The sequence below is a fragment of the Pseudophryne corroboree genome, chromosome 9, assembly GCF_028390025.1.
Source record: "Pseudophryne corroboree isolate aPseCor3 chromosome 9, aPseCor3.hap2, whole genome shotgun sequence".
Taxonomy (NCBI): domain Eukaryota; kingdom Metazoa; phylum Chordata; class Amphibia; order Anura; family Myobatrachidae; genus Pseudophryne; species Pseudophryne corroboree.
Window position 1 is genome coordinate 123,692,334 of NC_086452.1, and position 72,089 is coordinate 123,764,422.

Below are 72,089 nucleotides of genomic sequence, written 5' to 3' on the forward strand. Positions count from 1 at the left end.
CTCTCTATACCAACAATAAATATCCTTATTTCACATGAAATATACTAGCATTCTTTTCTCTTCACAGTCAACCCATAGTAGGAAGTCTCCCAGGAGGTTATGAAAAGTGACTACACATATTTTAAAATAAGTTCATAAGTATATTTCAATTTTGACATTTAAATGACCTTGGCAACTATATCAAATTAACATCTTTCCTATATAGTATCTATTGAATGCATAACATTAATTGCATTAAAAACAACTTCTTTTATATAGGAGATAGAGAGAGTTCTCATAACGGCAGTTCATTCATTAACTGCCTTTTACAGTCAGTGTCGATACTGCTGCCTTAAATACAGAGTTCTAAATAAATTGCCTTTTTGTAGTATCAGTATTAGAATCTGACAGTGAAAATTCAGCTTTACAGTCTACCCTTTTATATATGTTAATTTTAGTCTTTTGTTCTTTTATCTTAAATTCTCTTATGTTTTTTTTATCTTGTTTCTCACAACACTTAATTAGATTTCGAAACATACTGTATTGGTACCCACAATGACAGGGGAATCAGGGCAGACTAAAGTAATCAAAAGGAACATTTTAATTCAGTGTAATTAACCCAGGTTAAAAAGAAATCTGTTTAAAAATATACCCAAAGTATGGATGCTAGTACTCATTCAGGCCCTATAAGTTCTTCTTCAGTAATTTGTGGGTCTGCAATCAGCCATATGAAAGCAACCCCAGAAAATGGTTCTCCTATTCCATTGTTTTTTTCCTGGGTAGCTTCTTCTCTGACAATATTACTTTCATCAGTCCACAGAAGCTGTATCCTCCATGGAAAATTTTCAATGCATCATGTTTGGATGTAGTGCTTGCACTATATAGTTTCTATTACTAATAATTATAAAAAATGTGTCCCATTATTATCCCTTACACAGAACGACAATATAGGGATGACTTATTCCATACAATTTCCTTATATCTCTGAGTATAACTTCATCACCAGTGGCAAATAATTTTTTCTTTAATCTCCAGCTATACCGTATATCTAATCCATTCTCTCCACACCAACAATAAATATACTTTCACATGAAATATACTCGCATTTTTTTCTCTTCACAGTCAGCCCACAGCAGGAAGTCCCCAACAAGGAAGTCCCCCAGCAGGTTATAATAAGTGAGTACATATTTTTTAAAATAAGTTCATAAGTAAATTTCAATTTTGACATTGAAATTAGAATCACTTTGGCAACTATATTAAATGAACATCTTTCCTATACAATATCTCATGCATGCATAACATTAATAGCATTAATAACAAAGTATTTTACATAGACCAAATATATATCTCTATATCTCTCTCTATATATTTATTCTATATATATATATATATATATATATATATATAGAGAGAGAGAGAGAGAGAGAGAGAGAGAGGGAGAGAGAGATAAAAAGAGAAAGTTCTCTTAACTGCAGTTGGCTCATTAACTGCCTTTTACAGTGTAAGACGATAGGGCTTCCTTGATATCAGAGTTATTAATAAATTGCATATTTAGTAGTATCCATAACAGTACTTGATTCTGACAGTGAAAATTCAGCTTTACAGTCGACCCTTTGACAAATGTAATTTTTAATCTTTTGTTTTTTAATCTGCCATGCTCTTATGTTTTTTATCTTGTTTCTCACACCACTGAATTAGATTTTGAAACATATTGGTGTTGGTACCCACAATGACAGGCAAATCACCATTGTCCCCTGGGGAATCTTGGCAGACTAAAGAGGGTACACACGGAGAGATCCATTCTTAAAATCTAAGCAATCTGACTAGATTGCTTAGATTTTAATCATGTATCTTTTGTGTGTATGACCTTCAGCGATAGCCCGCGCATCGCTATCACCGGTTTTGATTCGCCTGCATACAGGCCCAATCTAGCACATCACTAATTTCAACCGTTGAGTGAAATTAGCGCCCCTCCGCCCCACCCCCCTTGCTCAACACACATCACTCCTAGTGTTTACAGCCCTTAAAGTAATCAAAGGAACATTTTAATTTGGTGTAATGAATCCAGATTAAAAAGAAATCTGTGTAAAAATATACCCCAAGTATGGATGCTAGTACTCACTCAGGCCCCATATTGTGAGTCCACTTAGGAGTTGGATTGGTACATCTGTAAGGTGAGAATTGTACCAAGATTTAAACATAATAAATATTTGAGGACTACCATCCATAAGTATATTACAATCATGTCCATTAATCAGAACTTTAACCAGTGGAGCTTGTCCCATCATACTAGCTGGGATGTTATTAGATGACTGGGTACTCCCCATTTTACTGATTTTTATAATTGACAGATTTGTGAGGGGTCCATAAAATGCACCTTGTGGTTTTCCAACTGAGAGGGTAATTTTCTTGGAGTGTTGATATTCCTTCTCCTGCTATTTCCAGCATTGGGATATAAAACAAATCTAAGACTAGCTTGCCCACCATTATGACATATAATGAACAGTTGGTTATACCTTTTTCTGTTTGTCTCTCATCCAATGCCGGATGGCAGTTAAATATAGTTATCTGACTGGTCTGTTAAATTATAAGCTGATCATTTTTTTATTCTGCTCCTCCAGTAATTTCATAAGATTCTCATCCAATGATAGTGGGTCAGGGACCGAAAGAACCACTTTTACTTTCTTTATGTGGTTTTCCCTATGGACAATCATTGCTTCCTCCACTTTCACTTTCCTGGCCAACTCTTTTAAGATAGGAGGAGAGACATTAGACATAGTACATCTCAATCACTGGGTAATAGGATTAGTGATTAATGCTCCATTAAGTACTTGCTTCATTTGGCACTTATTCACAATTCTTTCTCTATACTCATCCACAATTCCTTCTCTATACTTCTTTTATCGACAATCTAATACATATAACTTATCAACTCCATGGTTAATGGGTCAAGGTTGTCCCATGATCTTGATAAGTACTGGTGAATATAGCTTAGAAATCCCTCACAATCTCCAAGGTGCCATAATAAAAATGTAAAACCTCTATATAATCTTTTAAAGTAGCCTGGGAATTGCTTCTACCGGTATCCTGAATCACATCCATTGTAGGTCTCCTTAAGCTTTTTACTAACCAATGTTTCTTAGTATGTCCTGAACACTGCTATTCCTCAAAGTCCTGGATTTCAGCCTCCAGCCACAATTTATAAGTTAGGCCCAAATGTTATCTCAGAGAATATTCTTAGGTGATGGTTTCTTGCCTCATAAAGCAATCTCTCAAGATGACTAACCACTTTAATTGTGACTGTTCCTAACCAAGTTCCTATAGGTTCTTCTTTAATAATTTATAGCTCTGCAATTATCCATATGAAAGCAATTCCCAGATAATTGTTCTCATATTCCATTTTTCTCTCCCTGGGTTGCTTCTTCTCTTCCAATATTACTTCCATCAGGCCACAGAAGCTGTATCCTGCTTGGGAAACTTTTCAATGCAATCATGTTTGGATGTAATGCTTACACTAAATAGTTTCTATTACTGATAATTCTAGTAAATGTGTCCCATTATTATCCCTTACACTGAACGACAATATAGGGATGGCTTATTCCATACAATTTCCCTATATTCCTGAGTATAACTAAATCACCAGTGGCAACTCATTTTTTCTTAATATCCAGCTATACCGTATATCTACTCCATTCTCTCTATACCAACAATAAATATCCTTATTTCACATGAAATATACTAGCATTCTTTTCTCTTCACAGTCAACCCATAGTAGGAAGTCTCCCAGGAGGTTATGAAAAGTGACTACACATATTTTAAAATAAGTTCAGAAGTATATTTCAATTTTGACATTTAAATTACCTTGGCAACTATATCAAATTAACATCTCTCCTATATAGTATCTATTGAATGCATAACATTAATTGCATTAAAAACAACTTCTTTTATTTAGGAGATAGAGAGAGTTCTCATAACTGCAGTTCATTCATTAACTGCCTTTTACAGTCAGAGTCGATACTGTTGCCTTAAATACAGAGTTCTAAATAAATTGCCTTTTTAGTAGTATCAGTATTAGAATCTGACAGTGAAAATTCAGCTTTACAGTCTACCCTTTTATATATGTTAATTTTAGTCTTTTGTTCTTTTATCTTCAATTCTCTTATGTTTTTTTTATCTTGTTTCACACAACACTTAATTAGATTTCGAAACATACTGTATTGGTATTGGTACCCACAATGACAGGGGAATCAGGGCAGACTAAAGTAATCAAAAGGAACATTTTAATTCAGTGTAATTAACCCAGGTTAAAAAGAAATCTGTTTAAAAATATACCCAAAGTATGGATGCTAGTACTCATTCAGGCCCTATAAGTTCTTCTTTAGTCATTTGTGGGTCTGCAATCAGCCATATGAAAGCAACCCCAGAAAATGGTTCTCCTATTCCATTGTTTTTTTCCTGGGTAGCTTCTTCTCTGACAATATTACTTTCATCAGTCCACAGAAGCTGTATCCTCCCTGGGAAAATTTTCAATGCATCATGTTTGGATGTAGTGCTTGCACTATATAGTTTCTATTACTAATAATTATAAAAAATGTGTCCCATTATTATCCCTTACACAGAACGACAATATAGGGATGACTTATTCCATACAATTTCCTTATATCTCTGAGTATAACTTCATCACCAGTGACAAATAATTTTTTCTTTAATCTCCAGCTATACCGTATATCTAATCCATTCTCTCTACACCAACAATAAATATACTTTCACATGAAATATACTAGCATTCTTTTCTCTTCACAGTCAGCCCACAGTAGGAAGTCCCCAACAAGGAAGTCCCCCAGCAGGTTATAATAAGTGAGTACATATTTTTTAAAATAAGTTCATAAGTAAATTTCAATTTTGACATTGAAATTAGAATCACTTTGGCAACTATATTAAATTAACATCTTTCCTATACAATATCTCATGCATGCATAACATTAATAGCATTAATAACAAAGTCTTTTACATAGACCAAATATATATCTCTATATCTCTCTCTATATATTTATTCTATATATATATATTTATATATATATATATAGAGAGAGAGAGAGAGAAAGAGAGAGAGAGATAAAGTGAGAAAGTTCTCTTAACTGCAGTTGGCTCATTAGCTGCCTTTTACAGTGTAAGACGATAGGGCTTCCTTGATATCAGAGTTATTAATAAATTGCATTTTTAGTAGTATCCATAACAGTACTAGATTCTGACAGTGAAAATTCATCTTTACAGTCGACCCTTTGACAAATGTAATTTTTAATCTTTTGTTCTTTTATCTGCCATGCTCTTATGTTTTTTTATCTTGTTTCTCACACCACTTAATTAGATTTTGAAACATATTGGTGTTGATACCCAAAATGACAGGCAAATCACCATTGTCCCCTGGGGAATCAGGGCAGACTAAAGAGGGTACACACGGAGAGATCCATTCTTAAAATCTAAGAAATCTGACTAGATTGCTTAGATTTTAATCATGTATCTCTTGTGTGTATGCCCTTCAGCGATAGCCCGCGCATCGCTATCACCGGTTTTGATTCGCCTGCATACAGGCACAATCTAGCACATTACTAATTTCAACCGCTGAATGAAATTAGCGCCCCTCCACCCCACCTCCCTTGCTCAACACACATCACTCCTAGTGTTTACAGCCCTTAAAGTAATCAAAGGAACATTTTAATTTGGTGTAATGAATCCAGATTAAAAAGAAATCTGTGTAAAAATATACACCAAGTATGGATGCTAGTATTCACTCAGGCCCCATATTGTGAGTCCACTTAGGAGTTGGATTGGTACATCTGTAAGGTGAGAATTGTACCAAGATTTAAACATAATAAATATTTGAGGACTACCATCCATAAGTATATTACAATCATGTCCATTAATCAGAACTTTAACCAGTGGAGCTTGTCCCATCATACTAGCTGGGATGTTATTAGATGACTGGGTACTCCCCATTTTACTGATTTTTATAATTGACAGATTTGTGAGGGGTCCATAAAATGCACCCTGTGGTTTTCCAACTGAGAGGGTAATTTTCTTGGAGTGTTGATATTCCTTCTCCTGCTATTTCCAGCATTGGGATATAAAAAAAAAAATCTAAGACTAGCTTGCCCACCATTATGACACATAATGAACCGTTGGTTATACCTTTTTCTGTTTGTCTCTCATCCAATGCCGGATGGCAGTTAAATATAGTTATCTGACTGGTCTGTTAAATTATAAGCTGATCATTTTTATATTCTGCTCCTCCAGTAATTTCATAAGATTCTCATCCAATGATAGTGGGTCAGGGACCGAAAGAACCACTTTTACTTTCTTTATGTGGTTTTCCCTATGGACAATCATTGCTTCCTCCACTTTTACTTTCCTGGCCAACTCTTTTAAGATAGGAGGAGAGACATTAGACATAGTACATCTCAATCACTGGGTAATAGGATTAGTAATTAATGCTCCATTAAGTACTTGCTTCATTTGGCACTTATTCACAATTCTTTCTCTATACTCATCCACAATTCCTTCTCTATACTTCTTTTATCGACAATCTAATACATATAACTTATCAACTCTATGTTTAATGAGTCAAGGTTGTCCCATGATCTTGATAAGTACTGGTGAATATAGTTTAGAAATCCCTCACAATCTCCAAGGTGCCATAATAAAAATGTAAAACCTCTATATAATCTTTTAAAGTAGCCTGGGAATTGCTTCTACCGGTATCCTGAATCACATCCATTGTAGGTCCCCTTAAGCTTTTTACTAACCAATGTTTCTAAGTATGTCCTGGACACTGCTATTCCTCAGAGTCCTGGATTTCAGCCTCCCGCCACAATTTCTAAGTTAGGCACAAATGTTATCTCAGAGAATATTCTTAGGTGATGGTTTCTTGCCTCATAAAGCAATCTCTCAAGATGACTAACCACTTTAATTGTGACTGTTCCTAACCAAGTTCCTATAGGTTCTTCTTTTCTAATTTATGGCTCTGCAATTATCCATATGAAAGCAATTCCCAGATAATTGTTCTCATATTCCATTTTTCTCTCCCTGGGTTGCTTCTTCTCTTCCAATATTACTTCCATCAGGCCACAGAAGCTGTATCCTGCTTGGGAAACTTTTCAATGCAATCATGTTTGGATGTAATGCTTGCACTAAATAGTTTCTATTACTGATAATTCTAGTAAATGTGTCCCATTATTATCCCTTACACTGAACGACAATATAGGGATGGCTTATTCCATACAATTTCCCTATATTCCTGAGTATAATTAAATCACCAGTGGCAACTCATTTTTTTCTTAATATCCAGCTATACCGTATATCTACTCCATTCTCTCCATACCAACAATAAATATCCACATTTCACATGAAATATACTAGCATTCTTTTCTCTTCACAGTCAACCCATAGTAGGAAGTCTCCCAGGAGGTTATGAAAAGTGACTACACATATTTTAAAATAAGTTCATAAGTATATTTCAATTTTGACATTTAAATTACCTTGGCAACTATATCAAATTAACATCTTTCCTATATAGTATCTATTGAATGCATAATATTAATTACATTAAAAACAACTTATTTTATATAGGAGATAGAGAGAGTTCTCATAACTGCAGTTTATTCATTAACTGCCTTTTACAGTCAGTGTCGATACTGCTGCCTTAAATACAGAGTTCTAAATAAATTGCCTTTTTAGTAGTATCAGTATTAGAATCTGACAGTGAAAATTCAGCTTTACAGTCTACCCTTTTATATATGTTAATTTTAGTCTTTTGTTCTTTTATCTTCAATTCTCTTATTTTTTTTTATCTTGTTTCTCACAACACTTAATTAGATTTCGAAACATACTGTATTGGTATTGGTACCCACAATGACAGGGGAATCAGGGCAGACGAAAGTAATCAAAAGGAACATTTTAATTCAGTGTAATTAACCCAGGTTAAAAAGAAATCTGTTTAAAAATATACCCAAAGTATGGATGCTAGTACTCATTCAGGCCCTATAAGTTCTTCTTTAGTCATTTGTGGGTCTGCAATCAGCCATATGAAAACAACCCCAGAAAATGGTTCTCCTATTCCATTGTATTTTTCCTGGGTAGCTTCTTCTCTGACAATATTACTTCCATCAGTCCACAGAAGCTGTATCCTCCCTGGGAAAATTTTCAATGCATTATGTTTGGATGTAGTGCTTGCACTATATAGTTTCTATTACTAATAATTATAAAAAATGTGTCCCATTTTTATCCCTTATACAGAACGACAATATAGGGATGACTTATTCCATACAATTTCCTTATATCTCTGAGTATAACTTCATCACCAGTGGCAAAAAAAATTTTCTTTAATCTCCAGCTATACCGTATATCTAATCCATTCTCTCTACACCAACAATAAATATACTTTCACATGAAATATACTAGCATTCTTTTCTCTTCATAGTCAGCCCACAGCAGGAAGTCCCCAACAAGGAAGTCCCCCAGCAGGTTATAATAAGTGAGTACATATTTTTTAAAATAAGTTCATAAGTAAATTTCAATTTTGACATTGAAATTAGAATCACTTTGGCAACTATATTAAATTAACATCTTTTCTATACAATATCTCATGCATGCATAACATTAATAGCATTAATAATAAAGCCTTTTACATAGACCAAATATATATCTCTCTCTATATATTTATTCTATATATATCTATATATATATCTATATATATATATATATATATATATATATATATATATGTATAGAGAGAGAGAGATAAAGAGAGAAAGTTCTATTAACTGCAGTTGGCTCATTAACTGCCTTTTACAGTGTAAGACGATAGGGCTTCCTTGATATCAGAGTTATTTATAAATTGCGTTTTTAGTAGTATCCATAACAGTACTAGATTCTGACAGTGAAAATTCAGCTTTACAGTCGACACTTTGACAAATGTAATTTTTAATCTTTTGTTCTTTTATCTGCCATGAACTTATGTTTTTTTATCTTGTTTCTCACACCACTTAATTAGATTTTGAAACATATTGGTGTTGGTACCCACAATGACAGGCAAATCACCATTGTCCCCTGGGGAATCAGGGCAGACTAAAGAGGGTACACACAGAGAGATCCATTCTTAAAATCTAAGCAATTTGACTAGATTGCTTAGATTTTAACCATGTATCTCTTGTGTGTTTGCCCTTCAGCGATAGCCCGCGCATCGCTATCACCGGTTTTGATTCGCCTGCATATAGGCACAATCTAGCACATCACTAATTTCAACCGCTGAGTGAAATTAGCGCCCCTCCGCCCCACCCCCCTTGCTCAACACACATCACTCCTAGTGTTTACAGCCCTTAAAGTAATCAAAGGAACATTTTAATTTGGTGTAATGAATCCAGATTAAAAAGAAATCTGTGTAAAAATATACCCCAAGTATGGATGCTAGTACTCACTCAGGCCCCATATTGTGAGTCCACTTAGGAGTTGGATTGGTACATCTGTAAAGTGAGAATTGTACCAAGATTTAAACATAATAAATATTTGAGGACTACCATCCATAAATATATTACAATCATGTCCATTAATCAGAACTTTTACCAGTGGAGCTTGTCCCATCATACTAGCTGGGATGTTATTAGATGACTGGGTATTCCCCATTTTACTGATTTTTATAATTGACAGATTTGTGAGGGGTCCATAAAATGCACCTTGTGGTTTTCCAACTGAGAGGGTAATTTTCTTGGAGTGTTGATATTCCTTCTCCTGCTATTTCCAGCATTGGGATATAAAAAAAAAATCTAAGACTAGCTTGCCCACCATTATGACATATAATGAACAGTTGGTTATACCTTTTTCTGTTTGTCTCTCATCCAATGCCGGATGGCAGTTAAATATAGTTATCTGACTGGTCTGTTAAATTCTAAGCTGATAATTTTTTTATTCTGCTCCTCCAGTAATTTCATAAGATTCTCATCCAATGAAAGTGGGTCAGGGACCGAAAGAACCACTTTTACTTTCTTTATGTTGTTTTCCCTATGGACAATCATTGCTTCCTCCACTTTCACAGCCAACTCTTTTAAGATAGGAAGAGAGACATTAGACATAGTACATCTCTATCACTGGGTTATAGGATTAGTGAATAATGCTCCATTAAGTACTTGCTTCATTTGGCACTTATTCACAATTCTTTCTCTATACTCATCCACAATTTCTTCTCTATACTTCTTTTATCGACAATCTAATACATATAACTTATCAACTCTATGTTTAATGGGTCAAGGTTATCCCATGATCTTGATAAGTACTGGTGAATATAGCTTAGAAATCCCTCACAATCTCCAAGGTGCCATAATAAAAATGTAAAACCTCTATATAATCTTTTAAAGTAGCCTGGGAATTGCTTCTACTGGTATCCTGAATCACATCCATTGTAGGTCCCCTTAAGCTTTTTACTAACCAATGTTTCTTAGTATGTCCTGGACTCTGCTATTCCTCAGAGTCCTGGATTTCAGCCTCCCACCACAATTTATAAGTTAGGCACAAATGTTATCTCAGAGAATATTCTTAGGTGATGGTTTCTTGCCTCATAAAGCAATCTCTCAAGATGACTAACCACTTTAATTGTGACTGTTCCTAACCAAGTTCCTATAGGTTCTTCTTTACTAATTTATGGCTCTGCAATTATCCATATGAAAGCAATTCCCAGATAATTGTTCTCATATTCCATTTTACTCTCCCTGGGTTGCTTCTTCTCTTCCAATATTACTTCCATCAGGCCACAGAAGCTGTATCCTGCTTGGGAAACTTTTCAATGCAATCATGTTTGGATGTAATGCTTACACTAAATAGTTTCTATTACTGATAATTCTAGTAAATGTGTCCCATTATTATCCCTTACACTGAACGACAATATAGGGATGGCTTATTCCATACAATTTCCCTATATTCCTGAGTATAACTAAATCACCAACAATAAATATCTTTATTTCACGTGAAATATACTAGCATTCTTCTCTCTTCACAGTCAACCTACAGTAGGAATTCTCCAAGGAGGTTATGAAAATTGAGTTCATATATTTTAAAATAGGTTAATAAGTATATTTTAATTTTAACACTGAAATGAGTAACACATTGGCAACTATATCAAATTAAAATATTTCCTATACAATATCTCTTGCATGTATTACATTATTTGCATTACAAACAAGGTTTTTTATATATATATATATATATATATATATATATAAGAGTTCTCTTAACTGCAGTGGATTCATTAACTGCCTTTTACAGTCAATGTTGATAATGCTGCCTTGAAAACAGAGTTCTCTATAATTTGCCTTTTTAGTAGTTTCCATGTCTACCCTTTGACATATATAATTTTTAATATTTTATTCTATTATCTACAATGCTCTTGTTTTTTTAGTCTTGTTTCTAACATCACTTAATTAGATTTTGAAACATATTGATGCTGATACCTACAATGACAGCCAATTCACCATTGTTCCTGGGGAATCAGGGCAGACTACAATAATAAAATGAACATTTGAATTTGGTTTAATTAACCTAGGTTAAAAAGAAATCTGTGTACAAATATACCCCAAGTATGGATGCTAGTACTCACTCAGGTGAGAATTGTACCAAGATTTAGACATATAAATACTTGAGGTCCACTATTCATGAGTATATTACATTCATGTCCATTAATCATAACTTTAACCAGCGGATCTTGTCCCATCTTGCTAGCTGGATTATTATTGGACCACAGGGCACTCCTCATTGCACTGATATTTATAATTGACAGATTTATGAGGGGTCCATATAGCACACATTGTGGTTTTCCAACTGAGAGGGTATTTTCCTTGGAGTGTTCTTCCTTCTCTTGCTATTTCCAGTATTGGGTTATTCAAAAATATATCGGACACTGCCATTCCTCGGAGTGCAGTATTTCAGCCACCTGCCATAATATATAAATCAGGCACTGATGTTATATCAAAGAATATTCTTAGGTGATGGTTTCCTTCCTTATAAAACACAACCTCTCAAGATGATTAACCACTTTAATTATGACTGTTTCTACCTGAGGCCCTATATGTTCTTTATTAGTTATTTGTGGCTCTACATCTAGCCATATAAAAGCAATTTCCTCAAAATGGTTCTCCTATTCCATTGTTCTCTCTCTGGGTAGCTTCTTCTCTGCCAATATTACTTACATCAGGCCACAAAAGCTGAATCCTCCCTGGAGAAATTTTCAATGCAATCATGTTTGGATGTAATGCTTGCACTAAATAGTTTCTATTACTGATAATAGAAACTATAACAAATGTGTCCAATTATTATCCATTACACCAATCGACCATATAGGTATGACTTATTCCATAATATTTCCCTATATCTCTGAGTATTACTTTATCACCAGTGGCAAATAATTTTGTCTCTTAATCTTCAGATACACATTATATATACTCTATTCACTCTACACCAACAATAAATATCCTTATTTCTCATGAATTATACTAAATTCTTCTCTCTTTACAGTTAAAACACAGGAGGAAGTATCCCAGGAGGTGATAACTAGTGAGTACATATATTTTAAAATAAGTTTATAAGTACTTTTCAATTTTTATATTGAAGTTAGTATCGCTTTGGCAACTATATAAAATTAACATCGTTCCTATAAATAGCTATTGCATGCAAAATATAAAGTGCATTAAAAACAAAGACATATATATATATATATATATTAATATGATCCCTTAGTGTGCTCTTAGTGTTCACTACTGAAATATTTAGTTATTATATGTCAGTTAGTGTCTGAATTTGCTAACATAAATACTGTTGTATTTCCATGTGGAAAGCAAGCTTCAACACAGAGTGGATCCTTTGTCGTTAAGGATCAAAAGTAGATAGAAAAGAAAAAATATCTGTGGAGCGCTCTTATTCCATAAACTGATATAATTAAATAGTTATTGGCGGATGTTATATAAAGAGAGGATGACCTTACGCATTTAGACACCCATATTAGAATCACATATATCTCTTTATTAAAAGATTTAGATTTAAAATGAATTAGTCATGAAAATTTCTTTTACATTTAAGATATAATTGTGTATTTCAGCATTATTCGTATAAGAAATATGTATAAAACAATATAATGAGCTTTCACCAACGCGTTTCATCTTTATCGACTTCTTCAGGAGTGTTCTTCAGGGTGCAATCAAAAAACAAACAATATGTAAAACACGTATGAATAAAAAGGAACATTGATAAAGAGAAGAATATGCATATCACAATATGGTCATATTATCCATATTTGAACAAACTGATATTGTATGTAACAGCAATGATTTTATGAGTTATACAGGAAACTACTCACATACTTTCTTGTACATTATTTTTTTAACCATCAAAACACATATTATTATAATAATGGTTGTCTGCTGAATCACTCCGTAATCAGTAGGCCAAACAAGTGACCCATCTGTATAAAAGTACTCACTTCTAATAACAGCTTTCTGTTTAAATTGGAATAACTGTAGCATTTATAAAAGGTATGGAGTTCTAATTGGACCAAAGTTGTACCTAAGTTGAAAAAGGGGAGACCAAATCTTTATATAACCCACTTTCATTAATATATTAGCTTAATTATACACATTTATTTTGATATACTTACTGAAAAATATTTAAAACTAAGTTGAAAAACTTGAAGAAAATTATTCCCAGAGTATGATAGCATTTAATGGGGTTCCTTATTGTAGGCCACCTAATGAATTATATTCTTCTCCAACATGTAGATATATAATTAATTCAGTTATCTTGACTCATAAGGTTAACATTTCTAACGAGAACAGAATGATAATTAATTATCTCCTACGATACTTAATTCATAAATGCTTGAATTTATAACTATTTGTAATTTATTTGTAATTATTTTTAATTTATAAAGAATAGCTTACCCACAATTTTTCAAAGTATCAGTGAAGTCCAAAAGAAGGGATCCACTTGTAAACTTGGGATAAAAATATCCCTTTAATTTTCCTAATAAGGACAGAGTATTACTTAACATCTTATTTCCAACCAGACTGCAATAGAGTAAAAAATGGCCTAATTTGCTTACCAACAGTTGTCCTATAGGTCTGCCTGCATAGGGATCCAATATTGGAATGAAGACTGGGCTCACATTCTCCCTATTTAAGCTCCTCAGCCTGTTACATCACTTCCTGTCATAGCTTATTAATTGCTTAATTGATATTTTTATTCTAATCGTTTGTTATGTATAATAAATTGAAATAAAAAAACCTTTATTTAATTAAACGGTTTTATTTATGATACCTGATTGGAGTAACTGTGTTTTTAAGTAAGATTAAATTCATAGTAAAGAATTTGAACCAAATTGCAGTTTCTAATTAGCATAGAAGCACAGAAATGCTTCCTATATGAGTTCCAAGCCTCTTGAGTGTCTTATGTCCATAGGAAGCAGTTTTTCCGCATTGGGGACATGTAATAAGTATTCTAACAGTTGCTAAGCAACCGAACGTGCTTATCACCCCAGCCACAGGGAGGCTTGGAACTCATATAGGAAGCATTTCTTTGCTTCTATGCTAATTAGAAACTTCAATTTGGTTCAAATTCTTTACTATGAATTTAATCTTACTTATAAAAACAGTTACTCCAATCAGGTATCATAAATAAAACCGTTTCATTAAGTAAAGGTTTTTTTATTTCAATTTATAATACATAACAAATGATTAGAATAAAAATATCAATTAAGCAATTAATAAGCTATGACAGGAAGTGATGTAACAGGCTGAGGAGCTTAAATAGGGAGAATGTGAGCCCAGTCTTCATTCCAATATTGGATCCCTATGCAGGCAGACCTATAGGACAACTGCTGGTAAGTAAATCAGGCCACTCTTTACTCTATTGCAGTCTGTTTGGAAATAAGATGTTAAGTAATACTCTGTCCTTATTAGGAAAATTAAAGGGATATTTTTATCCCAAGTTTACAAGTGGATCCCTTCTTTTGGACTTCACTGATACTTTGAAAAATTGCGGGTAAGCTATTCTTTATAAATTAAAAATAATTGCAAATAAATTACAAATAGTTATAAATTATAGCATTTATGAATTAAGTATCGTAGGAGATAATTAATTATTGTTCTGTTCTCGTTAGAAATGACAACCTAATGAGTCAAGATAAATGAATTAATTATATATCTACATGTTGGAGAAGAATATAATTCATTAGGTGGCCTACAATAAGGAACCCCATTAAATGCTATCATACTCTGGGAATAATCTTCTTCAAGTTTTTCAACTTAGTTTTAAATACTTTTCAGTAAGTATATCAAAATAAATGTGTATAATTAAGCTAATATATTAATGAAAGTGGGTTATATAAAGATTTGGTCTCCCCTTTTCCAACTTAGGTACAACTTTGGTCCAATTAGAACTCCATACCTTTTATGAATGCTACAGTTATTCCAATTTAAACAGAGAGCTGTTATTAGAAGTGAGTACTTTTATACAGATGGGTCAATTGTATGGCCTACTGATTACGGAGTGATTCAGCAGACAACCATTATTATAATAATATGTGTTTTGATGGTAAAAAAAATAATGTACAAGAAAGTATGTGAGTAGTTTCTTGTATAACTCATAAAATCATTGCTGTTACATACAATATCAGTTTGTTCAAATATGGATAATATGACCATATTGTGATATGCATATTCTTCTCTTTATCAATGTTCCTTTTATTCATACATGTTTTACATATTGTTTGTTTTTTGATTGCACCCTGAAGAACACCCCTGAAGAAGTCGATACAGACGAAACGCGTTGGATGAAAGCTCATTATATTGTTTTATACATATTTCTTATACGAATAATGCTGAAATACACAATTGTATCTTCAATGTAAAATAAATTTTCATGACTAATTCATTTTAAATCTAAATCTTTTAATAAAGAGATATATGTGATTCTAATATGGGTGTCTAAATGTGTAAGGTCATCCTCACTTTATATAACATCCGCCAATAACTATTTAATTATATCAGTTTATGAAATAAGAGCGCTCCACAGAGATATTTTTATATATATATATATATATATATATATATATATATAAACAGTATTTTCCCCTTTGCATTTATCATGTTTTATTACTTCACAACCTGGAATTAAAATGGATTGTTTGAAGGTTTACATAATTTTATTCACAGAACATGCCTACAACTTTGAAGATTTTTTTTATTGTGAAGCAAACAACTAATAGGACAAAATAACAGAAAACTTCATCATGCCTAACTATTTACCTCCCTGATTTCGTTATCTTTGTAGAGCCACCTTTTGTGACAATTACAGCTTCAAGTCACTTTTTATAAGTCTCCATGAATTTGCCACATCTTGCCACTGGGATTTTTGGCCATTCCTCAAGGCAAAACTGCTCCAGCTCCTTCATGTTTAATGGTTTCCACTTGTGAACAGCAATCTTCAAGTCTGACCACAGATTCTCAATTGGATTGAGATCTGGCTTTTGACTAGGTCATTCCAACATATTTAAATGTTTCCCCTTAAACCACTTGAGTGTTGCTTTAGCAGTATATTTTGGGTCATTGTCCTGCTGGAAGGTGAACCTCTATCCCAGTCTCAAATCACAGGCAGACTGAAACAGGTTTTGCTCAAGAATAACTCTGTATTTAGCACCATCCATCTTTCCCTCGACTCCAAACAGTTTACCAGTCCCTGCTGCTGAAAAACATCCACACAGCATGATGCTGCCACCAGCATGTTTTACTGCAGGGATGGTGTTCTTGGGGTGATGGTATGTGTTGGGTTTACGCCAGACATAGCATTTTCCTTGGTAGACAAAAAGTTAAACCTTAGTCTCATGTGACCAGAGCACCTTCCTCCATATGTTTGGGGAGTTGTCCACATGCCTTTTGGCAATTCAAAATGTGCCTTCTTATTTTTAACATTAATCAACAGCCTTTTTTTGGCCACTCTTCTAGCTCTATGGAGTGTACAGCTTACTGTGGTTAAGTGCGCAGATACACCAGTCTCTGCAGTGGTACTCTGCAGCTCCTTCATGGTTACTTTTGGTCTCTGTGCTGCCTCTCTGATTAATGCACTCCTTTCCCGGTATGTGAGTTTTGGTGGCTTGCCCTATCTTGGCAGGTTTGTTGTGGTACCATGTTCTTTCCATTTGAAGATGAAGGATTTGATGGTGTTCCCAGGGATCATCATAGATTTGGATATTTTTTAATAACCTAACCCTGACTTGTACTTCTCAACAACTTAGTCCTTGACTTGTTTGGAGAGCTCCTTGGTCTTCATGGTGTGATGACTCTTGCTTAGTGGTGTTGTAGCCTCTGTGGCCTTTCAGAAAAGGTGTGTTTATACTAACAGATCATGTGATACTTACATTGCATACGGGTGGACTTCATTTCACTAATTATGTGACTTCTGAAGGTAATTGGTTGCACCAGAACTATTGAAGGGCTTCATAGCAAAGGGGGTGAATACATATGCACATGCCGATTTTTACATTTGTATTTATACTAATTATTTTTTAAATACATTTTACTCATTTCACTTCACTAACTTAAACTATTTTGTGCAGATCCATCAAATTTAAAATTACAAATTGAGACAAAATGTCATCACCCTGGCATTAGATTCTCATGGTTTTTGGATTTTTTATAAGTAACCCATGGCGGGGACTTCAGTCACGCCACTGTATGCTGTACTGTAATCTGCTATGTCCATCCATAACTGCCTGCTGTGTTGATCCACGAGTGCTGTGCTCTGCTGTGTCCAACCACAAGTGCTGTGGTCTACCGTGTCCATCCGCAAGTGTTGTGCTCTGTTGTGCTCATTCACAAGTGGCTGTGCTCTGTTGTACCCATCCACAAGCTGTGCTGTGTCCATCAAGTGGCTATGCTGTGTCCAGTCCCCTTAGTCCAATTCTGTTACACAGTGGCACTACACTGATTCTGTGGCTTTACACCACTGCGTTCACATATAAGCACTGCAGTGTGACTTCAGTGTCAGCTGCGAAAAAAGATAAACAAAATTAAAAAAGTAATAAAAAATCTATTTTTAAAAGTTTGTGAAACCTGTGTGCACTGTACCCCAGCATGACTTTGTTCATGTATATATAAAAGCCGTTTGCTTCCTCGCATTTGATCTGAGCTGTGAATGTAAAAAATAAAAATATATATTGTTCTATTGTTTGCACTGTTCTGTGCACTGTACCTCAGTGTGACATAGTTCATATATATAGAAAAGCTCTTCGCATCCTCATAGTGTGATCTGAGCTGTGAATGTAAAAAATAAAAATATATAATGTTCTATTGTTTGCACTATTCTGCGCACTGTACACCAGTGTGACTTTGTTTCCGTACATAGAAAATCCCTTTGAATACCTGCAATGTGATTTGAGCTGGCATCTTGGCACAGTAGAGTTGTTAGCTTAGCTTCTTTCAGCCCATTGGTAGCTTGTTATATGGGGGACAAACAAACCAAGCATTTCAGCACAAAAATGGCAGTCCCTGTCACTGAAGTGCTTGGTTTGTTAAACTGTACATTACTTTTTAATATCCAACATCAGGGTGGGCAGAAGGGCCCAAGGACAATTCCATTTGCAATATTTTTATTTCTGTCACTGCTGTGTGGCAAGGTTTCATAGATGTGCTTTATTTGTATTTTTTTTAAAACATTACATTTTTATTAAGATTATTCGAACCCAACAAGGGTACAGAACAAAGAAGGCAATAAGCCAAAAATAGAAAGAAAAAAAGGGGAGGACAGGTCTTCCAACATCATCAAACAAATACATTGGGTGTTGCATACAGTTCAAATATCTTCCACAGTCGGAGATTCATTCAAGTCAAAATCAAAAGGAAGGCATAATGAGGTGGGAAGTATAAGAGGGGTACTTTTGCCCTCTGTAATATAAATGTGCCATGGAAGCCACTTCATATTAGGCGAAGAGGGGGCAGAGGAATATGAGGCCTCTCTAGTCTCCATGTCAAAATGAAACTTGGTTTTGGAGACAACATTCTCAAAAGGAGGAGGAGAAGGAGATTTACAATGTTGAGCAATAGTAGCCCTTGCGGATATTAAAATGTAACCCAGAACATAACGGTAGGATTTAGGGACACTAGGATACCAATGGAAAAGAGCTAAAGAAGGATCCTGAGGTAAAATAAGTTCTAGAACATCCTGAATAAACTCAAATACTTTATTCCAAAAGGGACAAAGGACAAGGCAATTCCAGAAAACATGGAAAATGGTACCTTTGGAGTGACACACATGCCAACAAAACATAGAGGTAGCAGGCCAAATCTTGTGTAATTTAGGCGGGGTAAAATACAGTCTGTGTATTAATTTAACATGCTTTTCAGCATGGTTAGTACATTTTGATAGCGAAAAAGAGGAGAGGTGGATAGTTTCCCACTGTTTCAGAGTAAATGTCCGATGGAGATCACTCTCTCAATTAAGTTGAGAAGAATTTTTAATTGTTAAATCTGGAGGTAAAAGTAAACTATACCAATATGAAATAGCACCACGTGATGAGGATTGGGTTTACCTATCCAAAATATGATCTGAAGGCATTTGGAAAACTTTAGCGTTAATGGCCACACCATCTACCCAATGTTTAAGTTGGAAGTAATGGAATCATGCAGAAGGGTCTAACGTAAATTTAGCTTTTAAATCTAGTAGGGCTAAATGTGCTTTAAACTGGCATGTGTTTGTGCCACCCACTGCTGTAGCTTAGTAACCAGCCAGCTCACTGCAGCCTTTGGCCTAAACTGGATGAAAATAATTTTGTGAGCTTTGAATTGGTCAAAACTTATTGGAAATGACTAGAAATTAATGTTCTTGAGGTTAAAATACTGTAAGAACAAAAAAGGCACAGATTCTCTGATAGTTTTTTTTATAAATTTTAGAAAAAATACAGATCAAAAACCAAAACCAATGAGGATGTGTTGGCAAAACCAAAACCTGATGATGAATTAGATGCAAAACCAGCAAAAATGGTCCAGCACACATCTCTAGTTAAAAGTATGTCTACAGTGATAAATTCTTTACTGGGTCTCAGTATATCTGCTAGTGATGCAGGAATCACCATTCAACAAATCATTTTTAACCCTATGGTGATACTGTAAAAATATGAGGTACATACAGGGGCATAAGTTCATGCCAGGAGCCCGGAGGCAAAATAGAAGGTGGTGCTCACCCAGTGGTTCCAGTTTGCTTGCACATGTGCTGACTTTCCAGTGACTTGCCAATGGTACATCTGGGAGAATAAAGATTCCTTATTGAAGCTACAGTAATTGTGATAAGGAATTTGTATTTTAAGGTGCTGGCTGCAAATGATAATAAATGGAGCAATGAGAAGGTTTATCAAAGTTTGGAAAGAGATAAAGTACCAGGCAATCAGCTTCTTCCTTACATTTTACATGCTGTGGTTGAAAAATTACAGGAGCAGATTGGTTGGTACTTTATCTCTCACAATTGTATCTCTCTGCAAGTTTTGATAAATAACCCCTTAAAAGTTTTATTCTAATAATTAGTGCATTTTCTTAAAACCAATTTCTGCTTTCCTTTCTTTCCTCATAGACACAACAGCAGAGCTGTAGATCATTATACACACTTTGATCTGCTGTCAGACACATTCCAGACTCTTCAGCTAAAGGGGTCTTCATAGGAGGTTACTGAGGGTAGACAGCAGTCAGCAGTGACTGCAGCAAGTCACTATGAAATGAGGGGAGAGAGATCTTTTCTAGTTCAGAAGCACCCATGGTCAGCAGCAAATGTCTGTGTTGTCTCTGGGAATTACACCACTGGGTACATATATGATGCTGCAGGCATTGGGGGTAATTCAGAGTTGATTGCAGCAGCAAATTTGTTAGCAGTTGGGCAAAACCATGTGCACTGCAGGGTGGGGGGGACAGATATAACATGTGAAGAGAGTTAGATTTGGGTGGGTTGTGTTGTGTTCAAACTGAAATCTAAATTGCAGTGTAGCAACCAGTCTTTACCCTGCACAGAAACAAAATAATCCACCCAAATCTAACTCTTTCTGCAAATGTTATATCTGCCCCACCTACAGTGCACATGGTTTTGCCCAACTGCTAACACATTTGCTGCTGTGATCAACTCTGAATTATCCCCATTGTGTCAACCAAAATGTGACCTTTGTAATGTGCGGAGTATAAATAACTGTACATACTATATACAATATTGGAACAGTGTCAGGGCAGTGTGTATGGCCTTGTGTTGTGCTGGATGCTGGCAAAGTGGCAGAATGCAGTGTGTTCCATGTCATGTGCTGACTATCAGTAACTGCACATATATAAGAAAGTAGAAAAACAATGTTGCTGAGTCATACAATATTGCATACCTCCCAAATGTACCGGTGCACAGCATCTATTCATGGGAGAAAGATGGACTGGGGGCATGCCAGCAGCTCACAGAGCGCTGTGCATGCCACCACAGTGACATAAAACGGGTGGCATGGTTTGTGATTGCGGTACTCTCATGAAGCCCTACCCCCTTTAAACCATGGTGCACCTTTGCCGGACGAGGGAGTCCCGCTTCCCCATCTCCAAATGTTTGGAGGTGTGATAATGTAATGAAATATAATTTGTACAATAAATAATTTTATTTACCGCTCTCTGGATATGGTAACAACATTTAAATGTTTAATATCAAATACTTACAATACAGTCACATTAACATGGAACAACATGTAGCACCCACATATATTAAAAAATACTTAAAAGCCAGTTTTATTAAGTAGAAACATAAAATATCAAAACAAACACCTTGCATGTTGGGCACTAGCTATACTTAGGCTGGTCATATTATCCCTTTAACCTGGGACACTTATGAATTACACAAGTACTGTGGCTGGCTGACTACAAGCCTGCATTTTACCTGGTTTAAGCAGCCACAGAACCTGTGTAATTTATGAGTGTCCCAGTTTAAAGGGATATTATGGTCAGTCTAGACTAAACATGGCGGACAATCCACTACTGTACAACATATATGAAAAGTTTCAGCAAGTGTAGCTTTCTCTCACAGAGATTCTTCTGTTGTCTGTTTTCCTCCAGGCAGTGAGAGAATGTCCAGGCTGATAGATTTTTAACACCCTTGTGCAGGTGAAATCACTAATTTGGAGGGAATTCAGTTATCAGCAGTATTTTACCATGGGTGTTAGCTTTAACCACTTAACTGATGATTCCCCCCCCCCAAAAAAAAAAAAAAAAACGCTCAGAAATTGTTCTTTTTTTATGAGTGAATTAGGAGAAGAACATGAATTTAACCCTATCCAAAATAATTTTAGTTAAAAAAAGTTTTGTTATTTTCTTTAAACATCGAAACATCGATTGGAAACATTCCAACCATCGGAACATCAGAAACATCGTAACCATCACGGCTTTCATTTTTAAAGCCTGGGGTGGTTAATTTACACTTCTCCTGCTATTGTCTGCAGCTGCTGTTGGTGGGGGTCCCTCTGCCAGCTTCAGCAGAGGAAGTTTCCCTTCCCTGCTGCTGCTAATACAGTTTATCTGACTGATCTCATCCTGTGCAACCAGGTCAGATAAAGCACTTGCAGGCATCTGATGCGACCATGCCAGGCAAGTGGTTAAGACCCAGAGCTACAATATTCAATTTACAGCCCGTTTTACTTATTTTAACCATTTAACACTAAAGATGTGTGCCGGCCATATTTTTGATGTTATTGGTTCTAATTAGAGATGTATGGCGTGTGTTTTGGTTTTGGATATGGAACTCTGTGTTTTGGATCTGGATTGATTTTGCCAAAAACACAGTTTCGGGTTTTGGTTCTAGTTTTGGATCTGGATCTCTTTGGGCAAAAATCATAAAAATAGCTAAAATCACAGAATTTGTATTTTTGGTTTTATTATTATTATTATTATTATTATTTTTTTTTTTTACGGTATTGTTTACATCAATAACATTCATTTCCACTCATTTCCAGTCTATTCTGGACACCTCACACCTCTATTGTTTTTAGTCCAAAAGGGTTCACCGAGGTAGCTGGATGACTATGCTAAGAGGGCGGCTCATCTAGGAGTGGCAAACAGGATGGCACTTTTAAAAACTAGGCCCCAAAGAAAAAATAATGTAAAGAAAAAAAAGAGGCACAAGATGGATTTGTCTTTGGGCCCTCCCATCTCACCCTTAAGTTTTATAAACAGGACATGCCCACTTTAACAAACCAATCATTTCAGTGACAGGGTCTGCCACACGACAGTGGCTGAAATGATTGGTTTGTTTGGGCCCCCGCCAAAAATAAGCAATTAATCTCTCCTTGCAACAACTGGCTCTACAGAGGAAAGATGTTGTTCTCATCCTCCGATTTCTCCCCCTTCAGTGTTTACATCCTCATCCTCACAGAGAAATTATTCCACACTGAACAGGTGGATTTTTTGGTATTTTGCCAAGACATAACAATGGGCTTTTTCATCCCATGGCCAAAGATTGGTCTCCACTGGTGCCTTTTTCAAACAAACCCCAACATTTAGGTGTCAGTAGACTGCTTATGCTATTACCCAAAGTTTCTGAACTTGACAATGACATGATGAATGCGCTACAGGTAATGTATAAGGAAGGATGTTCCTATGTGGTTAACATCCTTGCCCCTACTTATTTTGGATTGACAAAGGCAACACATCGCTTGACACCTGTTGTCCAGATTTGTGTAGAAATAATTCCACACCGAAGAGGTGGCTTTTTTGGTATTTTGCCCAGGCATGACAATGGGCTTTTTCATCCCATGGACAACAACTGTCTCCACTGGTGTCTTATTCAAACAAACCACATCACCATCAGAATCCTCATCATCAACTTCCTCCTCAGCACCAGCTACACCAATATCCTCATTATCCTTGTGTACTTCTACAGTGACATCCTCAATCTCAACATCAGCAACTGGACTGGAGGTGCTCCTCTCAGCACTTGCAGAGAGCGTGCAAATGGTGGTAGGAGCCTCCTCTTCCCATACAGTCTTGGGAAGTTCAGGCCTAGACATTACAACCACGGACACACTTGGACTCTCCTTGGGGACTTGTGATTTCTCTTAGCCTGTGCTTTAACAAGCTTTATATTTTAAATTTTTTGAGAGGGATGAGGGCTTCCATCTTCATGAGAAGCTGAGCCTCCAGTCATGAACATAGGCCAAGGCCTTAGCCTTTCCTTGCCAATTTGTGTCGTGAATGGCATATTGGCAATTTTACGTTTCTTTTTAGATAATTTCTTTTTTGTTATTAATTTTAAATTTTTAGATTTTACATTCCCTCTATGACATTAGGCATCGCCGGTAGCAGATGACGTTGATGGAATTGCATCATCAATGTCATGACTAGTGGCAGCAGAAGCCTCAGCACTAGTACTAGGAACTGGAAGTGGTTCCTGATCTTTCACAATTTTTTCCTCCAAAGTTTTGTTTTCCATTTCACGGGATAGCTCCCATTTATTATTACAGGACACAGAACAGTGCCCCTTTATTTTCACAGCACCCCTGTATTTTTACAGCATGTAGGACAGGGCCAGTGTACATTTATTTTCAAAGCACCCCTGTATTTTTACAGCATACAAGACAGGGCCTGTGTACATTTATTTTTACTGCACCCCTGTATTTTTTACAGCATAAAGGACAGAATTAGCACCCCTGCATTTTCACAGCACCCCTGTATTTTTACAACATACAGGACAGGGCCAGCACCCCTGTATTTTAACAACACCCCTGTAATTTTACAGCATACAAGACAGGGCCAGTGGACATTTATTTTCACAGCACCCCTGAATTTCTACCACATACAGGACAGGGCCAGTGTACATTTATTTTCTCAGCACCCCTGACAGCGGGTGTAGTAGGGTATGTCAGCGGCCGGGCTTCCGGCGGCCAGCATACTGGCGCCGGAATCCCAACCGCTGGCATACTGACAGCTAGGCGAGTGCAAATGAGCCTCTTGTGGGCTTGCTGCACTCGCCACGCTGCAGGCACAGTGGCACACTACACAGCCCACGCTATTTATTCTCCCTCCAGGGGGGTTGTGGACCCCCAAGAGGGAGAAAAAGCGTTGGTATGCCAGCTGTCGGGATTCCAGCGCCGGAATACTGTGTGCCGGGATCCCAACAGCCAGCATACTGAAGACCACCCCTGAGAGCACCCTTGTATTTTTATAGCATACAGGACAGGGCCCCTGTATTTTTTGTAGAATACAGGACAGAACCAGCACCCCTGTATTTTCACAGTGCCCCTGTATTTTTACAACATACAGGACAGGGCCAGCACCCCTATATTTTAACAACACCCCTGTAATTTTACAGCATACAGGACAGGGCCAATGTACATTTATTTTCACAGCACCCCTGAATTTTTACAGCATACAGGACAGGGCAAGTGTACATTTATTTTCATAGCACCCCTGAGAGCACCCCTTTATTTTTACAGCATACAAGACAGGGCCAGCACCCCTATATTTTAACAACACCCCTGAATTTTTACAGCATACAAGACAGGGTCAGTGTACATTTATTTCACAGAACCACTGTATTCTTACAGCATACAGGACAGGGAGAATGTACATTTATTTTCATAGCACCCCTGTATTTTTACAGCATACAAGACAGGACCAGTGTACATTTATTTTCACAGCACCCCTTTGTTTTTTACAGCATACAGGACAGAACCAGCACCCCTGCATTTTCACAGCACTCCTGTATTTTTACAACATACAGGAAAGGGCCAGCACCCCTGTATTTTAACAACACCCCTGTAATTTTACAGCATACAATATAGGGCCAATGTACATTTATTTTCACAGCACCCCTGCATTTTTACAACATACAGGACAGGGCCAGTGTACATTTATTTTCACAGCACCCCTGAGATCACCCCTGTATTTTAACAGCATACAAGGCAGGGCCCCTGTATTTTTTTTTACAGAATACAGGACATAACCAGCATCCCTGTATTTTTACAGCATACACGACAAGGCCAGCACCCATATATTTTAACAACACACCTTCATTTTTACAGAATACAAGACAGGGCCAGTATAACTTTATTTTCACAGCACCCCTGTATTTTTACAGCATACAAGACAGGGCCAGTGTACCTATATATTAACAATAGCACCCAGGCCAGCTCCCCTGTATTTTAACAACACCCATGTAATTTTGCAGCATACAAGACAGGGACAGCACCCCTGTATTTTCACAGCACCCCTGTAATTTTACAGCATACAAGATAGGGCCTGTGTACCTTTACACCACCCCTGTATTTTTTACAGCATACAGAACAGAACCAGCACCCATGTATTTTCACAGCATATAGGACATTGCCCCTGTGCAGCATAGTGCCAGCCAGGACAGCAACACCCATGTACAGCTGCAGCACCACTAACAGCACATGAAACACCAGTGACAGGACAGCACCCCCAACAGTACAAGACAGCAGAGTGACAGGACCACACGCCTAACAGCACACAGGACAGCACCCCTAGAAAGCACACACTGACCCCACCTGACTCCACCACCCAAAGAAAGAGACAGAGGTCTGTCTCCTCTACTCTCCAAGTCTGGAGTTAAAATGGCGGCGATGCACGGCTCTTTATATGGAATCCAAAGCCTGTGAGAATCCAACAGTGGGATGATGATGTTTTGCCCCATTCTCGGGACTTCCCACCAGACTCGGTTCCCAGCTCGGATCGTGAATTTTGGGCTGGGGGGAGGGGGGGGGGATCGGTTCTCTAAGAGGCAAACCCACTTATCTCTAGTTCAAATTTGTTGTCGGCTTCTGGTTCTGTCAAAACCACCTTGGCTGGTTTTGGCCGTGGATCTATATTTTTTCCCAAAAAATTGAAAAAAATTGGTAAAATCACATAATTTGGACCTTTTCTTGTTTCTACAGAATTTTACCCTTAATATCATTCATTTAAAGTCATTTACAATCAATTTTGACTACCTCACAGCTTACAATATTGTTTTCATCCAGTTTAGGCCTAAAGGTTGCACCAAGCTAGCTGTCTGACTAAGCTAAGCAACAGCAGTGGGCGGCACAAACACATAATAGTCAGAGCTGGATTAAGGGGGGGCTACAGGGGTCTGTACCCCTGGTCTAAGAGGGTCCCCCTGCCACCAGCCACAGATTAGATCACTGTTACAGATTCTTTCCACAGGTTTGAGTTTACCAGTGCTGTAACAGCTGCCTGCACTGCAGACCTTTGCTGGGTTGCTGGGCAACAGCTCAGCTGACCAATGGAGTGTGCAGCTACAGCCTGCAGCTCCGTTACTGGCTGGAGCACTGGCTGAAGGGAGAAATTGAGACAGGATTCCTGGTGTTTACTGCAATGTCAGACAGGATGTTAGTTTAATAAACTATACAACACCAAAAATGTTACCAATAATGTTTACATTATATAAGAGATCAGTAGGAAGGAAGGATTGCTTTGGAAGTTAATTGAATTTACTGTAAATATTTAATTCCAAAAATCTTAATCAAGGAGGGCATTGGGAAGGGTATTGATCATTCAAATTGTATTGTCTTTTCTCACCTCAGTTGCTGTAAAATGCTACAGCTCTCAAATGAGGCCTCGCATGTTGATTTAAATCAATCAATCAATCAATCAATCAATCAATCATTCTAGTGTTCAGTTATGGACTTTTGTCTCCTCAGTTACTGCAAAATAGTCAATTTTAAATAGATTAAAAAATAAACATACACAGTTTAACCTAACAAGCACTTTAATAACAGAGATTGCCACTTTTGTGGCTTAAGTGCTTGGTTTGTTTGTGGCCCCACAAAAATTTTTTGGGGAAGGACTACCTCCAATCACTAATAAGGAAGTTGATGATTATGGTGTTAATTACGTTATACTTTTGTAAAATAAAATGACATAACATGGAAGAGGTGCCTAGATGCTTAATGTGCTTACCTCTACTAACTTCACAAATGGAACAGATGCTTTCACAAATGTCAGAATTTGGGTAAAAATAATCCCACACCCAAGAGGTGGTGTTTTAGGTCTTATACCCAGGCATCACAATGGCTTTCTTTTTATCAAGGACAAGAACTGCTGCTGCTGGTGGTTGATTTGCACAAACAACATTATAATCATCTCCATCCTCAGTAGCATCAGACAGTGCACAAATATCCCCCTTATCCTGTCCCACTTCCACAATATTATCCTCAAGGAGGCATCTCTACAAGTACAGTATTAGCAATGTCAGACTCACACACAGCTAATATGGACACCCCTAGACTCTCCTCAGGGAATTGTGAACACACAGTTTGTTCTTCAGCCTTGGGGGGGTAAATATAATATGGTTCAAGAAGCCGGAAGTGAGAGACACCTTGCGATAATGGCCACATTTTTATAGCAGCAATCCTTTACAAGGCAAATCAGCCTTTAAAACCACGGGCATTCTTGCATGGCAACCCACACATACTACACATGCACATTGCAGGGATTGGATAGGCGTGGCCATGGCCCCTACAAATTTTCTTTTTAAAACCAGTAACTTGCACTAGTCTGGGGGACAGTGCGTGCTGCTCTGCCAGGGGCAGATCTGGGGGAGGGGGCTGTTTTGCAGAGTGAGAGAGAGAGAGAGGAGAGCAGCAGCTTCTTTTATTCTCACATGTAAAAGAAAAAACCTCATTAGTGAATTACATCTTAAAACAATTATTTTCTGTAGAGAACACCAAGTAGTGGACTCCACTCCGTGTTTGCATTCATCAGTTGTGAAGAGGTGTGATGTTGAGGCAGAATATTCCATTACCAGGTCAAATATAGGCTGCACACCAATGGGCATACTCCTTAGGCAGACATACTTAGATCATGCCCATCAAGGTTTCTTTGTACATGTTTACAACCAATTCCTATGCTATGCTGTTAAAGTCGCAGCCCAGCATCTCTATTACACTGTGAATGGTGTTTTGCAGGCACAGCAATGCAAATGAGATGCAGAATTTACAGAAAAACATGGTAGGGTAGACTTCTCAGAGCATCTCAGTTGAGAAGTTTGCATTGGGAGTTGAGAAGTATGCATTGGAAGTTGAGAAGTATGCATTAATTAAGATATGAGGACTGGTGTTGGACTTAATGAGCAAGAGTTGCGACTGAGTGGAAGGAGTTGTGGTAATTGAGTAAAATGGTTCTGCCTGCTGATTGGTTCACAAAGGGAAGTAGTTCTTGCAATTGGGTGGGATGCTTTTGGGATTAATGTGATGAATATGTAGTGCAATGTTAGTTTGAGTAGGAACTGACATGTATGTTGGGACAGAGTGGGTTAATGTAGGATACATAGTTACTCAAATTCCCAGTTGCATAGACTGCATGTGTTTATTCCAAAGCGCACACAAATCTGTGAATTAGCAGCTCAATCATTTTGTGAATAATGGGCCCCACAGACTCGGCGATGTGCCGCCGAGCTGCCCGACCACCGATATGGCAGACGGGTGACCCGGAGGGGGTAGGGGGGGCAGTGACGGGGGGAGTGAAGTTTCTTCATTCCCCCGTCACCTGGCTCCGTAGACGTGCAGGCAAATAAGGATGATCTCATCCATATTGGCCTGCATGCACAGCCGACAGGGCACCAGCAATGAACGAGCACTGGTGCCTCCACACTGCACGATATGAACGTTATCTCGTTCATTAATGAATGAGATCATTCATATCGTGCAGTGATGTCGGCCATCCCTACGCCCATTATAGAAATCTTATTCCATGATTGTGCAGATCCTGCAGCTCACCACAGGATGTCATAACATACAATATCTTGTCTGTAGATCACAAAGAACATTTACTTTCATTTAACAAATGAATTAATACATATGTAGACACTCAAGGGCTGACTGAGAGTTTTGTCCATGGACCTTGTGATTTTTAGCACTGTGTCATCCTCTGAGTTGCATGCCCTGACAATGTAAAGATGTAGCAATGCTCATTGTAGCTGTGACTAGGCACGGGTACACCTCATTTGGCATGATGGCACACACATCAGTATGCATGTGCATCTTAGTTGCACTTGCTCCACATTGACATTACATTCAGCTGGAAAAAGTGCTGCCTGGCATACTAAGGCACGGGTGCATTTAGGCATGCTGGGACTACCTGTGCTGTCGGATCTCAGCCATAATGAGCATGGCTACATCTGTAGTAAGCAGTGGAGATATTTTATTCTTCTTGCAGCATGTGCACATTCAGAGTTGTGATTGAGTCGCATAATCTTATGTTCAAACTGTATTGAGCATTCCTGAGCAGGGATAGGGATAGGGAGGTGGCTTATAACACACAATGATGATCCTTCTTATGGGAATGTTATTGGAATATTGTGTGTGTCAGTGAAGGTGGTTACATACATAGATGTTGGACTGCTCACAAAGGAGACCATACTCAAATGGAGAAACTGCACCTGCCATAGGGCTAGTGAAAGTTTTGATGATGTGAACCGTGGTATGTCTAAAGATGCAACAATCAGTATTCCAGTGTATACTGGGGGTCATTCAGGGTTGATCGCTTGCTAGCAGTTTTTAGCAGCCGTGCAAATGCATAGTCGCCGCCCACGGGGGAGTGTATTTTCACTTTGCAGGAGTGCAAACGCCTGTGCAGAAGAGCACCTGCAAACACATTTTGTGCAAAACAAGACCAGCTCTGTAGTTATTTATCCTGTGCGATGATTGCTGCAATGAGTGACAGGGTAATGACGTCAGATACCCGCCCAGCAAACGCCTGACCTTGCCTGTGTTTTTCCAAACACTCCCAGAAAACAAAAAACGGTCAGTTGACACCCATAAACGCCCTCTTACTGTCAATCTCCTTGTGTTCGGCTGTGCAATTGGAATCATCGCTAGTACCAGTGCAAAACCACAAAGGACTTCGTACCCGTACGATGCGCGTGCACATTGCGGTGCATATGCATGCGCAGATTAGCTGTTTTTTTCAATGATCGCTACGCAGCGAACAACGACTGCTAGCGATCAACTCAGAATGACCCCCACTGTCACTGACAGTGGGCATATCACTACTTTTGGATGCACAAATGCACACCAGGGAAGGGCTTTGTAGTAGCATTTTCTCAAATGGGAAACCACCAGTAGTGGCAGACATCAAACTGGCTATGTCTGGCTCAGAATCAGTACCTCAGTGTCTAATGCTCCCTCAACATATTAATGTAGTGTTATTGCTCCTATACACCTACATTTTAGTAACTTGGTGACTCCCTTAGCTGTGACTTCTCTCTAGTACTCACACTCCACATATCCCTGACATATTGCTTTATACAGCCTTAGTTTTCATCTAGATCTTTCTATAAAAATGGAGGAGCTCTTGAAAAAAATGGGTGCCTGCAGCAACGCCATCTAGGGGAATGTACTGGTAGCATATCTAGGATCTGACTGGCCCAAAGGCATACCGAGGACATCCCTGGTGGGCCCTACTGCCTGAGGTCCCCAACCTTTCCACTAATTTAAGATTCCAGACTGTGTTTAAATTATACATTGGGACTCTGTAAGATGGTCAGTTACATGGTCTCTAATGGCTTGACAAACCTTAGTGGGGAATAGCAACACCCTTAATCATGGCCAATTACTACTGGATACCCCTGCAAGACCCAGTCTGACACTGAGCATAGCTGTAAAGAAAAGCTTTTTTTAATATCATATGTGACAATATCAGAAGAATATTTTAAATATCCCTATAAATGTTCTTTTATGTATTTTGTAGGAGATGCAAGCATGGAGAGGCTTTAATGGAGGCTGATGCTGTAGTACACTAGAAAAAAGAATCATATTTCAACTTTCTACAATGATACTTTAAATATTTCTCTGTCAAGAAAACAATATTTTTCTTCAAAGGAAATTTGCATGTTCTCTGTGTATAATTGAATCTAATTAGTAAAGGAAGATTATACAAATTATGTTGATTATACTTTAATTGAATATCAAAATCTAAAATAAATCATTATGTAATCATTCTGAAATATATGTAAAATAAAGAGTGCATAGTGTTTGCAAACCAATGTCTCCTCTTCTATATCCTCTTATAATCCAAATATTAAAAAACAGGGTTTAGCATATTAATGATTGTGATCATAAACATTTATTGCAGAGAGTCAGGGACCTATCAGAACCATCATTTTGCTTTCTTTAAAAGTGAACCAAGTAACTGTTGTGAATGATTCTATACAAATAAATGAGACACATTTCATGTACATTCATAAAAAATATGGATGCTAAAAAAAATGCAGTGTGAGCATGATACAATAATTGCAGAGTTCAGTTCCAGAAGAAGAGGTATACAGTAGATAGGGTCGGACTGGCCCATAGTGCAGACGAAACCCCGGGTGTGCCCCACTGCCTGAGTGCACACCCTCTTCTCTAGGGATCAGGTTTTTGACACCACTTAAATTATACATTATACATACTGTATGTTACATTATACTGCACAGGACTATGGTTCAATATATTCACTACAGTGCATTGCTCTGATTAATCTGCTACATTATCATGCATGCACTAGCATTATTTACTATATTTATTTATAAAGGGACCCACATCATACAATATTTAATAGTTAGCCAAGCCTCTGTGGTGGCTGGCCAAACCCCTAAGTATGGGCCACCATCACTACATTCCCCAGTGGGCCCTCCATGCCACCAGTCCGACACTGATGGTAGGAGATATAAATTTAACCCTTTAATACCAACTGTATCATACTGTAATTGTTATATAGGTTATTTAAGGTGTAAGGACTTACAGTATTAAGTGACAAATATCTCAGACAGATTAGAGTGAGTGAAAATGGAAAAGATTAATTTATAGTCTATTGTAGGGGTGAATGCCTAAAGGTAATGGATAATTAAGGATTATACTGTACATGTTTTCCTGTTTTAAGACTATGTGCTAAATGTACTAAGCAACAATTTTCAAAGAAGGCATATCTTCAGTGGGTTCAGCTGCTGGATCTTAAAGGGCAATTCTGTTCAATATAAAACATGTCTGGTTTTGATCTGAGATCTGATCCGAGTCCTCGTTTGAATTTTATTGTGGTCCAGAATTCGGATTTCAAATCTGAATTTCATGCTTGGGATTGCAATAAGGCACCAGTGACCTTAAACAGGGTCAGGAAAGAAAAAGAAAAAAGAAAGACTCTATGCTGGGGCACTCTTATCTGAAAAATTGATAGACAATAAAATGTAACTTTTATTATAAATCTTATAAAATAAGGTGTGACTGACAAGAAAAATCTAAAATAAAAAATATATAAGACTGATGGACAGTAAATACTGCCAAGGTGATAAATTATTTTGTATAATGGCAGGAGTAGCTTAACATGTGTTCACTGACAACAATTAGCTAAAAATCTCCTATAATGATATCCCACATGTCAATATTGGAACCAATGGATTAGATAGTTTGTTGCCTAATGTGGTATTGGTCCACCTAATGTATAAATATTTGACAGTGGTGTCACCATAGGTGTTTTGATGCAGCAGGATAGACAGAGGTGTATAGCCTGCTAGGTAAGTAATAATTATTGACAGATTATTGATTGAGCCATGAAGAGTGGACTAAAGCCACCATAAATTAAAGAGAGACTAAAATGTTCTCCTATAATCCCTATAAAGATTAATCTATTAGCACTGTTGAAGGAAGAAAAGAAACAAAAGTAAGGGAATGTTCCTTCTGCTTTCCAGTGCAGTTTACTGCACCTGGTGTTCCTTGGCAGTCTCCCACCAGGTACTGACCAGGCCTACCAGAGCTTTGCTTCCAAGATCAGACGGAATTAGGCGTCTCCTGTGGAGTATGGCCGTAAACAGTTGGATGAGAGAATACTAATTCACGATAAATAGAAAAGTGCTTCTGCTGTCCAGAACGAGGCTTCACTGAAAAATGGTCACTTACCAAATAGTGACCAAAACTGGATGAGAATGCACCTTAGCACAGGTGTGCAGGAGTACAAGAAAAGAATATTGATAGCAATAAATGCCAATATGGCATAAATTGGGTATATAGAATAAAGAAAAGAAAAAAGGAGTGTAATTGATTATGAATCCATACACTGCGACCAACAGCAGCTAATTAGAATCAATCTGAGTGACAATTAGTAATTAAAAGATATTAAGCTATGCAGATGATACTTGAAAATATATGATATAAAAAGAAAATTCCTATGATGGGAAACAATTTTTTTTGCTATTTAAAGCCAAATCCCTTTTTTTCTTCTGCATTAAGTACCTTAAACAGGGTCTACAAGATTTTATTTTGGAAGGTGTATAATTAATTTTAATTAATAATTATTTTGCCTTAAAGGACAGTTTTTTCATATACATAACATTGGGACTGTGATGGGCACCAGGTTCGCTCTGAGCTATGCAAATTTGTTTATGGGGGCTTGTGAAAATGAATGTGTGTGGAACAACAACCCCATCAGAACGAACCTGGTGTCCTGTTCGAGATATATCAACAGTTACTTTTTTATTTGGAGTGGAGGACAGATTATTATAGAAACATTTTTTAATTATCTAAATCAAAATACTGTGGATATATTTTTCACATTTGAGAAAAGTGAAAAAAGTCTTAATTTTTTGATATATGTGTATACATTGAGAGTGACAAGATACACACAAAGAACTATAGTAAATCTACAGATTCCAAAGCTTTCCTGAGACAGGACAGTTGCCATAACCCAGAATGGTTAAAATCCATTCCAGGGGGCCAAATGGGGAGGCTTAAATAGAACTGCACCGACATGAGGATATAAGATAAAAAAGCAGCTGAGGTGCAATTACGTTTTACAGCATCCAGTTACAAGAATACCAGTAAAACAGCTGAACTGGTGAAAAATATACTAAGAGAAAAATTGTTGAGAAATGGTATGGAACAGACAAATGGAAAGGAGCAGACACCTTATGAATGGGCTTTGGTTACTATAATTAATAGTCAGTACAAGGATATTGAACATTCTCTATGTAAGCATTGGGGAATCCTGAGGAAGGATCCCATAACAGGCCAGCATCTTCCCTCAAGACCTAAATGCATCTATAAAAAAGCCCCGAATTTGGGCTCAGGTCTGGTGAGGAGTACATTGCCTCAAATCAATTTTTTTACCCACTTGATAAAGGGGTTGTTTTTTCTCCTTCTTGCTGTTCCTTTGTTTGTATTACTATTTTTCATATTTTCAAAGCAAACGTATACTTTAACAATTTAGTGCTTTATAATAATCACAAATTATGTACCTTTTAACAACATATTCGTAACGGGTTGTACATAGAAATACACATTTAAATCACTAGGAATATTCTATTCATGAAAGAATGCATGGCAGCCATATGGAATGTAAAATGTAAGAATATATGTACAGTTGATACTCATAAAACAGTATTTGCACATTGTAAATCACCATACATTATTATATTTTCACAAGTTTAAACTATATAAGAAAGGAATAGCATGAAAGACAAGTGTGAGAAGTGTATGTATGTTTGTGTGTGTATATTTATTTATTACTGGGAAAATTTAATTTCATGCGCTCGGCAAATCATAAGCTTATTAATATTAATCCTAGACTTATTGGCAAATGCTAAAGAACATTTATTTGTGTTTGTGAGTGAGTGAGTGAGTGAGAGTGAGAGAGAGACAGAGGTATGCCTAGAGGGGTAATTGCCAGTGTGGATTGTCGGAGGAGTGTCAACATGAACTCAGGCCACATGTTTCCTTTGTACAAACCACATGGGACACAAGCTAGACTCAATTTTGGGAAGTTCCCATGATTCTAAAGTCTGCAACACATGGTTGTGGGGGAAACAAATGCCAGCAACCATCTTGTACGAAACAACTAACTCATTCAGGCACATTTCAATCCAACTAATTATATTCCATGTCCAATTTAACTAATTATATTCCACCTTCCAATCCAACTTAACTAATTTATTCAAACATTCCAAGAACCAGCTTATTCAATTTCACATTCCAATCCATCTAATTATACATATTCAAGTATATTTTACATTCCAAGAACCTACACAGTGTATTAAATGCTGTCCATGTCATAGGAATCATCACATCATATGCCATTGCTACGAAACACATAGAAATCAAGTAACCGCATGGTGGTATTCATGATTAACAAGATATAATATTCACAAACCAGCACAATCTATTCTAAACACAAATTTAGCTATTCTATGACATTTATCAATTAGGCTTAGAGAGATTGATACTTAGCCATCCAGGCCCAGTGATTAAAGCTGCATTCTAGTAGAATGTGTCTGTGAGCTGTGTCCAGCTACATTTGCTACAGGAAGTCTGTGTCTCTCAGCTGTTCAGGTAGTACATTCAATTTGTGGGTTGGTGTGTCTTCCACAGGAAGTGTGCGGAAGCTATTGTCTATCTTAAGGCCATGTGAGATAGCTGTATCAGTGAGCTGGGCTTGCTTGTTTAAATGCTAATTAGAGTCAGACAGTCTTTGTGTGTGTGGGAAACCAGCCCGAACACTTACAACCTCCAGAGCCCATTCCATGCGCAACATCAAAATACAATATACAAATATTGAAACATCTAAAATGGATATGAGGATATACCCTGTAACACCACAATGAAGTCAAAAGGTTTCTTTAGGTGTGGAATGTGTCATGGATGCTGACAAATTAAAGGGGATGGAAATAACAAATGTAATGAAGTGACAATAAATGATAAATCATTTGCTATTAGGGACTTCATTACATGAAACACCAAAAGCGTAATATACACGATAGAATGTGAATGTGGCCTGTTCTATATCGGACGAATGTTCAGACCCCTGAAAATTCACATCAGCGAACACCTAAGAAATAATAAATGTATTACGGGTATAAAAAAATTCTTAGGGTTATGGTGGATAAATTGACACTGGCGACAAAAAAATCTACCCAGCCAATTAACAAAGGCAGAAATGAAAGCAATATTTTAATTAGGCACCCTAAAGCCAGGTGGTCTGAATCTTGATTTTGAAGTAAAATGGATTCTGTAAAGGGTTCTAAAAAGATTTGCACTTGTCACTTTACATTTCACCTTGGAGCACTGTGCACTTTGCCTGTAACAGAAGGGGAACTTAGAATGTTTTTTTGTCAATATAAGTTGTTTGTACTATTTGTTAAACTGATGTTTACACTATATTTTATTTTATTGAGGTAACTGTGAGAAAGAGACTAATGAATGCACCTATTTAATTAATAACAACTTAAAATCAAAATCCCAGACTGATGGATCACGGCCTGATTATACAGAGACAGAGCGCAGTAATGAACTGGGAATAAAAAGGTGATCCCAACGAGTACGGAGCAAGGGTAAAGAGTGTATATAATATTACTATAATAACCGAAGGAAGGGACATAGCATCATTTGGTCTCCTGGACAACAATGGAAGTTGTATTAATGGAGGTAATAAGGATTGGCACGGCAGGGGTTCACGGGACATGTAGTTTATGGATGTATAGGAACCAGCTGCTCCCACCACCAAAATCAGACCGGGGGGGATTTGCATGGAGTAAGGACAGTCACCTTGGACCTTGAAAAAGACCTGTATTATAGGGTCAAAATGCGTTGGTTAATCTGTAGAGGACTAGTGGCGATTGCCGAGGAGGACCGGACTGCCGACGATCAGAGTGTGCCGCTGATAGGGACCCAGGAGCAATCCTGCTTACACGCTTAGTTCAGATGAACAGCCGGTAATTGCAATACCTAGCCACTTTCGGATCCCCACGGTGTAGATGTCCAATTGATGTACATAGAGTACTTGTTATTTTTAGTGTGCTCATTTCAGATGAATAGCCGGTAATTGTCACATTTGGCCACTTTAGGATCCCCACGTTGTGGATGTTTTATTAATGTTTTATACTTGTGATTTTTTTTTTACTTTCATTAAAACTGTGCTTCACTATATGCTTATTTCTTTTATCTTGTCTTTTTGGTAAACTGCATATGAGCATACGAGGAATAAAACGTTTCAATCTATTGAGAAGGAGACGGTGATATTTATATTGATACATATAGCGCTTGATGTGTGTCAGTCAATTCTTTTTGTGATATACATATACTGGTGAAGAGTTGGAGAGTACCCTTATATGACATAACACACAACATAGCTGCTTTTATGGTGCACACAAAGGAGTCTTTGATTACTTTTAAAATATAACCTTTAGGTACCTTGTGGCGAGTAAAGCGGAGTGAGCCACCAAGCCCGATGCTTGGTAAGCGAAGTGAACCCATGAGGGGATGAATTTCAACAAAGTTGGAAAAAAATGTTTAAATACAAAATAACACCCCAAAAATATGTAATTTTGTGTCAACGTTTTGACCCTGTCGACCTTTTGGCTGTTGGACTTTTGCCCCTGTCAACCTTTTGACTGTTCACATTTTGACTGTCAGACTTTTGACCCTGTCGGACTTTTGACTGTCGACCATATGGTGTCAACCTAATGACTATCTTTTTATTGTCTTACTATTATACCACACCCATTTTAATTGCATTAATTTTATTCAGGCCACGAAAACAGCTGTAACCCCAGCCCCAAAAAAATAAAATGGAGTCCCATCCTCTCATGCAACAACCAGCACTGGGCAGAAAGCCTTTTTGCTATACCACGCAACCCTTGTGATAGTGGGTGCTGGGAAAATGGTGTGAAAATATTGTTCTTTACAGGGAGCCAGCAGGTCCCAGCGAACTTGCCCCAGCATGCCAGCACTTTGAGAACCACAAGTGTCAGTATGATTGGACATTAAGGCCCTGATGGCACCTGTAGTCCACCTGTAAAGACAATATTAAAATAAAAACAAGACACTTAATGTTTTAATAGTTATTATACAGCATCTTCGTCTGGTGTGCCATGGTCTTAAATTTTTTGGCATGGCCACTGCCACCCCTGGGCATCTTCTCACTTCAGGAGCTCTTTCCTGCTCCCTCCCCACTGGCAGACTGGCATATACTGCCTCACGCTGGCATATATAATCCAGCCAGAGGAGGCAAGGTGATGTCACAGTACAGTATGTTGTGATCGGCTCTGGGTGGCCATCTTGAATTTAGAAAATGAAGCTGAGGCATCATTTATTAAATTGGAATCATTGCCAAACTCTGCAAAACTGCATCCTCTTGAATCCAGGCCTGCTGCCATGCCAGCTATCTCCACTGGGTCCTGCTGTCAGTAACACCCACAACCTCCACCGTGTCCCAACACTACAGCAGATCCTGCTAACCACAGTGGATCCAGAACTGGATCCGCTGTCCCATCACATCTTCCTGACTGACAGGGCGTACTTTCATGTAGGCTGAAGGCACATCTCTGTCATTAAGGCAGATGAATAGGTGCTGCCTTCTCGGTTTTTTTTTATGGATTTTTACAGCCCTTGGCTTGGTTCTGTCCATTGCTTCAATTGTCAGCAGGAGGTTGAGCTGTCAGTGACTCCCGTCCATATTTGGCTTCATTTTCAGGATAAAATGATTAGAAAAATACAGAAAAGATAACTGTGACAGAATCTGTGTAATAAAAATATACTTTGTGAGGGGCATGGTTTGGTACAGACCCAGGCAGACGTGCTGAGCTGGAGCTCCTACCTTGGGCACCTATATCCCTCTCTCCTGCTATCTCCAGGAAGTTTTGGGGTCGAATCCCTACCTGCTGAGACCTCTCTGAATTGGGTAGTTTGGGCCACGGAGCCGGCAGACACCTCTGGTGTCTGTGCGGGTTGCGGCCTACCAACCCAGGGGAAGCTGGGGCCTCAATTACCTGCTGGACCCGTGTTGATCGTGGCTGAGTCTAGGATTCAGGGACGTCCTTCCTCCTACTCCATGGACATCTCCTTCTGTGTCTCCTGCCCGGACCGCCCGCCACTCACTCCTCCTGTGCCACCTAGCAGATATCCAGACGCCCCACTGCCAGACTCCCAGTGAGGTGCGGCGGCTGGCATCTTGTCTCCAACAGTCTCCGTGCAGCCCTGAGGAGGGTCCAGGTGCATACCTTGGCCTCTGCAGCCTGGGATACCAGGCTCCATCCAAACATGGCCGGGCAGTTTCAGAGGCGCAGTTCCTGCTTTGCTTGGTGCATAAAAATCCTGGCACCTGCTACGTACACATTTCTGTAAACTACTGCATCCTGGAGTTCTCCCTACATGGGCCGTAGTTCCTCACATACACCATGCTGATGCCGACTAGTGACAGGCTGTGATTATCCTGCTCTCCAGGGAACGTCTGTCCATGTATGATGCCCTGCTAGCCACGATTTGTTCTGGGGGAAAGTAAGACGTTGGTCCTGCCTGCATACTTCTCTAATCACGTAACTCATACAGGTGTTCTCTTGGTGGTACTCATTTGCCTCATGGTAAGGGGTGGTAAAAAGAAGGGCCCACCAGGGGTTGGGAATTCCGCACACAGGGGAACTCCAGCACATTTCATTTTAACCCCCTCCTCAGCTGACGTGAGGCAGTTTCTCTTCCCTCAGGGCTCTGTCTTCATTGCTGATGATACTTCTGTGCCTTCCACCCCATGCCTTTCACCTGGCTCAGATTCACCCTCTTGAGTCAGAGATCAAGAGATTTCCTCGAATATGGTGCCAGAGATGGCGGGTGTTTCTCAGATCCTGCACCTACTCTACTCGATGTTGACAAAGCAAAATTTTGAATGCCTGGAGAGTAGTCTCGGAGTAACAGTAAGCTCGGATATAGCCGCTGTTCATTTCGTGGTGTCCACTATTGGATTTCTAACATGGGCCTTCAATAAGCTCCTGGATCAGGGCCCTTATTCCATGATTGAGTTTGACAGGGCCCACTGAGCACTAAGACCTAGAGGGGCTCCCTCTGACCGGCCAAGAGACATTATTTGCTGCTTGCATTATTTCTCATAGAAAGAGGATATTCTTCATAAGGTACACAGTCTGGACATCATAGAGATTGACGATCAACACATTCAGATATTTCGAGACCTATCCTGGTCAACCCTTCAAAAACGCAGAGCTCTGCAACCACTCACCTTGGAACTCTGTAAGACGGGAATTAAGTATAGATGGGGTTTTCCGTTCAGTCTTCAAGTCTCGCATAATGGAAAGTTCCTCACACTTAAGGACTCAGTCGACATGCCCCCTTTTTTCAAAGCACTTGGTATTCCGGAAATCTCCCTTCCAGATTGGCAGGAACCCCTGATCTGCTCTGTCCCACCAGAACTTTCTCATCCCGACAATAATTGGCACCTTGTCCAGTGTAATCCAAAACTGCCTAGGGAACAGCTAACCCCTTCAATGTCGGTCACTAAGTGAAGTCCTCCTGATAGGAGTACGAAGATTTGCTATTTCTCATATGACTTGTTCGTGACTTTTGTATTACCTTGAATGGTCAGTCCATATGGCACAATTGGTCTCGAAGGGTCTGAGTCACATTACTTGACCTTCTGTCCCCCTCCTGTTACGTATTTGAGAAGTTACTTCATTTTATTATAGTTCTATAAATTGTGTTAATAAGGGTTGATGTCATCACCAATCCCCAGTTACCCCCTCACTGCCCTAGTTTTCTTGATCTCCAATGTGTTCCACATGTCCGACCTCCCAAGTGGTGGTTGTGTGCTGTTCTTGTTTTCTTTTTTGCAGGTTGTTTAGTATAATGTGTATGATGCTATTTTTTTTGTCTTATTCTTCTACACTGTGTTTTCTGCTATTTTTCTTTCTTTTCTTTCTTCTACTCTTCCCTCCTCCTGTGTGGTACATAGCTCTATCAGAGCTTATGCCTTCCTCAATGACTTTCCTCCTTTTCTCTACATTTTAGACCAGGGGTGGGGAACCTCCAGCTTGCAGGCCATTTGTTCCGGCCCACCTGCTTGTGTGTCAGCGACACGCCGTGTCTCAGCTGTCAGGGCAGGGAGGAGAGCGCAGCTACTGTATATGTCCGGAGGCAGCATCAGGTAGGATCTCAAACCAGCTGCTGGTTCATGATCCAATCAAAGCTCACGGACTGGCAGCCAATCAGGAGCCACTGCTGCCGGTCCACGAGATCTGATTTTCTAACAAACCGGTTGCTGGTTTGAGATCCTACAAACCACCACTGCCTGACATAACCGCGCTCTCCTTCCTGCCTTTACCCCTTGACAGCTGAGACGCACTGCTGCTGGATGGAGCAGCAGCAGTGGGGAGCAGCACAGTGGGGTGAGGGGCAAGGTGGGGACATTTGTGGATCTGGCACTATGGGGAATTTGTGTATCTGGCACTGCACTGTGGGATCATTTGTATATCTGAGACTGGCAGCATTTGTGCATCTGGCACTGCACTGGCATATGTGTATTTGGCACTGCACTATTGGGGGCATATGTGTATCATGTCCCATTTTAATTGGCCACACCCATTTTTTGGGCGCACGCGCATACCTCTAAGGAGCATAACTATAGGGTCATTTTTAAGTTTATAATATTTGTATGGCCCCCGAAGGATTTTATGAATATCCAAATGGCCCTTGGTAGAAAAAAGGTTCCCCACCCCTGCTTTAGATAATGGCAGTTGATTCCAAGGCAGTGGTCATTAAATTTGTTTCCCTCAATGCAAAAGGCCTAAATGTCTATGAAAAATGCTCTAGCGTAATCAAGGACCTTTTTGCTCTCAGGGCCGATGTGGCGTTTCTTCATGAGACACACTTCAAGGCCAGTGCTGCCTCTACTCTTAAGGACCGCACTACTCGTTTTCTTTTTATAATAACAATAGCAAAAGTAAATCCCTGGGAGTTGCAATCCTGCTGTCCAAACGATTACCATTTTCAGACATGACATCCATAGTCATTGAGGAAGGCAGAACACTCCTAGTTAAATGTAAACAGTTTGATCAATTGTACACTTTTATCAACCTGTATGTTCCCACGCAATCCCAACCTAAATTTTTGCTGAAAGTCTTGAATCGGGTTGTTGCCCTGGATGAGAGTATTCAGATTTTGGGTGGAGATTTAAATTGGTCTTTCCAGCTGGAGGTGGACATCTCTGGCACACTGGTCAGGTCATCACTAGCTTCACATCGCAAAATCCGTCGAGCGCTCCATGAACACCAATTGGTTGGCACGTTGTGGCTCCAGCACTCAGGTGATAGAGATTATACGTTTACTCCCAGCCACATGATATCTACTACTGACTAGATTACTTTTTGCTGCCCTATCGGTTTTTGCATCTTATTCGGGATACCAATATAGGGCTGATCACCTGGTCAGACCACGCTCCTTTCTCCCTAACTTTGGAGACATCCTACCCTCATTCCAAACACTGTACTTGGCAACTGAATGAGCAACTTTTAATGGACTCACAGTTTGCTCCTTAATTAACTGAGGCCATCAATGATTATATTTAGATCAACGAGGGTCTGGACGTCAGTGGAGTCACTGTCTGGAAGGCGCACAAATGCATCTTGCATGGTAAACTCATTCAAATAGATTCCTTGAGGAAAAAGGAAAAACTGGGAAAAAAGTTGCCCTGTTTCAGCGGTTGAAAGTTCTGGAGACTGCGCATAAAACAGATCTGTCCTCCCAACTCTTAACTGAGCTGAACAAGACGATGTCAGCTCTTAACGCCTTGCTTTTTGAGGATGTCAGAAAGGACTATAGGATATTCCAAAACCGTTTTTTTCAATGGAGTAAAAATCTGGGGAAACTAATGGCAAGGACACTGCGTTTACAAAGAGCTTCCCTATATATTCAAACAAAAGCAGACTCGAAAGGCACTCGCCATACTCTTACCAGGGATATATAGATGACACATTTCACTCTTACTACACTAGCTTGTATAACCTCCAAGACCCCAAGTCCCCGGAGACCTTACTGGCTACTAAAGACCTGGTAGATAAATATTTTTGCAATTCAGGCCTTCCACGATTGAATGACGATGATAGTGCCTGGTTGGATTCCCCATTTTTCCTGCCAGAATTAGATCAGACCCTTAACCACTTAAATGACAGTTTATTTTGCCAAAAACCGCTCCAAAATTGTCATTTTTTTATGAGTGAATTAAGTGAAGAACATGACTTTAACCCTATCCCAAATGATTTTAGTTAAAAAAAGGAAAAAAAATATTTTTTATAAAAATATTTTTTAAAATATCAAAACATCGAACGGAAACATCATGACCATTGGAACATCGGAAACATCGCGACTATCGCGGCTTTCATTTTGAAAGCTGGGACAGCCTGCAGGTATGCAAGGGGTGTCTGGGGGTGGCTTGGGAGGGTTCATTTACTCTCCCCAGCGGCTGCCATTGTCTGCAGCCACTGGAGGGGGGTGATCCTGCCGTGCTGACCGATCAGCAGTGATCGGCAGCATGGCAGACACAGGGGGAGAGTGAAGGGAGGCAGAGGGACCTTCCGGTCCCTCTGACAGCAGCAGCGGAGGGAAGTTTCTCATCCCTGCTACTGCTAACACTCTCTATCTGACTGGTCACATCCTGTGCGACCAGGTCAGATAGAGCACTTGCAGGCATGGTCGCATTTGATGCGACCATGCCAGGCAAGTGGTTAAAGAGATGCCTTCTCGGAAGAGTCCAGGTCCAGACAGCTTCACCCCAAACATTGGAGGCCTTTATTACAGTCATACCTAAGGAGGGAAAATACCCGATGCAATGTGACAGCTACTGCCCAATCTCACTCATCAATATGGACATCAAACTGTTTGCTAAACTTATGGCAAACAGGTTGAAGTTGTTGATCCCCAATATCATTGATTCAGATCAGGTAGGATTTGTCCCTGGGAGAGAGGCATGAGACAATGCAACTAAAATTATTGACCTGATGCACCTAGCCTCCTCGGGCCATAATCACACAGTGGTGCTGTCTACTAATGCCGAGAAACATATATATTGGTAGATGCTCAATTAGCTTAGTGATATCATTCAGGTGCTCGAAAGGGAGGGGTATTTCTAAGCAAGAAAAAAAGGCATTTGTTTCCCCCAGCACCGTGAATGATAACCGTAACCAGATATAAATTCCACATGATAATAGAATTCAGAGATCTTCATTACACATATTTGCGCAAATGTGTAAATAAGCCCTAAAGCCGCATCAAGGTGTCTCTGTATATTTGGGGTCCCTAGCGCTATATCTAGGTGCAGGGTGTGGCACCCCAAAACACCAGCATAAGCCAGAAAGCCCAGCGTAGCATATCAGTGAAAAAACTATAGTGTTAATACATTAGTATTTAGGAAGCCGAAGCTATAGAGAAAGTGATACAAAAATGAAATGCAATTAAAATAGAGAAATAGTGTTAAAAAATTAATAAGTGAAAAGTGTTAATAGAATGTAAAGGTATGCCACATTAAGGCCATCCAGCTCAGCCAGTCCAGAGGCACCACACCTCACACCTCCACTACCCCAATCTGGGTCTAAGATTAACCAGCAAGGAGCCACATGATAATGGCTCCTTACTACAATATGTCTAAGCTAAGAGTTACCTACCTTGGAGCAACCCCATAATGCTCCTTGTGGCATGCCAGGGCCTGCACCTCCTCCTAATGCAGGAACCTCTCTGCCTCTCACAACAAACATATATATTGGTAGATGCTCAATTAGCTTAGTGATATCATTCAGGTGCTCAAAAGGGAGGGGTATTTCTGAGCAAGAAAAAAAGGCATTTGTTTCCCCCAGCACACTGAATGATAACCGTAACCAGATATAAATTCCACATGATAATAGAATTCAGAGATCTTCATTACACATATTTGCGCAAATGTGTGAATAAGCCCCAAAGCCGCATCAAGGCGTCTCTGTATATTTGGGGTCCCTAGCGCTATATCTCGGTGCAGGGTGTGGCACCCCAAAACACCAGCATAAGCCAGAAAGCCCAGCGTAGCATACCAGTGAAAAAACTATAGTGTTAATAAATTAGTATTTAGAAAGCCGAAGCTATAGAGAAAGTGATACAAAAATGAAATGCAATTAAAATAGAGAAATAGTGTTAAAAAATTAATAAGTGAAAAGTGTTAATAGAATGTAAAGGTATGCCACATTAAGGCCATCCAGCTCAGCCAGTCCAGAGGCACCACACCTCACACCTCCATTACCCCAATCTGGGTCTAAGATTAACCAGCAAGGAGCCACATGATAATGGCTCCTTACTACAATATGTCTAAGCTAAGAGCTACCTACCTTAGAGCAACCCCATAATGCTCCTTGTGGCATGCCAGGGCCTGCACCTCCTCCTAATGCAGGAACCTCCCTGCCTCTCACAACAAACATATATATTGGTAGATGCTCAATTAGCTTAGTGATATCATTCAGGTGCTCGAAAGGGAGGGGTATTTCTAAGCAAGAAAAGGTTGAAGTTGTTGATCCCCAATATCATTGATTCAGATCAGGTAGGATTTGTCCCTGGGAGAGAGGCATGAGACAATACAACTAAAATTATTGACCTGATGCACCTAGCCTCCTCGGGCCATAATCACACAGTGGTGCTGTCTACTAATGCCGAGAATGCATTTGATAGAATTAGCTTGGTCTTCATTGAAAGGGTTTTGAGACATTTAGGAGTAGGTGCGGTTAGCCTTAACCGCATTCTGGCGCTCTATAGCTCCCCCACGGCAAGGTTCAAAATTAATTGGGCCTTATTTGCACCAGTTTTAATTAGAAACAGTACCAGACAGGGTTGCCCTCTTTCGCCCCTCATTTTTATTCTTTGCATGGAGGTTTGGCTGGTTCTATTAGATGTAATCCCAATATTTCTGGCCTTGTTGTGGGTGGTAGGGAATACAAACTAGTGTTATTTGCAGATGATCTGTTGGTTGTTCTTTCATATCTGTTAGTCTCGATCCCCAACTCATCCACAAATTTAATCATTTTGGCTCCCTGTCCAATTTTAAAATTAAAATTTCTAAGTCAGTGGCAGTAAATGTGTCAGCTCCTTCTCAATCCCTGGCAGGTCTTAAACAGTCCTTTCAATTAATTTTGCACCCCAATAGCTTTAAGTACCTGAAAGTCACAATACCTTCCAGTCCTGCATACCTTTTTGATGAGAACTTCAAACATCTACTTGCCACACTTCGCTCAGAGTTTAGGGACTGAGGCAACATAAGGCTCTCCTGGCTGGAGAGACTCAGTGTAATTAAGATTAATGTACTCCCTAGGGTCCTGTATCTTCTCCAGACACTGCCAGTACATATCCCTCAGTCTTGGTTTAGGGAGCTGCACAATGCGGTCTGAGACTTTGTGTGGGTGGCAAGAGGCCACGTTTTCAACATGCTGTACTTTTTTGCCTTAACTCATGGGAGGCCTTCAGTTGCCCCATTTCTCTTTAAACCATGATGCTGTTATTCTCAACAGGGTAATGGAATGGTCCCACATGACTGACATAAAACAATGGGTGCTTATAGAAAACACCACTGTAGCCTCACCAATACGCCATTGTCCTTGGCTTTCAAGACTCCCTGTTGCTCTTCATACTACTGTTAGCCCTACCTTAGCATGATGTAGCAGATTACATGCCCTTCCATATGTGTCTTCAAAATTCTCTCCCTTGACCCCACTATTTCATATTCCAGATTTTCCTTCAGGGTCACCGGTCAGGGGTTTGCGGCATGGTCATTGAAAGAGATCTCACATGTCGGCCAGCTGGTGGAGAATGGGGAGATTCTCCCTTTCCATACTTTACAGTTGAAATGGAGTCTTCCATCTTCGGAAATTTGGAGGTACCTTCAGTTGAAGCATTTTGTAGCAGGTAGCAAGGTTCGCCTTGACACCACTAGACCCATGACTATATTTGAGAGTATGTGACTCAATTCATCCAGTCCAGCACATTTTTTGTCCAAATGCTACAAACTCCTGATTGAACATAAGTTCCCGGCCCTTCCTAAATACACTAGTGAGTGGGGTAAGGACTTGAAGGTTGAGCTGATGGAGGAGGACAGGACTCACTGTTTTCAGGCCACCTTTGTCAGCTCGAGTAGTTACTCTGTACTTAAGATGCACTTCAAAGTTTTGATGCGCTGGTATAGACGCTTGCCAAAATGTTCCCTGGTGTACCGGACCTGTGCTGGCACTGTAACACTGAAATGGGCTCCCCCACTACATATCTTGTGGGATTGTCAATCACTTTGCCCCTTTTAGAACAATGTGATCTCTATTTCTAAACTGATTGTGGGACCTGAGGTGTCCTCTGATCCTGTTTTCTGGCTCCTTAATCTAGTCACTGGCACTTTGAAAGCATATAAAAAATGCCTTTTAAAATATCTCAATAGTGCTGCTAAGGCACTGATCCCTGTTTGTTGGCGTTATAATGCCCTTCCCATTGTGAAAGAGTAGTTTACTAGGATAGACATGTACATGTCAATGGAGGAATTACGGGTGAAACCTGAAAACCAACAGGGGTTTACAGCTACTTGGTTTCCCTGGCTAGACTTCAAGTCCTCACAGGCATACTTACTGCATACGTAATATGTACCAGTCTCACACACTGGGTCTTCCTCTGGTAACTTATCGATTTTCCAATGTTATGATGAAAATCTTTTTCCTGTCAGTTTACCTTGACAAACATATTCCGCACAACACCCTCCCCTCCCTCTTGTCCTTCTTTCCTGTTCTTTTCTGCTATATTCTCCTGTTCTTTTTCTTTTTTATTTTGCTTTAAACAATTTGTATCAGATTTACTAATGATCAGGCAGAATTGGTAATGTGTTCAACAGGTTGATTGATTTATGTAGCCCATTGTCTTGATTATTGGATACTAATGTCTGTTTCATATATACTTACTTGATATTTGCTGCTGTTTCTTATGTGTACTGTGTACTTTTGACATGTCCGCTCATGTGTTTATATGTCTCTGATATTTTCTGTGTTAAAATCTAATAAAGATTTATTGAAAAAAAAATAAATGAATATATATTTTGTATTATTTTAATCATTATGACAGGTGAGGCTCAGCTTCCCTTGACTGCTCGTCACTGCCTATCACATACACCTAAATAAAGCCACTGTCATTGTTTTTTCTCAGTCCATTAAATTTGTAATCTGCCCCAGCACAGACATTGTCTCTTCTATATTTTCTTTATCATCTAGGTAGGCTTGGGCATTATCTGCAGAAATACAGAGTCCTTTTAGTATTTTGCCTTTAAAAATCTAGTGTCCTACTGGGTACAATACTGCAAACTTTCATGCCAACTTTAATAATTTGTCATACATTGGGGATAATTTCATTTTTTAAAACATTAAATTTTTATTGATTACAAAATATGTAGAAGGTAATCATACATACAGCTACGGCGTACCATAGCATCAAATACAAAGAATACACAAATTATTAAATCAGTAGCCATATACATGAGATCTCAAGTACACAAAACATAGAATACACTCAAAAGAAACATAAGAGGGGAGACAAAAGATACATAAGACAAAGACACAATAGGGTAAATGAGTAGACATGAGAAAACACATTGCACGTGCCCAGGGGCACAGTTATCGTACTAAAACTTGAACACTTACAAGGCCACTTCAGAGTTCGGAGAACTCAAAATAGACAAATCAATAGGATCACTGTAAACAGTAGAATATCCCTGTCTTTCTCAGTATTCACTCCACTTAATCCATCTCATATGAATTGTAGGAGCCGATGAAGAGCATTCACAGCTGGTTGTCTCAAATAAAAAATGTTTATGAATTTTCTTAATAATTGTCTGTATACATGGTACTGACTGTGATTTCCACAGTTGCCCTATTGCAGCTTTACTTAAAATTAAAATATAGCCTAGAATGTAACTATCACAACTTAGTAAACGGTGCCCAGTGTGATTGAACAGAGCGACAACTGGATCATCAGGGAGATTTTTCCCCAGTACGTCACATATAAGAGAGAACACCTCAGTCCACAGCGGCCTCAGAACCGGGCACTCGCAAAAGATGTGAAAGATAGTACCAACACAGCCACAATTTCTCCAATATGGGGGGTAATTCAGACCTGACCATAGCAGCAAATTTGTTGGCAGTTGGGCAAAACCATGTGCACTGCAGGGAAGGAGGGGGAGGGGGGCAGATATAACATGTGCAGAGAAAGTTAGATGTGGGTGGGGTGTGTTCAATCTGAAATTTGAATTTCAGTGTAAAAATAAAGCAGCCAGTATTTACTCTGCATAGAAACAAAATACTCCATCCAAATCTATCTCTCTCTGCAAATGTTATATCTGCCCCACCTGCAGTGCACATGGTTTTGCCCAACTGCTAACAAGTTTGCTGCTACGTTCGGGTCTGAATTACCCTCATAGTTGGGACACAGAAGGCCAGATAAAGTGTTGCCGACGTGGAGTAAAGTATGCTCTATGAAGCAATTTGAAAACATTTCAGAATGTTGTAAACATTTAGAAATTTGAAAACACGATAAGGAGATCAAGTCCCACTCCTCTTATCGGAATATTCTGGATAGAACTCTCCCATTTATTTTGAAATAATAATTTACCCATTTTATGCAATAAAACAATATATTGATAACATGTAGATATACCACTCCTATGGCCAGGAAACGACAGTCTAACAGATAAAACCACAGGCAATGGAGAAGGGGTAAATGATTTATGCATATAAGTATACAGCCAATGGCGCAATTGCAAATATTTAAAGAAGTCATACTTTGGGATATTAAATTGTGATTGCAGCTGGGAAAAAGAAATTAGACTATCAACACTAAAAATGTAATTCAAACTCGATATTCCCGCATCCACCAAGAATCTAGCCTGAAATTAGGAATAGAGTTGGCAATAGTCTTAATAGAAAGATCAGCTGCCAGTAGTGAGACTGCATTATCAGTCGAGATTACAGTGTGCCAAATCTGTATTGTGAATCTAATCACGGCACAAGGACTAGTCTCAAAGGTGAAGTCTGTGCAGTAAGCAAGAACAAATCAGTGAGTGCATGTGTTCCTAAAAAGGACCGTTCCATAATTACAAAAGGTTTAGGGGACTGTACAGCGAACCAATCCCGGCCTTGACTAAGGAGGAAAGCAGAATGAGCGCTGTCTAAATCAGGATAGGCCATTCCTCCAGAGCATTTAGGTAGAATCAAGATTTGCCTGGCTATACGGGGCCTAGAACATTTCCAGATGAACTGAGAGAAAATGTTATTAGCTCTAGTACTGAAGTACTTAGGGAAATTGGAATTATAGTGTTTCATGCGCTTTTGTGTTATTACAGCAGCTCAAATAAAATAATGAAAGACTGGTAAAATGATGAGCGCTAGGAGAACAAATTAAAACTATGTGGCACCTGTAAAAAAGATTTTTGTTAGCGTATGTTTACAGCTCTTTTTAAGAGCTTTGTATGCGGTAAGCACAGTCCATAAGAGATCTAGCTTTCCCTACCTCACTACCAGTCCACGGGATTCCTCAGCCTGATGGTATGAATGGCTGTCCGTGGTGTAGATGTTCTTCTCCTCCACCGCTGCGTCCAGCGGGGAGGCGGAGTGTGGCGGGGTTTCAGCGGGTGACGTCACTTGGCGGCATCTGATCTCTCTGGCGGCAGTGTGTCTTCGTGATACCGCTATCCACCTAGGTGGATAGCGGTATCACGAAGACACACTGCCGCCAGAGAGATCAGACGCCGCCGAGTGACGTCACCCGCTGAAACCCCGCCACACTCCGCCTCCCCGCTGGACGCAGCGGTGGAGGAGAAGAACATCTACACCACGGACAGCCATTCATACCATCAGGCTGAGGAATCCCGTGGACTGGTAGTGAGGTAGGGAAAGCTAGATCTCTTATGGACTGTGCTTACCGCATACAAAGCTCTTAAAAAGAGCTGTAAACATACGCTAACAAAAATCTTTTTTACAGGTGCCACATAGTTTTAATTTGTTCTCCTAGCGCTCATCATTTTACCAGACTTAGGGAAATTACAAGGGATGGTACGAAAAAAGTACATGAGTTTAGGTAACAACACCATCTTAGCTGCAGTGATACATCCCAACCAAGAGATTTTGTGCAGTGACCACTATTTAATCAATCTCTCAAAGGAACCCATCAAAGGCATGTCAAGGAGGTCAGTATCCTGGGCCAGATGCACCCCTAAATATTTGATTGATCTTATCTGCCATGCATACCTATAGCTCTCTTTAATATGAAGAGGGAGTGCTTCAGTATTAGAGGTATTTTATTTATAATAGGAAAATTTTGTGTATATATCTAAAATTGTATGCAGCCCAGAAAGGGAGGTTTCAGGGTGAAGAAGGCAAAGCAAGATATCGTCGGCAAAAAAGGCGCTGATCTTGTGGTTAAGACCTCCTATCTCAGGTCCCACTACATCAGTAGTGGTTCTAATAGTCTCTTCCAGGGGCTCAATAGCTAAAGCAATGATGAGGAGTGACAAAGGGCACCCCTGCCTAGTGCCATTTGAGATATTGAACCCCAAGGAGAGACAGCCATTCACAAAAACCTTTGCAGAAGGGACAGAATACAGGGCCAAAATGGAATCCAAAAATCTACCTTGAAAACCAAATTGAAATAAGACAGACTTTAGGTATCCCCAATGCAGTCTGTCAATCGCCTTCTCAGCATCTAATGACAAGACTAATAAAGGAGATTTATAAAAGTTACAATATCAATAGTATTAAAGACTCTCCGAGTATTATCCTGGGCATGCCTGCCCTGTACGAAACCATCTTGATCTGTGGCTATAAGAGAAGGTAGAAAGGGACAGAGGCGATTGGCAATCAGCTTAGCACAAAGCTTAACGTCTGTGTTTATCAGCGCTATAAGGCGATAATTTTGAACTGAAGTGGGGCTTTTACCCAGTTTAGGGATGGCAACGATTTGTGCTTCCAACATCTCTTTTGGGAAGCTCCCAGTACCAGATGCCTCATTGAAAACAGTTAACAAAACTGGGGCCAGTTCCACCTTATAACTTTTATAGAAATTGGACGGGAATGCATCAGGACCAGGGGCTTTATCGTGCGGCAAAACATCAATAATCGCTTCAAGTTCCAAAATGGACCAAGGGGAGCAAAGGGCCAGGCAGGCCACTGAGTCTAACTCAGGAAGGGACAATTTACCTAGAAAGGATTGAATTTCAGCCTTGATGGGTTGGGAAGTGTCAGGATAGGATTGTATATTATAGAGTTGACAATGATACTCTGCGAAAGCATTTGAAAATGTCATGTGGATCAGAGACTTTAGAGCCTGTAGAGGTATAAATATGGTGAATTTGAGCCATAGCATGATGACTACATAATTTCTGGGCTTAAAGCTAGCCAGCTTTATTCCCAAAGACATAAAATCTCTGATTCAAATGAGCTACAGTATATTGAATTGTACTTCGCGGAGAGTAAAGGTGTTAATACGTTCCCTCGCAGTAAGCAGAAGCCTGAAAATTGATTTATTAAGGGGATCTACTTTGTGCACAGCATCAAGCCTGGCTACCTCACTCTCAGCTAACAGAAAATTACACTTATGAGCCCTCTTAAGCCTAGCCACTGATTGAATGTCTGACCCCCTCAGTACAGCTTTGAAGGAGCACTAATGATTAAAAACTGAGGTGTTTTAAGGCTTCTTAGTATCCAAGTACAACTTTATAGATTGTTGAATGGATTGGAAGGCCTCTTGGTGGGATAGCAGATAGTTACCTAACATCCAGGGACCAGGGATATGTTTATGAGCACCTAATTCCAAGATAACCATTAAGGGGAAGTGATCCTACTAAGTCATAGGGAGTATATCAATTTTACAAATGGATGGGAGTGTCCACTTATCTGTCAAAACTAGGTCAATTATAGAATAAGAAGACTGAACATGGGAATAAATAGAATATTCTCTAACTGTGGGGTGCTTAGTCCGCCAGGCATCATAGAGGTCATATTCAACAAGTAAACGTCAGAAACCTAAGGCATTGTCTTGGGGAGTCAGAGGTCTAGATGGGAAAGATTTGGTCGGACAAGACCTATCAATAGAGGGATCAACAACCATGTTAAAATAGCCAAGCATCATTATGGCACTTTTTACATGTTTATGTACCAGCGAACATAGCTTCCAGCAGAATGGAACTTGTTTAGAATTAGGGACAGAACACGAAACCAGAGTGGCATCAGCATTATCTAAGTGCCCAACTAAAATTATATAACGTCCGCCTGGGTCAACATATTGTGAATCTAATATAAAAGGCATTGAAGTGAGGCAATGAAGTGAGAAGTGAATGGCCCCTTTTTTAAAGGGGCCATTCACCATATAACAGGTAGGAAAAGGATTATAAACAAAAGTGTTGGGTCAGATTTCCAAAAATGAGTTTCCTGAATAGCAACTATGTTTGCTTTCATTTTATGGAAGGAAGACAGGGCTAACCTATGGTTTTGCAGGGCTTTCACTCCTTTAACATTCAAAGATACAATATTAACCATAGAATGTACATGAAAGGCCGATATTGATAAGTAAGTGTATAAGCTTGAAGAAACTACATTCCATTCATGAGGTTGAAAAGATGGTAAAATGCCCATTGCTTTCAATCTGTATTCTGTGTTAATCTGTTCTTACTATAATGCGCCTGCTGAAGTAATGGTTTAGTACCAATTGACAGCTATGGATCTTACCACTTCCAGATAATTTAATGTCAATATGTTAAATGCTATAGACCTGGATACATTTCCCAGTTAGGAATTTGTCCAATCCGTTTTTAAATCTCATTTACAGAGTCTGACTTTTTAACTTTTCCGACAGAGAGTTCCAAATCTTTATTGCCCTTACTGTGAAGAACCCTTTCCTAAGTTGTGTATGGAATTTTCTCTCCTCTAGCCTAAGCGAGTGCCCACGCGTCCTATACAGCGTTCTTTTAATAAACAAATCCGCTGTTAGCTCCTTTTAATGACCCTTTACATATTTGAAGATATTAATAATGTCTCCTCTCAGTCGCCTCTTTCCTAATGTATACATATTTAACCTAGTAAGTCTTTCCTCATACTCCCGTGTCTATAACCATTTAATTCAGTAGCTCTTCTTTGAACTCTGTCTAGTTCCCCAATATCTTTTTTATAATATGATGCCCCGAACTGAACACAATATTCCAGGTGCTGACGTACCAATGATTTGTAAAGTGGCAGGATTACATCCTCATCCCTTGTATAAATGCCCCGTTTAATGCACGCAAGCACTTTACTTGCCTTCTTTACTGCAATTTGACATTGTGAACTGTTATTAAGCCTATTATCTATGAACACCCCCAAATCTTTTTCCACCATAGTTACCACTATATTTTCCCCATCTAGAGTGTAGGATGCAAGCTTGTTTTTTGTCCTAAAATGCATAACTTTGCATTTTTCTATATTGAACCTCATTCTCCATTCAGACGCCCAGGTTTCCAATTTAACTAAGACATTCTGTAGAGACTCCACATCACCTTTTGAATTAATTACCTTACACAGTTTAGTATCATCTGCAAAGATTGACACTGTGCTTTCCAGGCCTATTCCTAGATCATTGATAAATATAGTGAACAGCAGTGGGCCAAGAACGGACCCCTGTGGTATTCCGCTGACTACTAGTGCCCAGCTGGAGAACATCCCATTGACCACTACTCATTGCACTCTGTTATCCAGCCAATTACTTATCCATGTACAAATAGTATATCCTAGGCCTAGTTCCCTTAATTTGTTGATCAGTCTCCTATGAGGCACTGTATCGAATGCTTTTGCAAAATCTAAATACGCCACATCCACTGCTTTTCCATGGTCAAGATTCTTGCTCACTTCCTCATAGAAGCTAATTAAGTTGGTTTGGAATGATCTGTCCCTTGCAAACCCATGCTGACTTTTGCTAATAAACTTAGTAGCCTGTAAATGATCCCCAATGCTATCCCTCAAAATGCCTTCCAATATTTTACCCACTATAGAGGTTAAACTAACTGGTCTATAGTTTCCATGATTATTTTTATTTCCCTTTTTAAATAAAGGCACTACCTCAGCTATACGCCAATTCCTTGGTACCATGCCTGATCTAACTGAACTATGGAAAATCAAGTATAGGGGTTTTGCTAGGTGTAACCTAAGCTCCATAATAACCTTCGGATGAAAACAGTCTGGGCCTGGTGATTTAATAATCTTCACGTTACTTAGTCTCTCCAGGACTTCTTCATCACTTAAACAAGCATTAAGCCAAGAGTCATTACCTTCACTGTCGTTATGCACTAATGTCACTGGCTCATCCTCCCTGGTGAATACTGAGGAAACAAAATTGTTCAACAATTCTGCTTTTAATTTGTCATCGTTTATCAAAGCTCCCAAAGGGACTACATTCTCCTTCTTTAATCTTTTACTGTTTATATATTTAGAAAACTTTTTAGAAATGGTTTTACTCTCTATAGCAATTTGATTTTCATTTACAATTTTAGCTGCCATTAATACTTTTTTGCATCTTTTGTTGTATTTTAGTCTTTAAATGATATTATGATGTACTGTATATTGGAAATATTGACCCTCATTCTGAGTTGATCGCACAAAGCTACTTTTTGCAGCCCATGCAATCAACGAGATGCCGCCTAAGGGGAGGGATTTTTTGCATAGCAAGGCTGCGAATACTTGTGCAGCACTGCTATGCAAAAAAAGTTTTGAGAAACAGAAGACCAAGGTCAGACTTACTTACCCTGTGCGACGGATCCAGTGACAAAGGTCCCGGAATTGACATCAGACATTCGCCCTCCAAACGCCTGGACACGCCTGCGTTTGCCTCACCACACCTTGAAAATGGTCAGTTGAGGCCCTGGAACGCCTCCTGCCTGTCAGTCTTCTTGCGATCGCCGCTGCAATCACTTTTTCTGCTGGCGGTGTTGCTGCCCGGCAACAACCTTCACCAGGCAACGACGTGCATGCGCATTGTGGGCACTGCGCAGGTGCAGTCCTGACCTGTTCGCACCGCAGCGATGAACCGTTGCACGCGAATGGATCGGATTGACCCCCATTGAGTATAACCTATATTTTAAACAAGTAAGACTGAGATTGAATATTTGGATTTTGTTTTATTGAATATGGGAGACAACAATGAAACCAAGAATTGTATTAAGTGACAAAATGGAAAACAAATATCCCTTACTCGTAGTTCTGCAGAATGAAAAGAAACTGTAGCAAAGTGGAATATTGTGAAGAACAACTGCAACTATACACACAATGGTTTGTGGTTAGAGGATATCCAAAGAATCTAATGGAAGAAGCAATAATGAAAACAGAGGGATCTGCACTTAAGGACCTACTGGTATTTAAGAATAAGGAACTGAGGAGCAATGACATCAACTTCATCACACCGTTTAATGACCAAGGGAAACAGATAAAGTATTCACCAAACATTGGGACATATGGAAAATAGACACAGCATTAAAGAAGATACTACTGGAGAAACCAAATATAGTATTTAAGAAGGTGAGAAAGCTGAAGGACCATCTGGCCCAAAGCATGCTTAAGAAATAGAAGAAAAAGACAACTCTTTTTTGGGGGCACTCTTGACATAATATTAAAACGTAACTTTTAAACCAGGAAAAATAACACTAGACATACATACACATAACATATAATAAAAAGCAATTATATCCCATTGCTGTTGGACCTCTAGATACTATATAAATGTCTAAGCTGGATTTTAAGATAAAAAAATCCTATAAGCAAATAAAAGACTAGGTAGCATGACACTACTTGTTTGAACCACTATAAAATTCCTGTATATGAAATCATTCCTAAGAGACAATAGGAAACAAATGTTAGCATTACTTCATAATTTTTATGCACCAAGTATATTGATCTAAATAGCATGTAGATGTTAGTGGTTACAATTTTGTTTCTTTGGGGCCTATTAATCACCATCCGCATCCAGGATGCGGATAATAGGTGATAAAATTGCCCAAACTCGCATTGCGATAATTGATTACATTGCAGGGATGTATCAATTATCGCATGCAGCCAGGGACATAGTTAGCGGTCAAGCTCTGTCACTGTGATGACACTCCGCAGCATCATCAGGGTATTTTTCTGAAAAAATACCCCCATGTCCTGCTGTGCATGTGCCGCCCCCACCGATATCGCCGCTACCTCCTCCACCCGGTCAACCCCCACCCCTGCCGTGACTATCCCATGTGCCGCGGATCCCCCCCAGCAGATCAATATACTTACCAGTCCAGGGAGCCGGTCCGCGCTGCTCCTGCAGGGCTTCCGAGCACCGGATCCTGTGTGCTATGGTGACCCCTGGTTCTGTAAAGTGTGCTGCCGGTTTGCAGCATCACTTTACTGCACTGGGGTCACAGCACAGCACGTGGGGCACCCAGCGCCTAGCAGTTTTGGTTTTTTTTTTTCTTTTTTTTCTTTTTACAGTACACTCTGATCAGTTTGTGTGTCCATGGGACACACATAGATGATCACTGGAGCTGGGTCCCGCAAAGCTTTCTCTGCCTTGGGATTATCTGATATCACAGTCCCAGACTAAGCCTCTGAGGTGAAACGTTCATGTCTGACAGACAATGCACGTGAACGCCACCACCACTGAGGGTTTAAACACTGCCTCCTGTGAATGATATCGAATGCAAGGTGATATCAGATAAGTCCCACCAGAGACGGCAGCACTTGTACACTATAAAAAGATAGCGGGTGTTTAAACAGTAGTATACTCTCTGCACTTTGTAATAAAGACGGGGAATCATATCAGATAGATCTCGTCTGAGACAGCAGTAATTTTATATTATAATTGGATAGCTGATGCACAAATAGCATGGCAAGAATTGTATTTTGATATACGCTGCAAATGTCATTAATGAGTATATACCCTGCATAGCAATAGGTGGCGTTCACGTACCAAGTCTTATTGCAAATTGGATGCATTTTGTTTTATTGCTTTGGCACCTGATTTAAATGAATTTATTTCTATCTCACCAATAGCCTGTTTGTCAATGTTGTATCCCAGCTGATATAACGGATATTTCCACCTAAGAAGTTGAACTATTATATATATTTATGGGTATATGGAATATTGTTGTGAATAGATAGCTTTATCAGGTGCATGAAATGTAGCGATTGGATAGAATTTTCATGAGGTGGTAACCCAGTAGAGATGAGCGGGTTCGGTTTCTCTGAATCCGAACCCGCCAGAACTTCATGTTTTTTTTCACGGGTCCGAGCGACTCGGATCTTCCCGCCTTGCTCGGTTAACCCGAGCGCGCCCGAACGTCATCATGACGCTGTCGGATTCTCGCGAGGCTCGGATTCTATCGCGAGACTCGGATTCTATATAAGGAGCCGCGCGTCGCCGCCATTTTCACACGTGCATTGAGATTGATAGGGAGAGGACGTGGCTGGCGTCCTCTCCGTTTAGAATAGATTAGAGAGACACTTGATTTACTAATTTTGGGGAGCATTAGGAGTACTCAGTACAGTGCAGAGTTTTGCTGATAGTGACCACCAGTTTTATTTATAATCCGTTCTCTGCCTGAAAAAAGCGATACACAGCACACAGTGACTCAGTCACATACCATATCTGTGTGCACTGCTCAGGCTCAGGCCAGTGTGCTGCATCATCTATTATCTATATATAATATTATATATATCTGTCTGACTGCTCAGCTCACACAGCTTATAATTGTGGGGGAGACTGGGGAGCACTACTGCAGTGCCAGTTATAGGTTATAGCAGGAGCCAGGAGTACATAATATATTATATAGTGAGTGACCACCAGACACACAGTGCAGTTTATTTAATATATCCGTTCTCTGCCTGAAAAAAGCGATACACACAGTGACTCAGTCAGTCACATACCATATCTGTGTGCACTGCTCAGGCTCAGGCCAGTGTGCTGCATCATCTATATATATTATATATCTGTCTGACTGCTCAGCTCACACAGCTTATAATTGTGGGGGAGACTGGGGAGCACTACTGCAGTGCCAGTTATAGGTTATAGCAGGAGCCAGGAGTACATAATATTATATTAAAATTAAACAGTGCACACTTTTGCTGCAGGAGTGCCACTGCCAGTGTGACTAGTGACCAGTGACCTGACCACCAGTATATATAATATTAGTAGTATACTATCTCTTTATCAACCAGTCTATATTAGCAGCAGACACAGTACAGTGCGGTAGTTCACGGCTGTGGCTACCTCTGTGTCGGCACTCGGCAGCCCGTCCATAATTGTATATACCACCTAACCGTGGTTTTTTTTTTCTTTCTTTATACATACATACTAGTTACGAGTATACTATCTCTTTATCAACCAGTCTATATTAGCAGCAGACACAGTACAGTGCGGTAGTTCACGGCTGTGGCTACCTCTGTGTCGGCACTCGGCAGCCCGTCCATAATTGTATATACCACCTAACCGTGGTTTTTTTTTCTTTCTTTATACATACATACTAGTTACGAGTATACTATCTCTTTATCAACCAGTCTATATATTAGCAGCAGACACAGTACAGTGCGGTAGTTCACGGCTGTGGCTACCTCTGTGTCGGCACTCGGCAGCCCGTCCATAATTGTATATACCACCTAACCGTGGTTTTTTTTTCTTTCTTTATACATACATACTAGTTACGAGTATACTATCTCTTTATCAACCAGTCTATATATTAGCAGCAGACACAGTACAGTGCGGTAGTTCACGGCTGTGGCTACCTCTGTGTCGGCACTCGGCAGCCCGTCCATAATTGTATATACCACCTAACCGTGGTTTTTTTTTCTTTCTTTATACATACATACTAGTTACGAGTATACTATCTCTTTATCAACCAGTCTATATATTAGCAGCAGACACAGTACAGTGCGGTAGTTCACGGCTGTGGCTACCTCTGTGTCGGCACTCGGCAGCCCGTCCATAATTGTATATACCACCTAACCGTGGTTTTTTTTTCTTTCTTTATACATACATACTAGTTACGAGTATACTATCTCTTTATCAACCAGTCTATATATTAGCAGCAGACACAGTACAGTGCGGTAGTTCACGGCTGTGGCTACCTCTGTGTCGGCACTCGGCAGCCCGTCCATAATTGTATATACCACCTAACCGTGGTTTTTTTTCCTTTCTTTATACATACATACTAGTTACGAGTATACTATCTCTTTATCAACCAGTCTATATATTAGCAGCAGACACAGTACAGTGCGGTAGTTCACGGCTGTGGCTACCTCTGTGTCGGCACTCGGCAGCCCGTCCATAATTGTATATACCACCTAACCGTGGTTTTTTTTCTTTCTTTATACATACATACTAGTTACGAGTATACTATCTCTTTATCAACCAGTCTATATTAGCAGCAGACACAGTACAGTGCGGTAGTTCACGGCTGTGGCTACCTCTGTGTCGGCACTCGGCAGCCCGTCCATAATTGTATATACCACCTAACCGTGGTTTTTTTTTCTTTCTTTATACATACATACTAGTTACGAGTATACTATCTCTTTATCAACCAGTCTATATATTAGCAGCAGACACAGTACAGTGCGGTAGTTCACGGCTGTGGCTACCTCTGTGTCGGCACTCGGCAGCCCGTCCATAATTGTATATACCACCTAACCGTGGTTTTTTTTTCTTTCTTTATACATACATACTAGTTACGAGTATACTATCTCTTTATCAACCAGTCTATATATTAGCAGCAGACACAGTACAGTGCGGTAGTTCACGGCTGTGGCTACCTCTGTGTCGGCACTCGGCAGCCCGTCCATAATTGTATACTAGTATCCAATCCATCCATCTCCATTGTTTACCTGAGGTGCCTTTTAGTTGTGCCTATTAAAATATGGAGAACAAAAATGTTGAGGTTCCAAAATTAGGGAAAGATCAAGATCCACTTCCACCTCGTGCTGAAGCTGCTGCCACTAGTCATGGCCGAGACGATGAAATGCCAGCAACGTTGTCTGCCAAGGCCGATGCCCAATGTCATAGTACAGAGCATGTCAAATCCAAAACACCAAATATCAGTAAAAAAAGGACTCCAAAACCTAAAATAAAATTGTCAGAGGAGAAGTGTAAACTTGCCAATATGCCATTTACCACACGGAGTGGCAAGGAACGGCTGAGGCCCTGGCCTATGTTCATGGCTAGTGGTTCAGCTTCACATGAGGATGGAAGCACTCAGCCTCTCGCTAGAAAAATGAAAAGACTCAAGCTGGCAAAAGCAGCACAGCAAAGAACTGTGCATTCTTCGAAATCCCAAATCCACAAGGAGAGTCCAATTGTGTCGGTTGCGATGCCTGACCTTCCCAACACTGGACGTGAAGAGCATGCGCCTTCCACCATTTGCACGCCCCCTGCAAGTGCTGGAAGGAGCACCCGCAGTCCAGTTCCTGATAGTCAGATTGAAGATGTCAGTGTTGAAGTACACCAGGATGAGGAGGATATGGGTGTTGCTGGCGCTGGGGAGGAAATTGACCAGGAGGATTCTGATGGTGAGGTGGTTTGTTTAAGTCAGGCACCCGGGGAGACACCTGTTGTCCGTGGGAGGAATATGGCCGTTGACATGCCAGGTGAAAATACCAAAAAAATCAGCTCTTCGGTGTGGAGGTATTTCACCAGAAATGCGGACAACAGGTGTCAAGCCGTGTGTTCCCTTTGTCAAGCTGTAATAAGTAGGGGTAAGGACGTTAACCACCTCGGAACATCCTCCCTTATACGTCACCTGCAGCGCATTCATAATAAGTCAGTGACAAGTTCAAAAACTTTGGGTGACAGCGGAAGCAGTCCACTGACCAGTAAATCCCTTCCTCTTGTAACCAAGCTCACGCAAACCACCCCACCAACTCCCTCAGTGTCAATTTCCTCCTTCCCCAGGAATGCCAATAGTCCTGCAGGCCATGTCACTGGCAATTCTGACGAGTCCTCTCCTGCCTGGGATTCCTCCGATGCATCCTTGCGTGTAACGCCTACTGCTGCTGGCGCTGCTGTTGTTGCCGCTGGGAGTCGATGGTCATCCCAGAGGGGAAGTCGTAAGCCCACTTGTACTACTTCCAGTAAGCAATTGACTGTTCAACAGTCAACAGTCAGTCCTTGACAACTATGTTGGTGTTAGACGTGCGTCCGGTATCCGCCGTTAGTTCACAGGGAACTAGACAATTTATTGAGGCAGTGTGCCCCCGTTACCAAATACCATCTAGGTTCCACTTCTCTAGGCAGGCGATACCGAGAATGTACACGGACGTCAGAAAAAGACTCACCAGTGTCCTAAAAAATGCAGTTGTACCCAATGTCCACTTAACCACGGACATGTGGACAAGTGGAGCAGGGCAGGGTCAGGACTATATGACTGTGACAGCCCACTGGGTAGATGTATGGACTCCCGCCGCAAGAACAGCAGCGGCGGCACCAGTAGCAGCATCTCGCAAACGCCAACTCTTTCCTAGGCAGGCTACGCTTTGTATCACCGCTTTCCAGAATACGCACACAGCTGAAAACCTCTTACGGCAACTGAGGAAGATCATCGCGGAATGGCTTACCCCAATTGGACTCTCCTGTGGATTTGTGGCATCGGACAACGCCAGCAATATTGTGTGTGCATTAAATATGGGCAAATTCCAGCACGTCCCATGTTTTGCACATACCTTGAATTTGGTGGTGCAGAATTTTTTAAAAAACGACAGGGGCGTGCAAGAGATGCTGTCGGTGGCCAGAAAAATTGCGGGACACTTTCGGCGTACAGGCACCACGTACAGAAGACTGGAGCACCACCAAAAACTACTGAACCTGCCCTGCCATCATCTGAAGCAAGAAGTGGTAACGAGGTGGAATTCAACCCTCTATATGCTTCAGAGGTTGGAGGAGCAGCAAAAGGCCATTCAAGCCTATACAATTGAGCACGATATAGTAGGTGGAATGCACCTGTCTCAAGTGCAGTGGAGAATGATTTCAACGTTGTGCAAGGTTCTGATGCCCTTTGAACTTGCCACACGTGAAGTCAGTTCAGACACTGCCAGCCTGAGTCAGGTCATTCCCCTCATCAGGCTTTTGCAGAAGAAGCTGGAGGCATTGAAGAAGGAGCTAAAAGGGAGCGATTCCGCTAGGCATGTGGGACTTGTGGATGCAGCCCTTAATTCGCTTAACAAGGATTCACGGGTGGTCAATCTGTTGAAATCAGAGCACTACATTTTGGCCACCGTGCTCGATCCTAGATTTAAAGCCTACCTTGGATCTCTCTTTCTGGCAGACACAGGTCTGCTGGGGTTGAAAGACCTGCTGGTGACAAAATTGTCAAGTCAAGCGGAACGCGACCTGTCAACATCTCCTCCTTCACATTCTCCCGCAACTGGGGGTGCGAGGAAAAGGCTCAGAATTCCGAGCCCACCCGCTGGCGGTGATGCAGGGCAGTCTGGAGCGACTGCTGATGCTGACATCTGGTCCGGACTGAAGGACCTGACAACGATTACGGACATGTCGTCTACTGTCACTGCATATGATTCTCTCAACATTGATAGAATGGTGGAGGATTATATGAGTGACCGCATCCAAGTAGGCACGTCACACAGTCCGTACTTATACTGGCAGGAAAAAGAGGCAATTTGGAGGCCCTTGCACAAACTGGCTTTATTCTACCTAAGTTGCCCTCCCACAAGTGTGTACTCCGAAAGAGTGTTTAGTGCCGCCGCTCACCTTGTCAGCAATCGGCGTACGAGGTTACATCCAGAAAATGTGGAGAAGATGATGTTCATTAAAATGAATTATAATCAATTCCTCCGCGGAGACATTGACCAGCAGCAATTGCCTCCACAAAGTACACAGGGAGCTGAGATGGTGGATTCCAGTGGGGACGAATTGATAATCTGTGAGGAGGGGGATGTACACGGTGATATATCGGAGGGTGAAGATGAGGTGGACATCTTGCCTCTGTAGAGCCAGTTTGTGCAAGGAGAGATTAATTGCTTCTTTTTTTGGGGGGGTCCAAACCAACCCGTCATATCAGTCACAGTCGTGTGGCAGACCCTGTCACTGAAATGATGGGTTGGTTAAAGTGTGCATGTCCTGTTTTGTTTATACAACATAAGGGTGGGTGGGAGGGCCCAAGGACAATTCCATCTTGCACCTCTTTTTTCTTTTCTTTTTCTTTGCATCATGTGCTGATTGGGGAGGGTTTTTTGGAAGGGACATCCTGCGTGACACTGCAGTGCCACTCCTAGATGGGCCCGGTGTTTGTGTCGGCCACTAGGGTCGCTAATCTTACTCACACAGTCAGCTACCTCATTGCGCCTCTTTTTTTCTTTGCGTCATGTGCTGTTTGGGGAGGGTTTTTTGGAAGGGACATCCTGCGTGACACTGCAGTGCCACTCCTAGATGGGCCCGGTGTTTGTGTCGGCCACTAGGGTCGCTAATCTTACTCACACAGCTACCTCATTGCGCCTCTTTTTTTCTTTGCGTCATGTGCTGTTTGGGGAGGGTTTTTTGGAAGGGACATCCTGCGTGACACTGCAGTGCCACTCCTAGATGGGCCCGGTGTTTGTGTCGGCCACTAGGGTCGCTTATCTTACTCACACAGCGACCTCGGTGCAAATTTTAGGACTAAAAATAATATTGTGAGGTGTGAGGTATTCAGAATAGACTGAAAATGAGTGTAAATTATGGTTTTTGAGGTTAATAATACTCTGGGATCAAAATGACCCCCAAATTCTATGATTTAAGCTGTTTTTTAGTGTTTTTTGAAAAAAACACCCGAATCCAAAACACACCCGAATCCGACAAAAAAAATTCGGTGAGGTTTTGCCAAAACGCGTTCGAACCCAAAACACGGCCGCGGAACCGAACCCAAAACCAAAACACAAAACCCGAAAAATTTCAGGCGCTCATCTCTATAACCCAGTACTATATACACCAGCGATATCAGCTGCAAGTAATTTATCTCTTTGTGTCACATTCCTGTGCCCTCTTATCGGTTACCTATTTTGTTAGCACACCAACAGTAGAAGCACATCTGATTCCTTACAGAGGTGTTCATGGGTTCTCTCATCTCCAATTCGATGTCATGAAATAAGATTGGAGACAGCAGAAATCCGGCACACTATCTGTCTGTGAAGCTTCTTTCCTAGGAATCTAGATAGATCTATAAACACTATCTGAATTGCTCTTATATTAAAAGTTAAGTGATAACAGTACTAGTACCATTATAGAGACATCCTCCTTCATGTTGATATCCATACATCAAATTAATATTTTGTATAATTCTTCATTGGGATTTATTGTCAAGCAACTAAGAGGACTAATTGCTGATAGGGACCTCTCCCCTGTACTCTCATTAACGAGTGCCATTAGCTTTGGCACATTGGGGGTCATTCCGAGTTGATCGTAGCTGTGCAAAATTTTACACAGCTACGATCAACTTTCCTGACATGTGGGGGATGCCCAGCATGGGGCTAGTCTGCCCCACATATCAGTCCGGCCCCCTTCGCAGAAGTGCAAAGGCATTGCACAGCGGCGATGCCTTTGCACTTCAGGAGTAACTCCCGGCCAGCGCAGCTTTAGCGAGCTGGCCGGGAGCTACTCCTCGCTCCCTGGCCTGCAGCGGCTGCGTATGACGTAACGCAGCCGTTGCATCCCACCCCCCGTTCGGTCCGGCCACGCCTGCATTGGCCGGACTGCGTCTATGAAACGGCGGCCAAACACCGCCGTTTCGCCCCCTACCTCCCATCGATTGCCTCTGCCTGTCAATCAGGCAGAGGCGATCGCTGTCTTGCTATGGCTGTCGGCCGTCTCGCATGCACAGGTGCACAAAGGCACCGGTGCAAGCACAGCAGGGACACGTTCACTCTGCTGCGTGAAAATGTAGTGAGCGAACGGGTCAGAATAACCCCCATTAAGCGTTAACAACAGATACAGGTCTTTGGGGCTCACATTTGCGCTACTAATGGCTCTCTCATTGTAAATTCAATGCTTTTATATAAGAGTTATAAAAGCAGTAACCTTGTGTAGATTGTGGTGCCTTGCTTCCTTCTTACTTTCCTCTCTGTGACCATACTGAGATAAAAACATAAATTCTTCATCAATATTACACAGGAGAGGAAAATTCCTGTAAGAAATGTACAGATGTACAGGGTCTTCGGTTATCTTGGCTGACTGAGGTGTTAGTCGTGATCTGGCATATGCAGAATGCCTGGTCGCAAAGAGGCGCGCCTAGTGGAAGGGAGGCGCACAGAGTGTTTGGAGTTACCTTTGAGTGTAATACCTAAAATCATCCACCAGATGTCTCTATTTAAAATCACCAATGCGCATGCGGTGGTCTCCATTAAAACACAATACTGAACTACAGCGTAAGAACTACTTTACTGGTGCGTTTCATTACGCTACATCATGCTACAGTATGTCATACAGTATATACCAGAATATACAGTGCAGACACAAATAGTACAGCATATTCAGATGCAAACAAACGTGTTACAGGTACAGTAAGGTTTATTAATGTTAGGGATATGTGAGCGTTCAAATCCCATAGTATTAAGTATAATGGGGTTAGATAAAAGCTCCTGCCTAAGTTCCTGGATGCCAAATCACTGTGTGAATAGTTTATACAGATGCAAATGAATGTGTTAAAACACTTGTGTATCCAGATGCAACTAATGTGTGAAAAGAATAATGTAGCTCATTGACTTTAAAGTATGTGCAGTGCACCTAAAGAGCATCCGAGTCCCCTAACGGCATAAACGAACACCAATGGGAAGGAATTGCTGCTTGCATTACTTTTACACATGAATTTGTGTATCTGCCATGCAGTGATGTGGGATAGCTGTGAGGGCTCTTGCCTCCCATGCTGAGGGTCCTGGGTTCAATTCCCAAAGTGCCAGACTATATATTTTTTTCCACCTGACATTCACATTATCATTTTTTTTATGTGTAATCCATTGTAAAACATTCAATGGAAGGTTCACACAGGTTTCACATTAATCAGGGTAAATCTGCAGGAGCGACTCATTCCACTATCTAAAATAAACAGCAGTAATGAGCACCTGTAGACATACCAGTAAATATAAATTAGTGTATTCTGATGCAACTAACTTTTTGAGAAACACAGTACTGTAGATCATCGGCATTAGAGAATCTGTGTTGTACTTTATACAACTCGGTAATTTACTAAGAATTTGTATTCTGAATCACTGCTGACAACAGCCAAACACTGCTGGGAAAGCATAGACTTCAATTAAAAAAAACGAGCTTTCAAATAGACCTGCTTTTTGCTGGCATGTTTAGATAGTCATGCACAGATCAGTGAGATCCGTGCATGCTTCTCTGTGGAAAAGGGTCAGAAATAGTTAAAATGTCAAAAAAAATTCCGTGGGGTCCCCCTTTGTAAGTATAACCAGCCTTGGGCTCTTTGGGCCGGTCCTGGTAGTTTAAATACTGGAGAAAATTTGACTGGGGTACCCCTGTATTTAGACAACCAGCACTGGGCTCATGGGCTGACCCTGGTTCCAAAAATACGCGAGACAAAAGACATATGGGTCCCCTTATTTTTTAAACAAGCACCGAGCTCCACTAGCCAAGAAGATAATGCCACAGCCAGAGGACACATAATGTCACTGCCGGGGGACACATTTATGTAGGTCCCTGCATCCGTGGCATTACCCCCCAAACTAGTCAACCCTGGCAAGGGTTTCCTGGGGTAGTGGCGACCCCTTAAATCAAGGGTTTCCCCCTCCAGGCAGCCAAGGACCAGGGGTGTAGCCTGAGGCTGTCCTCCTATCCCTGGGTGGTGGATGGGGGCTGACAACCTTTGTGTAAAATAAGGAATAGTGTTTTTTGTCATAGAACTACAAGTTTCAGCAAGCCTCCCCACAAGCTGGTACTTGGAGAACCAAAAGTACCAGCATGAGGGAAAAACAGGGGCCCACTGGTACCTGTAGTTCTACCACAAAAAGTAGCCAAATAAAAACAAGACACACACACCTTGAAAGTATAACTTTATTGAAACACACTTACACACTCATACATACTTACCTACATCCCACACCGAGAATCATGTCCACTTGTCCAGTAGAATCCATGGGATACCTGTAAGGAATAAAATTATACTTATGGGCCATACGGTGAAGCTCGGTCCTCTTCGGTCCTGTACTAATCCTAAGGGTAGATAAAAAAAAATTAAATCCCGCTCCACGCCACTAAAGGGGTTCCATATTAACACATTGAACACCTTTCACCGAATGCTGGGACCCCCATGAATCCTGCCACTTGAGATCCCAGCAGCCAATCAGGGAGCGCATGTCATAGCGCTCTCCTGCTTGGCTGTGCGCTACTAGCCTGTCAATCAGGAGTAGCGCACCAGCTAGACTGGAGGATAGTGGTTCTCCACTCTAGCCTATAATGCGAACTGTGCGGTCTGCGGCTAACCGCAAAGTTAATCAGGGTCACCCACAAGAGTGACCCCAATTAACCCACGGTTAGCCACAGACCGCAAAGTTCCCATCATAGGCTAGAATGGAGCTGCTCTAAGCTCCATTCTAGCCACTGCGCTCTGCCTGATTGACAGGCAAAAACATGGAACCCCTTTAGTGACGTGGATCGGACATTCGTTTTTTTATTTTTGATAAGGCTGTGGATTATGTATGTTTAAAAAAGTATTTCAGCACTCACAAAGTTTGTATATGTGAAACAATTTTATGTGTTATACAAATAGGGTATCCAAATAGTATGAAATAAATAAATGTGGTACCACGTTGTTTATATTTTCAATAATCTTTGTAATTTATTTTATTTTAAAAAGTGATTAAAGAAGTGTTAAAAAGGTAAATAAATGAATACTGGTATTAAATTTACAGACATAACATGCAAGACAGGACAAACATATAAGACAATCCCTATGGGTACACTTGCTTGCGGTTTACCCCACTAGGATACAGCTTCCTCTGGGTTAGAATAAAAACAATGTCTCTGTAGAGTGCACTGCTCATGAATAGCAGTCTGGTGGATGCAGGGGTTAACAGTAGTGTGATAGGACCAGGATTCTCCTACCGTATCCAATGCACAGTCCTGTAATCTTGATCCCTGTTTGGAGAGTGTTGTAACATCCTTGCTGAACAATGCAGCGATGGTGCTGTCTGCCGGCAGACACCCATCCGTTGGCTCCGTTGTAACTTGCTTCCGGGCGCTGTACAGAGCGGGATCGATTCCTCCGCGATCTACGCGTTTCACCTAGTAAGGCTTCGTCAGGAATGCGGTGAAGTCGAGCTCCAGCTCAGCGCTGTTTATAATGCTCCCACAGTGTCAATTCACTTCCGCCCTCATATAATGGTGGTAACAGCTTCCTAACCCTTATTCTTTTAAATTATGATAATCAAATCATTGTAAACATAAAAGGAAATAACATCTAAAGACAAACACATAACGATTGTTAATCACAATAACGCGTTGAATGATCTTTCATAATCATGTTCCCTAGATATCTAGTCACTTCCGCCATCATATTCAATGGTAATAATTGCTACCTTGCCCTGATTCATTTACATTTTTATTTAAAGTGTTTTCAATCATGTAGCATCATTCATATCTCAGAGCATAAATCTATTTTACCTAAAAGTCATTTTTATGACAATAATATGGTAGAATTTCTCTAAAAAATGGTAAAGTAATAATAATAATAATAATAATAATAATAATAATACATATCTGGGTACCACATCTTGTGTACCTGGTGGTCTTTAATAATATATTAAGTACTTAAAACCAGAAAGATAATAACCAAGATAGGTCCAGATGGCCAATATATATAGCAGACTATTAGTAGAATTGACTTCAAGCACTGGAAGATAAATTGGTAGATTAAAATTGCATTCTTAAATACTCTATGATTGATTGGCATATAACACATGTGATGTTCTTAGTGAAAGGGTATGTTCCCTGATCATATCCTCACTCAAGGATCAACCTGATTTATCAAACTATGTGATACTTTGTACCATAGTGTTTTATGCCTTATCCAGTTGTTACTACCTGTTACTGCTTCAAAAATGGTATAATTTCCATGTCGATATTGAGCCCCTTAGGGGTCAGGGTGCCCAACTCGTATATAAATCAGGTTTACAGCGCCCAGAAGCAAGTTACAACGGAGCCAACGGATGGGTGTCTGCCGGCAGACAGCACCATCGCTGCATCGTTCAGCAAGGACGTTACAACACTCTCCAAACAGGGATCAAGATTACAGGACTGTGCATTGGATATGGTAGGAGAATCCTGGTCCTATCACACTACTGTTAACCCGTGCATCCACCAGACTGCTATTCATGAGCACATGTTAAACAAGCACTCATGAGCAGTGCACTCTACAGAGACATTGTTTTTATTCTAACCCAGAGGAAGCTGTATCCCAGTGGGGTAAACCGCAAGCAAGTGTACCCATAGGGATTGTCTTATATGTTTGTCCTGTCTTGCATGTTATGTCTGTAAATTTAATACCAGTATTCATTTATTTACCTTTTTAACACTTCTTTAATCATTTTTTAAAATAAAATAAATTACAGAGATTATTGAAAATATAAACAATGTGGTACCACATTTATTTATTTCATACTATTTGGATACCCTATTTGTATAACACATAAAATTGTTTCACATATACAAACTTTGGGAGCGCTGAACTACTTTTTTTAAACATACATTTTCCTTTTAGTGGGTCTTTGTAGTGCACCCACAAACAATTCTATAGCAGCTACCAGTTTGTTAGGTTGTATGACGGAGTAGCGCAGTTATTCAACACTTTTTTTTCTAAGGCTGTGGATCACTTCAGGAAAGAAGAGTACCGATCATCACTGTATAATACTTGGAGAACCACAAGTACCAGCATATGGAGTATATGTATGAGTATATTGGAATTTTGGATTTACAGGTAAACGGTTGGATTCTACATGGAGAAGGGAATGTGAGTGGGCAGTGTGGGATGTAGGCAAGTATATGAGTGTGTACGTGTGTTTTAATAAAATTGTACTGTCACGGTGTGTGTGTCTTGTTTTTATTTGGCTTTTTCTTTTGTTGTAGAACTACAGGTACCAACAGGCCTGTTATTTCCCCATATGCTGGTACTTGTGGTTCTCCAAGTACAAGCAAGTGGGGGAGGCTTTCTGGGACTTGTAGTTTTAAAACAAAATACATCATTCTTTTTTTACACACAAAAATGCTATCA

At 40.0% G+C, this 72,089-nt stretch overlaps 2 long non-coding RNA genes and 1 pseudogene across 2 annotated transcripts; 2 read left to right on the forward strand and 1 right to left on the reverse strand.

Moving 5' to 3' along the window:
* The first annotated feature begins 8,448 nt into the window (after positions 1 to 8,448).
* LOC134956777 (uncharacterized) lies at positions 8,449 to 32,060 on the forward strand. The gene is made up of 3 exons (XR_010186165.1): positions 8,449 to 8,509; positions 12,535 to 12,573; positions 31,770 to 32,060. It is a non-coding gene; the product is annotated as an uncharacterized LOC134956777 (long non-coding RNA).
* LOC134956775 (uncharacterized) lies at positions 14,853 to 15,886 on the forward strand. Its single transcript, XR_010186164.1, has 5 exons — positions 14,853 to 14,890; positions 14,970 to 15,051; positions 15,170 to 15,334; positions 15,426 to 15,508; positions 15,803 to 15,886. It is a non-coding gene; the product is annotated as an uncharacterized LOC134956775 (long non-coding RNA).
* A 1,684-nt stretch (positions 32,061 to 33,744) lies between the features above and the next one.
* LOC134964738 (5S ribosomal RNA) lies at positions 33,745 to 33,862 on the reverse strand (annotated as a pseudogene).
* Positions 33,863 to 72,089: the final 38,227 nt, after the last annotated feature.